At 42.8% G+C, this 59647-nt stretch overlaps 2 protein-coding genes across 2 annotated transcripts; one reads left to right on the forward strand and one right to left on the reverse strand.

The window, feature by feature from the left end:
• The first annotated feature begins 2746 nt into the window (after positions 1–2746).
• On the forward strand, positions 2747–11866 carry TMEM243 (transmembrane protein 243). The gene is made up of 4 exons (XM_032687916.1): positions 2747–2857; positions 9269–9319; positions 10201–10305; positions 11360–11866. The coding sequence occupies exons 1-4, from the start codon at positions 2780–2782 to the stop codon at positions 11480–11482; spliced, it is 357 nt and encodes a 118-aa protein (XP_032543807.1). The 5' UTR covers positions 2747–2779; the 3' UTR covers positions 11483–11866.
• Position 11867: 1 nt separating this feature from the next.
• On the reverse strand, positions 11868–41150 carry DMTF1 (cyclin D binding myb like transcription factor 1). The gene is made up of 17 exons (XM_032687915.1): positions 41012–41150; positions 34602–34718; positions 33952–34071; positions 32894–32988; positions 32051–32165; positions 29392–29468; positions 27832–27989; positions 26995–27027; positions 25752–25861; positions 24919–25147; positions 23167–23318; positions 21512–21727; positions 19231–19316; positions 18440–18598; positions 17347–17733; positions 14072–14219; positions 11868–13209 (listed from the first exon to the last, which is right to left on the reverse strand). Exons 2-17 carry the CDS (start codon positions 34708–34710, stop codon positions 13100–13102), a joined length of 2304 nt encoding a protein of 767 aa, XP_032543806.1. The 5' UTR covers positions 34711–34718; positions 41012–41150; the 3' UTR covers positions 11868–13099.
• Positions 41151–59647: the final 18497 nt, after the last annotated feature.

The following is a 59647-nucleotide window of genomic DNA, read 5'->3' on the forward strand; positions in this document are numbered from 1 at the left end:
TAAAGCTCAGCACATATATCTTGGAACTGCTCTAACAGAAGCAGCCAGCTGCAATAAATGTAAAACACACCAAGCAGGAACAAGGGAAGAAAGATTGTGTCCAACCTGAGCAGAACAAACCTTTGTAATTTTAAACTACCCAAGATTTCCTTTTATATTTTTTCCTCTACTAAAAAGCGGGTTGTTTTTTATTTCAGACCTGAGAAGTGTACGTGCTTTTCACTGAGGATTGATACACTTACTTTATGTTGTAGAAAGAAGTGAATCTGATGGGTCTGTTATGTTAGTGGCTCAATCAGACTCCTGTGCTTCCCAGGCCCCAGTTAGACTCCACAAACCCCTCGGTATTTAATCTGGGCACAGCCAGATCTGCTTGGGAATATGAATATACAAGTGCTGAAAAACGAGTGTAAACCCAACCGTTCTGTAGGTCAAGAGCACTTGTGTATCAGGAAGCCACATCCTTCACCCACCATGGGATTTTTTTTTCCAAGTGGCTCAAGATGACATGAAGAGCCTCTCCACCGAGTCCTGGAGATCCTGAGACCTTCTTCACCCAACTGTGAGTGTGGGAACGGCTGCTGGAGGGTTACAGGAGGCCTTTGTGAGTTCCCACCCAGTCCTTCAGCTCAGGACGTAGTTGAGCTCATCGAAACCTTGATAATTTTCCTGCCTTACTTGAGTTTAGTGCTTCCTGTCTTTGGCGCTGCGGTGCTTTGGTCTTTGAGCTGTTCCGCTCAGGAGGCGGAGAGGGGCCCTTAGTACACAGCATGGCCCGAGGTCAAGCGGCCCTGGCAGCACTTTTCACCTAAAACGGCCCAAATGTTTCGCAAGAGAAGCGACTGCTTTCACTGCCCTCTTGCTCAAGAGCAGGGGAGCTCCCACGAGCCGTGACCAGTGGCCTACAGGGAGATCTTGGATGGCTGGAGATGGCAGGAACTGGACCCACCAAGGGAACAACTGCACTGACAATTCATATTTGTGGCTACTTTTCTTCTTCCTGGTCTTTTCCCCTACGGATCTGGCCTCTAAAATTTTTTATGCAACAAGAGGATATGCCCATGTTATTTCTGCTGAATTCTACTGGTGTTTAGCAGAATTTGACTTTCAAGGCAAGAAGCCCCCTGGAATTCCTGGAGAGGTGTGCGGCAGGGAGTATGGTGTATGGTTAGGGGAAAACCACAGAGTTTGTTTGAACAAAAAACATTAAAATGTCCTGGGAGCCATGACATTTAATGCATCTTAATTGCTTTATTTTCATCCTAAAATGCACTTGGAGAAACGCTGAGGCCATGATGGTCTGGGGGATATTTTGTGAGAGCAGCTAATGTAGTTAAAAAAATTAGTTAAAAATAAATGAAAAATAAATCAATAAACCCCAAATTAAATAAAAAACTAAAATAAATAAATATGAAAGGACATCAAATTTAAAAATAAAAACCAGTAAAATAAAAAAGGAAAACAAATAAAAATTAAAATTAAACTAAAAAAAAAAATTAATGCTCCCAGGCTTTTTCACATGCAAACCCATCTTCAGCTCTGCAGTGACAGTATCAAGCTTTATCCTAAGCAGCAGCAGCAGCACATGGGATTTCACTTGGTGACTCCAAGGAAAAACTGGCTAATGAATGTGTAGAGCAAAATCCCAGCCTCAGGAATAATCCCTCCCTTTTGTCTAGTTTAGGTGGATAACACATGTAGGTGATCAGGAAGAGCACATGTAAGTTCATTTTTGAGCTCTGTCAGCATCAGATGTTTAAAAATAAAATAAATAAAGAAAGAAAGAAAGAAATACACTCCATCTGCAATAAAATAAAGTAAAATAGAATAAAGTAAAAAAATAAAATTAAATATAAAATAAGAAAAATAAAATACAATAAAATAAGATTAGGTTAAATATCAGGAAAAGGTTTTTCACACAGAGGATGGCTGAGCACTGGAACAGGCTCCCCAGGAAAGTGGTCACAGCACCAAGCCTGACAGAGTTCAAGAAGTGGTTGGACAACACTCACAGGCACATGGTGTGACTCTTGGGGTGTCCTGTGCACAGCCAGAAATTGGACTTGATGATCCTAATGGGTCCCTGTCCAATACAGAATATTGTATGATTCTATGATGGCAAAATATAATAAAGGAAAATAAAATAAAGTAAAAAAAAAACCTAAGAAAAATAAAATAAACAAAATAAAACAAAAATAAAATGAAATAAAATTTAAAAATGAAATAAAATTAAAATGAAATTAAATAAAACAAAATAAAATGAAATGAAATAAAATCAAAATGAAATTAAATTAAACCGAATGAAATAAAATTAATTGAAATGAAATGAAATGAAATGAAATGAAATAGAATGAAATGAAATGAAATGAAATGAAATAAAGCTCAGTTCTCCAGGGCACCATATCATGACCAACGAGATTTGCTCAAATACCGCAACTCTGTCGAACCACAAACGGACACAGCCCGCAGCAGAGCGCTGACCCCGCCCCCTCCGCATCCGCGGAGTTCCCGCGGAGCCGGGGCTCCTTCCCCAACTCCCTCCATCCCCAGTTCCCTCCCCCCCCCCCTCCAATCCCGGGTCCCTCCCGCGGGGGCGTGTCCGTGGGATGGGCGTGTCCCCGTCCGGGCGCGCGCGGGGCGCGGAGCGGGCGCGGAGGGGCCGCGGGGTGGGGGCGGGAGGAGGAGGAGGAGGAGGAGGAGGAGGAGGAGGAGGAAGGCGCGGGATGAGCGGGACGAGCGCGCGCCCCCCCGCGGCCGCCGGCGCTGCGCCCCCCGCGCCATGGAGGGATTCCCCGCCCGCGGGTACGGCACCGGCGGCGCCGACCACCGCCCGCTCTTCGGGGAGACCTCGGCCAGGGTAAGGCACAGCGCTCACAGCCCCGGCGGGGACGCGCCGCCACCGCCTCCTCTCCCCTCCCCTTCGCGGAACAAACCGCAGCGAGGAAAACGCAGCGGAAAGTCCCGTAGTGTGTCCGCCACCCCCCCCACCCGGTGTAAATGCCCCCCCGGTAATGAGGAACCTCCTCCCTGACAGCGGCAGCCCCCTCCTCTCGCACCCCGCCGGGGTTCCCGGAGAACCGCAGCCGGCCCGAGTGAGGAACCTGCCGAAATCCTGCAAACAAATTAAAAAACACCCCTGTAAAATAACAAATTTGGTCTTCCCCCCCCCCAAACCACCATCGAAGATCAGAAAGCTGCACCCCGATGGGAAAATGTAAAAGGAGCACCCCCTAAATTCCAAAAGAAGGAAATGCTGCAAATTGGCAGAATTATAATAATAGTAAAAAAACCCATCCTGAAACATGGGTTGGTAAAAAAACCAAAACAACCCCCTTCTGATCAGTGCCCCGAACCAAAAATAATCCATCAAAACCAGCCTAGACAAACAGCCCTCAAATTCAAAAAAAACCCAAACCACATCCCCAGAACTATTTCCAATCCCCCCTCCAGTAAGACCCCTTCCCCATATAAAAAACTCCCAAAACAACCGTCTCCCCCCAAAACAATAAACTTTCAAATAAGCCCCCCCAAACCAACATCCCCCCAACTTCCTGGGGAATTGAGGCTAGAGGTGCAGAGAGTCCCAGGGTCGGGGGGACCCCTGGAGCGGGGCTGGGAAGGGGTGTGGGTGCAGACAGGGGGTCACGCAGCCGCTGCGTCCCATCCGAGTGCAAATGTCCCTGCAGCCCCCCAAGCCTTTAGGGCTTTAGGGCTGAAGCACCCCGGGCTGCCTCTCGCCCGATTTTGGGGGTCTTTGCTGGGGATGGGGCTGGGGGGCCGCGTTTGGTGCCCTCGCGGTAATTTATTTTTCTCCCGGGATGGAGGAGACTGCGGTGTCTCTCCTTGGCGGTGTCTGACGTGTGGCAGCACCGACTCTTCAGGTGTCAATCCCCCGTAAGCCGCTCGGCCGGGCGGCTCTCGGCGCTGCTGCGGGTCGGTGCTGTGTGGGGGCCTGCGCTGGGGAGGGGGCTCCTCAGGCACTGCCTGGCATCGGGATCCCTCGGGAATCATGATACTTGGTGGTGTGCACCTGTGTCCAGTGGGGTGACATGGGTTTGTGACTTAGGGTTTGTTCCCTGTAAGGAGAGGTTACCCAGCAACCTGTGTGTGTGTGTGTGTGTGTGTGTGTGTGTGTTTGGGGGGCTCAGGCTGAAACTGTGCAGGGTTATTGACAACTGTATCAAACGCATCATTCCCCCACCCCCTTCCTACCTAAGTACTTGAAACTGCTGCTAAAATGATAATGTTTAATGCAAATATAAATAAAGTGATACGAGCCAAATTTTCAGATGAAAATAGGTTGATGTGGGATAAGAGGACAGGCAGGACCCCGAGAAGATGAAGTGAGGGGGACAGGTTGTCCCCAGCAGTGGATTCCAGCCCTGAATGGGGAGTGCTGGAGGTTAAGAGTACCTCTGTTGGAGCAGTGCCCTGTACTGGGGACCTGTTGGCTCTCCTTGGTCTGGGATTTTGAGAAGCTTCCAGGGATGGGCACTTCTGGGGATGGGGATGTGCCATCGGAGCAGGCAATCCCCAAACATTTGAGCCCAGGTCACGCCTTAAGTCCCTGATCCCTGTCTTTCTCCAACTGTGCCTCTGCTTTGCAAAGGAGAGCAGTAAATAATAAATATGGGATGCTAATTCCAGTTCCTGTGCTCAAATGGGGATCCCATATCCTACACATCACCCCCGGCCCATCTCCTGTGGCTGTTTTTGGACCCTGTTGTGTGGGCCCAGCAGCAACCAATGGTCTCTTGCTGCTGAGCCCGTGTCCAACAGACAAGGGATCACTGTGCTGGCCTGGGTTGTTTCCTCCGTGATTCACTGGGGTTGCTTAGAGACAGACGCTCGTGAGGTCCGGAGCTGGAAACGTTCCGCGTCAGAAATGGAAAAGCTAAACTTTGCCTTAGAATGGGAGCAGGTCTGCTGGGAGAAGTGCGTCTGCCCGTGCCCCAGCTCTGCTTTTGGGTCTCTGCAAGCGATGGCTGTCCTGGCGAAGTGGGACCCTCTGCTGGGGCTGGGCATGAGGCCACAGGGAGAGGCAGGGCAGTGCTTGTACCCCAGGAAGCCCTGCACCCCAAATTAAGGGTCTTGCACCCTTGCCAGCAGTTGGAAATGGATGTAGAGATGGACATGCCCTCTTCTTGCCTTCTTACACTTTCCTGGTCTCCAAGCTAGTGACTTTGAGGCTAAAGCCACCCTGTGGGGATGGGAGAGTTTGGCTGCAGCACCAGCCTCCTTCCCCTGTCCAGCTGCTCCTGCCAAGCTCGCTCTCTCATGCTGACTGCTGAGAGGAGTCTGGGGGCCAGATGGTCCCAGAGAAGTTGCTGGTGGGAAGAGGGAATGTTATGGATTCAGCTGTGGTCACCAGGGATGCAGCACTGGCAGTGAGTGGGTATGAGATGACACAAAGCAAAGGCACAGCAGTGCAGTGGCAAAGAGGAGACTGAGTGTCACAGGTGCAGGACTTCTTGGGAAAGAAGTTGAAAGTTGGGTTCCTCCATGACAGAAGCATTTAAATGTAAGTGCAAAAGGGTTAACTGCTGTGGGTTGAAAGCAAAAAGCATTTTAGAAGCTGAGCAGCCCAAAATGGGAATGGGGAGCCTTCGAGGACACACCAGCATGTCCCCATGTCTTGCAGGGGGTGGGTTGGCCAGTGTGGCTCTAGGCACAGCTCTTCTGTATTCAGCCTGTATTGCCTGCGATGCCGTGAGGTTTGGGCTGGCACTAGGTTCAGGGATCCCCTATGGCTGCAACAGGCTGTGATAGCTGCTGACCATCTGGACTTGCTGATGTAAGACATAAAAATGGCCTTTCCATCATTCCTGCAGAGATGGTGCCAGGTATCCACCCTCTGGGGGACCAGCGTGTTCCCCTGTCCTGGCCAAGCCTCTGCCAGGATCCCCATGGGCTCAGCTCACAAGCTGCTATCTTGCAAAGTGCTGAGCTGGAACAGGGCAAAGAGCAAAGCTGTTGCTCTGTCAAAGCCCGTGCAGCAGGTGCAGTGGTGAGGCTACACCCTCGGTCCTGCCTCGGTTTCCCTGTTGCTCCAAGTAACATTTACTCAGATCCCAAAGGATCCTGGATTGTGCCCTCCTGCTTTGCAAGGACTTGACACTTCCCGACCTTGTCTCCCTTTCCCAGAGGCAGGTAGAGGGACACCTCTGCACTGCAGCAGCTCCTTGGGACAAGCCTGGTGCCTCCAGCACCTGCAACACCCTCCACAGAGTAGGAGGAAAGGGCATCAACCCTCCCATTTCAAAATGCAGCTTGTGCAACACTGAAACATGGAATTCATCTCCTGTCTGGCCAACAGCTTACTATGGCTGTTGAATGGGAACCCCCCTTGATGCACTGCTGGGGTGTAGCAGAAGTTGGTGCCCATGTGCAGGGTGACCTCCAGCAGTTGTTTTGCTGTGCATGCTGCATTTTTTTTTTGTCTTTTTGCTCTAGCAGCTATTGTAATTCATGGTGATGCTGGAGAAAAATCCTCCCTGAATCAGCTGTGCTGGTTGTGAGAGCTGGCTGTGCCAGCTGGGTGACATGGCATGTAGGAGACATGGCTCGTCACAGCCCGTTTCTGCGTGCCCAGGATCCATGAGTGTCTGCCTGGGCTGGGCTGTGCACTCGGACGTGGTGTGGAGGTGAAAGGCTCCGTCATCCCCAATCCCTTTAGCCGTCTTGGCCTCTGCTTGAGTATTTTTAACCTTTTTGCTGTGCTAAGCTGCCTGGGGCTGAAGTGTCAGCAGGCCCTGGGGAACGCAGCCTCTCACTGCTTTGCCAAGCCCAGGATTTCAGGATCAGTGTCTCTAATCCCTGGATCCTGAAATACCTTCTTCTGCCGGCAGCGCATTTGGAAAATTTGAGTGACCGCGGGTTTAAGCACCGGGAAGGGGATGCCCTGACCCACAGGGACCAGATGCCACGTGGCAAAGCTGCTCCACTGCTGGCATCTGCACCTGATTCAGCTGTTGCTGGGATATCCATCCCTCAACAGTGTCAGAGGAGAGGTCCCTCTACTGGGGGATGCTCTTCCCCACACTCCATGAAACAGAGGGAAATGCTCTGTGGTCACTGCCAAGTATGACCCCCTTGTTTTCTCCCGTCAGACCAGTCTCAGTCCTGGCAAAATGGGTGAATTCTCGCCATCTTAAAATTGTCCCTCCAAGTCCATAGTTGATTAGGAGAAAAATAGTCATGGCTGAGTTTCTGGATGGTGTATTAACCGTGTGTCCATCCCTCTGAGCCTCTCTGTGGAGAGCTGGCTGTGACTGCGCTCACTGGGTGAGCTCTGCAGGATGGTGACCCACTGCTGCTCTGCAGCTGGCTCCTTGGCCTCGTCTCCCTTCTCTGCTGTTGGAAACCCATCTCGTCATGGCACAACAAATCCAGCTGCTCACCTCTTGCCACCCTGAATGGAGAAGCTGAGGCTGCACACAAACTCTGATCCCCCTCCATAAAATCGCCTTGGTGGCTCAGCTGGGTCTGCAGGGCAAGGGCAGAGCAAAAACACTGTCTTCTCCTGGTATCAGAGTGGCTTCTGGGGGTAAGGACCCTTCCATGTACCATCTAAATTAAAGTTAGCTTTAATGAATTTATTTTAGCTTAGGTGAAAGAGTCCAGCTCAGCTGTCATGATTTGCTTTCATGGAGCATTTTGTGCTTGCATTTCGTGCTGTTGCTTCTGTTATTTGCCTGGAGTTATTTCTCTTTTTCGGGGTCACTGGTGGGTACCTCGTAGATGGCTCCCAGAGGCTGCTGTTGTATTGATGATCCCGTCTGTGGAAGCGCTGTTGAGAAAGGGTTTGTGCCTGGCTGGCAGGAGATGTTGGTGACAATTTCCTATTCACCTCCCTTCCTATGGAGGTGCCCCCACGGGAGACTAATGGAAGAGGTTTCAAAGAGTCTACTTGCTGTGGCCCTTTCTCTTGGGGGCTGAACACAACCAGGGCACAGCATCCCCCTGTGTCTGAACCACCTGAGCCTGAGCTCCACAAAGTCTTAGGTGAGGGCTGGTGGTCTCCCACCAGAGCATGATTTGCTCTCTGCCTCCTACTCTTTGTTCTACTTTTCTCCTCATGCCCTGCTGCTGCCAGTGTTACTTCTTCATGATCTGGGGCTTTTCCCTCTCCAAATCCAAATTCTAGGAGGGAAGAAGGGTGCAACACCAAGTGGAGGGAAACCCATGTTGCCCTGCTTGCTGGCTGGGATGTCTTGGGCAAGATGCTTTCACTGCTCGAACTCTTTTCTCACTTTCCTTTCACCATACCTATTCAATGACTCTCAGTGTAATTAACTGAAGTTTGGGGAGCTTTCTCTCTGCACATCTTTACTGCTGTAGCTGTTCTAGCCTTTGATTTGGGGAGTCAGCCATCTGGGGTGTTAGAGATGATTGTGTGCAACCCAGTCCACGTGTGGCAATAGATATTTATACTCAGAGCAGCACCATGAAGATAGGGAGGAGACAGGTGTCCCAGCAGGGATGGCAATGTTCTCCCTTTTCCTTCAAGTTGTTTTTTCACTCCAGTAAGTGCATCAGTATGGGGTCCTGCCCTGGATGCTCATGCAGCCCAGTGTCACAGCTAGTCCCTGCCCTGATGCCATTGGGGTGGGACTGTGATGATGACACCTCTTCCTAGGTGCAAAAAGGTTGTGTCTTCCCAGCCAATTGTTTTATCCTGATGAGATGCTGCAGAAAGAAATGTGTGTGGGGGGTATCTGTCCATCCAAGCAGAGCCACTGTGCAGTGTGCTCAGGTCTGCTGGTGTTAGGGTGGAATGTTTGGGGTGCAGGTAACACTTCACCCCCTTGCCAGCAGCCCACAAATTCCCACCTAAGACATTATCGAGCTATTAATTCTCAGGCAGTGAGGCTAAACCAAGCTTTTTCTGACACCCTCCATCTGTGCACTCCCACTTTGAAAAAAAACCCCTTTAAAATGATTTGCACAACTGTAATAGATTTGGACATAGCGAGGAAACCATTTGCAAACAAGCCAACCTGCTGCACAAGGCCTTGGCCAGTACAACCTCCTTGGGGTCCGTGGAACTGGAGGGCAGGAAACTTTCCTGTGTGGCAGACAGAGCTGACCGGGGAGCCTCAGTGTTGTGCTGGGGATAACATGGGTAACATGGGTCCTGGGTGATGCTCTCAGTGTTGTTGGTTAATGGCATGTTTCAGGTGGTTTGTTTTTTTTTCCGGTCGTGGTGTTTTGTTGTTTTTTTTTTGGCAAGGGATACGTGCATGTAACTGTCTTCTCTTTTCTTCAGGACAGAATCATCAATCTAGTTGTTGGTGGCTTAACAACCTTGCTGCTTGTAGTAAGTATCCCACATCCCACCCCATCTTGAGTGCCTTCCTTAGGTGACAAGGGACCAGAGTTCCTCCCCAAAACAGGTGGTGAAACTTCCCATGACTGAACAGGCTGTAATCGGGGCCCAGGTAGTCACTTTGGGACACACCTGTCTTTTGAAGCTCTTTGACAACAGGAGAATACCTTTCTTCGGGCCATCTTCAGGCCAGAGTTTGCATTTTTATGAGTTGGCTGTGCAATAAAAAGTTCTTTGGTAAATTGTCCATCCTGGCTGAACACGAGGCTGGGTGAGACAACAAAGTGCTTATGTCCCAGGAGAGCATGTTTGCTTCTCTCTATTTCCTTCTATTTATAACTTCCCTTTAATTATGGCTTATATGACTCTGTCCAGAGTTTGCCCCTTTGTCTTGGACTATGCTTTCCCCAAGCTTTACAGACAAACCCAGCGCCATTGTGATTGGAGAACATCAGTTCTGTGGTCCCTGGTGGGCGGCAGCATCATTTGAGCTGAGGTGCAGAGAGGCCACAGGGACAGCCAAGGTGCCAGCTGGGGCAATGCTTGGCTGAAGGAATGCTCCTACATGGGCAGTGTGTACCCCTGTGCCTGCTGGCTTTATGGGTACTTGGAGGATGGCAACAAGCCTGAGTAACAAAGTTTTCATCAATGTTTTCTACCCGTCTCAGTGTGCAGTTGTACCAAACAGATTCTCCTCCAGAATTTTGCATTTCCCTCCAGCTCCTCACGGGGTGGGAGTTAAAGAGGAGGGAGGGGTGTGCAGGGGGGGATGTGAGCATTGTGGTGCCCCAGCTGTCAAAGTGAGCCTCTTCTCATCACAGCTCCGAGAGCAGGCGAGAGCAAACTCTTCATCTTTGTTTTCCTCCCCACAGGTCACTCTAATCAGTGCTTTTGTCTTCCCGCAACTACCTCCAAAACCCGTGAATGTATTTTTTGCTTTCTGCATCTCCTTGTGTTGCATTTCTGCTGGCATTCTTGTAAGTACCGCCACATTTGCCGTGCAAGCTTTTGAGTCTACAGTTCTGAATAAAACAGTCTTTATGTGGTGCTGCCTTCTTTTTTACGTTCTCCTAGAAAAGCTTTCCTGCCTCCGTAAGACAAGCTGACAATGAGAGTGGCAACCAGTTTCATTATTTACTGCAGTGCAAGTGTGTGAACTGAGCCAACTCCTGCAGCCCAGCTGTGGTGCAAGACTTGTCACCTCTGTGACTGTGCCACTTGTAGCCAGTGGAGATAGAGTAGGAAACCAGGGAGCAGAGCAGTGAGATGAGAATGCAGAGATGGACTGTGCTGCAGAACTCGCTTGAAATGGTGGGGCCAGCCAGGCACTTGCAGAAGTCAGTGACCTTTCAGGCACAGGGGTTACAGGGGCAGGAAGCTACAGCAAGTAGCAGATGTTTCTCTACTCAACAGCTGCAGAATTCCAAGAGAGTTGGTCCCAAGCATTGGCAAAGGGACCTGGCAGGTCAGGGTTCATAGAATCACAAAATGGTTTGGGTTGGAAGGGACCTTCAAACACCATCTAGTCCAGCCCCCCTTCCATAGGCAGGGACATTCGTAGCTCCTCCTTTCTGCCATAGCATTTTATATTTGGGGCATTCTCCTTCCTCCAGCTGTGACCTGGAGCGGTCTGGCCCTGAGCCCCAATGCTGGGTGAGCTGGGAAGTTGCTCTGCAGTGCCTGGTCAGTCCCAGTTTCTGATTCTACAGCTGGTAGCCACAACTCTGCCCAGAACAGACTGTGTTAGTGCAAACCTGATATTTGTCCTCATCAACCAGGGTGTGGCCAGCTTTATTTTTTTTTACAACATCCCTGGCTAACACCCCCCCCCCCTTCAACAAAGCTGACCAGACAACCCATGTCTTCATAACTAGTTTCACAGACAAACACACGCTCATTCTCTCTAGCCAGAAGAAGCTGGGTTGTTTTACAGGAAAAAACAGATCTACAAGTTGCCAGTTCAGTTACCATGGAAAGTGTCCGCAGAAGTACCTGGCTTTTTAAAGTAATACAAACTCTTTTCTCTTCTAGATCTACTGGTATCGACAAGGAGACCTGGAACCTAAATTTAGAAATCTAATTTACTATATATTGTTTTCTATTGTCATGTTATGTATATGTGCCAACCTGTACTTCCATGAAGTGGATAAATGATGGACATTGGGAAAACCCAGCAATGATGCTACTGTGTCAGAATGTTTTCAGCTCAGCTCTCAGCCCTACTTGAGACATTTATGTGTGAACAAGCAGCCTGAGAGGAACAAAGTGGGTTGTGCAAGGATAAATCAGTACATGATTTTCATGTAAATGTATATGTAATGTCCCTCTTGTTAGGGAAAATTATTGCCATAAGACGTGACATTCCGCTTTTTTTTGAAGAGCTACTGTTGCGCTTAATGAACATTCCAGTTGTACTGATGTTTCAGAATGGCACAAGCTTTTTCATTTTGGAAAAAAAATGCACTTTTTTATTACTGTACAAATAAACTGCAGCATTGAAAGGATCTGTGGCAGTATAAATAAATGGCATCTTACAGTCAAGTAAGACAAATACTCTTTATTTTGCTGAAACTGAATATACAATTATTTCTGTTCCCTAGGCAACCATTTAAAACTACAACTTATTTTCACATTAACAAAACCACAGACTGAAAAAGACCAACTCTTGATTATGAAGAGCTAATTACAGAAATAAATAAAATAATTTATACAAAGAGTCTTTAATTTCTATAGCTTTTTCTCTTGATTCCTAGCTAACAGGCTGCTGCTCAGCCTAGTGTCTGTTTCAAACCCTTGGATGTAGGAATTAATTGCCCTCCTTTGCCTCGGGGCCCTATGTCCAAACTCTCACAAGAGCTATACCTCCAAGACTGCCACCTCCACATCATTCCCTGTCTACTAACTTGCTGCAGAAATCACCTCTGGAGAGGTGGCTGGTAGTGTCAGGTAAACAGCGAGAGAGACAAATGTTCCAACCTACTTACAACAATCTCAAAGAAGTTACAAGCTTGTGGGGGTCCCAGTAGCTTCCCTTTCTCATAGCCCTTCCCTTTTTATTCAGCTTGCTGTAGCAATGAGAGAAAAGAAAAAAAAGACTTTCCACAACTGATCTTTCCGAGCTCTGTCCGTTGCCAGCAACAGACTCCTCAGGAACAAGCAGACCAGGCAAGTCCCATAAGCTTCTGTGTTTTCCTCCTATGCCACAGACATACTAATGAGTCAGATGAGATGGGAATACACACCATTTCTTCATGATGCTGCCCATGCTCCCCGAAGTCTTTGATGGAACTCATTCCTTCCTGAAATGTAACAGTAACTCCATGTATTACAAGAGTCAGTAAGTGCAGAAATCCTCACCCATTCTTCATGAAACCTGTGCAAACTAATTCTTGCTGTGGCACTAAGAGGCTACAGTCCACAATTCTTGACTTCTGTGCAGTTTTCCAGATGTGCAGTTCAGCACACCAGTAGCAAGTCAGATCAGAACTGTCTGGATGGGTCCTGGCAGTGAGCACTGCAACAGAGGCTCCTCAGAACACTGAACACCCTGGCTGAGATGTGGCACCTCAGGCCTCGGCTGGCTGCTCAGTCACCCTTCACAGATGAGGTAAAACAGCCTGAGCAGAGAAAGTGCACCATAGTCATTTCAAACTGGAAGTTTCTGTTTAAAGAGACAGACTGTGACTGCTTTCTTTGGAGATGTGGCACAGAGTTGTAACTAATTTCACAATGCAAACGTGGTCGATAGAAAATGGACACGGTTACTGCTTCTCAGTGACAGCTCACTAAATCCTCAACATCCTTTGAGTCTTCTGAGTCAGGACTGCCCAGTGATGAGCCAATAATGTGTGACCCATCTCCATGATGCTGTAGGATAGGATCTGTCAAGAGACAAAGTACATTAGAACTACTAATACTGTGCCATTATAACAAGATATAAAATACACACTTAAGAGGCAGGAAACACAGTCTGGAATTTTAACCAATTTTAAGCAATATTGCTCAAACTAGGCAGTTTGCAATTTCTAGTTTCACAGAATCACAGAATGACTGGGACTGGAAGGGACCTCTGGAGATCATCTAGTACAACTCTTTGCTGAAGTTGGTTGAGCTGGAGCACGTTTCCCAGGATCACATCCAGGTGGGTTTTGAGAAGGTAAGCGATGACTAATATGGATGCAACCAGCACGACTCACTTTTAGATTCATGAGGTATTACACTATCAGGCCTAGTGCTGACCCTGCAAGGAGATCTGTCCTCTGGAAGGCAGTACTTGTTACATGCTGCAGTGTGAGAATAAATCTGTGCTGCTTCCAAGTCTGAGATGACTCTTGGCATTGGGAAGTGTGGCACAATCTAGCATGTCCTTCCAGGTGAGTGCTGTGCCAACACACAAACAGCTCAGCCCCTCACGATGAGAGGCATCAAGTGCATTGCTGATGCCTCTGGTCTTCTCTCAAAAAAGACAAACAAATTTCGTTCCAGCACCAGGCGTGAAGAAATGCACACTACAGAAAGAGTTACCTTCCTATGTGTACCAGTTCAAGGCTCAAGGGTGATGGGAACAGCTCAGCAAGCAATGAAGCACCTGCTGTTTTAATGCTTTTCCCACAAGGTCACATGGGACCAACTCACCTTAAAAGTTCATGGCAATGACATGGAAAATTATTTAAGAGAAAGCAAGTGTTGTCTGCAGAGACTCAGAAGTGCTATATACTGCTTTAATGACAGGGACTGTCATACCTGTCAGAGTTGTCAGGGGCAAGACTGATTCACTATCAATATCATCCGCTGCCTGGATAAAACCATGGGAAGAAGGAACAATCAGCACAGTCTCATCGTCTATTGTAGGCTGATCAACTTGTTCTTCTATTGTTGGGGAACCCAGATCCTGCACAACACAGAAGAACAGGACATGAGAGTGTGCTCCTGGTACCATAAACAAAAACCTGCTGTGCTCAGCCATACCCTATAGTAAGCAATAAATTCTGGATGAATTTTATCTCATTAAATTGAAATGTCAGCATCTGAGATAAGTTTACTTCAGCATTTACAGGTGTGTTTCATCTTAGTGCAGGCACCCAAAAACAAGATGAGAAGAATTCTACCCTGTGAGCAATATAAAGGCAGAGGGAAAGGGAAGGAGAGACTGCAAGGTGGTGATAAAATGTTCTCTTTCAAGTCATAAATTTTTTCTGTGAAGAGGAATAATTAAGCTTTCCCACTACTTGCTGCCTAGATGTTCTGAGAGGCTGAAGCATTACCTTTACAGTACTTACCTGCTCCACAAACACAACAGCTTTACCTGAACTTAATACTTAATCTCACAATTTCTGTTGTCGAGTTTTAACTGACACTGAAAAGAGCTCAGAAGACCCACTACTTGCTGTGCCTTGCTTGCCACTTGCTTACTGTAGCTTGGCTCTAAACTTGTTTTCCTGAACCTTTTGATACCAAAAATTCATAACGCACTGACTCCTTCCAGGCACAAGTTGTCAATATCCTCCCTCTCTTCCAGTCCTGTCCTAACTGCTCCTGCTGCCTCTTCCCTGGCTCCTGCAGTACTCGAATGGCACTAACAGCTCTGGCTTACTCAGTGTCACAGCACACTCCAGATGCCTGGTTCTGCAAACACAGTGAAAAGACATCCCAGACAGTTCTTCCAGAATCAGCAGAGACATTTGGATTCCAGCTTTGGCGTGTAACGTGTGTACGGTTTGTTCAAGCTTTACAAATCCCTGGTGTGGAATGCTGGCAAATGTTTCTGGCAGAATGGAAGGTATCTGGATTTATTACTGTTTTCAGAGGGAGAAGGAATTGTTTAGGAGAGGCTACAGCCCTCTATGTCTAAGAAAACCCTGATGTTCCTCCACCTTGTTTTTTTAGGAAAACTTGTTTCCCTATGTAATTCCACAATATTTTTGCAAAGGCAACTGCCTGAAAACCCCTTCCCTGGTACTGCTGAAGAGGAGCTGCCTACCTGTGCAGCAGCTTAGTGAGCTGGACTAGGTCCAAACATGTACCCATTCACACAAGGCACCGTGTGCCTGAGCTGCAAGGGCAGCTTTCTGCAGAGTGCACAGCTCAACCTGCACACAAGCAGCACTGTGTTGAAAGGCTTGAAACTGGGAAGAGGAGGCGTGAAAAACTGAAGAAGCCATTGTGGCAAATGGGCACCTTTCCCAGCCAGAAATAATAAAACCCTGCAGCATGACTGCCTGCTTCCCACTACCCACCCACAGTGACAATACAACACTGGCAAGTGCATAAAAATAACACTGACTTGAAGAGAGCAAAATTTAGGCATGTTTTTCTAGAGTAACTTTTCACTCAGAATCACTCACAGACAGTTCACTATTTCCTAGAATTTAAATACACACATCAAACTTGAATCTGACTAGAAGTGTAAGGCAAATTAGAATTACAAACTCAGTTTGTAATTCTGTATAGAAAAAAAGTTTAATTTTATATCCCGCTAGCCATAAGCATTTTCTACAAAGTTTAATTAGGAACTAGGTTTATATCAAAAATTTATTAATTCTACCTCAAAAAGCTAAAATTTTAAACTGAAAGTAGAAAGCTGATAGTCTGCCTCAACTGTTGAAAATCTAATCACAACTATGTCAAACATGAGAGGAAAGAAGAAAATGGCAAAATAAACCCCAGCTTTGGATTTATTCAGGATTCAAACACTTCTGTAGTAGCAGACTTGAGACATACAAAGATCTTCCCCTTTGTAAGAGCACAATGGATATGCAGTGTCTATTATAAACTTTGGCAAAGACAAAGCTAAAGCATATCAATGATGGAAAGCAGAGTTACAGCTATTGTAGAGCACAGTGTTTTAGAGAACATGATGGGGTATTTCACTCTAACTTATCTCTTCCCACATTCTAACCTAATCAAGCTTGTAAGGAAAGAAGTATTTTTTATCCACTAAAGAGTGTTATCTTCTTTTTAGCACCTCTAATTTCTGTGACTTAGTCATTTTCATAGTTTCAGCAAGAGAAAGATGGCGGCATTTAGTATAAACAATCCAAATACCTGTAATCATTTGGATAAACTCACTTCTGCATCTCAGGTGTTGGAGTGGAATAAATCTGAGGCCAGAGAGAGAAGTAGCTTAAATGCTTCAAATTCCAATTTAACAGATACTTAACTGGAGAAGCATGTTTAACAGAAGTCCTCAAAAACGGAAATGGTGGTACACCTTGAAATATGTTATTAGATTCATGAAGCAAAAACTAAATACTCTACCTCACCTTCTTTGCTCAGCCGTGCACCTACCTGTGACACAGGCATGTTGGATAATTAACAGCCTAGTTTAAAGCAACAGCATCAAACATTGGTTACATGAAGGCAACTGTTTGGTGCCACTAATATTCCAGCTTTCCACTGTCACCATGCAAACATAGCCTGAGTAGTGAAGCAACTCCACAGCTAGTGAGATGTTCAATGCTCCAGATAAAACAAAATAGAAGCCTCAGTACTGAATTAAAAGCTGACACTTTCACACCCATAACACATTAATGAAGCTCAAGGATAGTGGATCTGAACAAATACTTGTAGAACTGCAATACAGAATTATAGAATGGTTTGTGTTGGAAAAGACTTTAAAGACCACCAAGTTCCAACCCCCTACAATTGGCAGGGACACATTCCACTAGACCAGGTTGCTCAGAGCCCCATCCAACCTAGTGTTGGAACACTTTGAGGGATGGGGCAGCCCAGTTTCTCTGGGCAACCTGTTCCAGTGCCACATCACAGCAAAAAACTTCCTCCTAATACCTCATCTAAACCTACTGTTTTCAGTTTGAAGCCACTCCTCCTTGTCCTGTCACTACATGCTCTTGTAAGTAGTCTCTCTCCATCTTTCTTGTAGGCTCCCTTGAAGTACTAATATACATGAAATTACTGACATATTTCATACAAATAGCTTAACATAAAGGTCAAAGATGTAATTAAATCGTTTTCCACGCAGAAATGGGGAAAACATCAAGTATCGTGCACTCCCTTACCTCAGTAACATAAGTGCTGGGTAAATCAGAGTGAGAATCCTCATCCTGTTTCAGGCTGGCATCTGCAATCTCCTCCTCAGTTCTTACCATAACTCCATCCATCAGTTCACTACTGTTCCTGCTGCTGAATTTGGAAGCATCATCTTCATTGTAGGCCGACTGCTCTTCATCACTCAGCTTGGACTGATGGATATCGTCTGGGAAAGTATTTGTTTCTAGGGTGTCGGGAGGATCAGTCAGGTCAGCTGACTGAATGTCTGAGTCAACAGTCAGTTCTGTCTGGGTGACAGAGGAGGGGATGTCTTCGGCAGCAACGGTGCGGATTATGACACTTGGCGTGTGGCACTGCACTGTGACGTTGTCACTTGTGTTTAACAAATGCTCTGGCTGTGAGCAGCATTTGCAAAAAGAGACAAACAAAACCCCAAAAAACATCAGACACTCTCCTGTAACTACCTTCAAATCTTTCAGCAAATACAAGGAAAAATATTCAAATTGCTAAGTGTAATTTAGAGTTTTATATATACAGTATGTCAGCCCAGATCATCTGTTGACCTTTCCTGGTCCTCTATGATGACTTTATAGACTGAATTTGGTGTCACCTGTTCTCTAAGTCACAAATAAAGCAAATACATAATATGAAAGAGACAACCATTCAGGTGAGGACAGCTGTAGATTCAAAAGGTCAGAGGTTTTTTCCCCCAAATTTTGTATCACTTTTGTGATTTAATCTCCAGTTTGTTTCCCCTTCCCTCCCTCTAATAAAAAGCAATATTTGTCACTACTATACAACTTTTTTGAACAATTATCTCTTTGTGAGAGTAAATGAAAACATCAAGAAACCATCGGATTTGGTTTTGCTGGGGACCAAGCCACTGTATGGAGACATCCTGTTCAGCCACAGCAGAATGAAGCTGCAACTTCCAAGTTGCTATTTAAAAACAATACAAAAATCCCAAATTCTCAGTCTTCAAGATTTTAAGCAAAGTGACACTGTTATGACCTAAGAACTGCTTTGCAAATTTACCATGCATTATAAGTGCTCCCCTCCCCCAGAGCCCAAACTCCAGTGTTCACTGCTCAGAGCACGCACCGATAAGGCGTGGACTATGATCTGCTCCGGGGAGGCCGGAGCGGCCGCGGCCGTCAGGGTCATGGTGGGACTGGTTGTCAACGTTAAAGGAAGGCCTTGGCTTGAGCTTGTCTGCAGTAAGTAGGTTCCTGGTGTTCCAGTCGGCTGGAGATGGAAAGACTACAAAGACAACACAAGTTTAATGCCCAAACTTGCTGCCCAGGCCAAAGTGGGAGCAAGCTGATTCACATGAACCAGCCTAAATGCAACTCCCTGGAAAACAAACCCACAAATCCAATCCAATCCCTTCTGCACTAACTGCTGTACTGCACTCAAGAAGCAGAACCTCTATCTATAGCCTTCGGCTACCAAGACAAGTATTAAGGGCGAGAGCAGGTCTGTATTATGCTGTACAACAGCAAGTAAGAAGGGAACAAATTCAACTTACTTTTACACTGAGATGAAAGAGAAACTGTGCTATAAACTACAGGACAATGGAAATGAGACAATCTTTACTTGCTGAGAGCCTTCTCTGGCTCCTTTATGTCAGACTACAACAATGAGAAAAAAACCAAGCACAAAGGGAAACTTCATAGCACTAAGGCATTAAGACAGATTTAAAGCATTTAACTGTAATTCACAGTTTTCTCCAAGGCCCTAATGGATTACACTTTCAGAAAAAAGTTTCAGAGCTCTTAACTCCCTTTTTCCACTTGAAAACTTTTGTTATTGAAACGCACAGTTCTGTAGTCTGAGTAGCTGGGCTTAAAAGAAAAAAACATAGTAACAAACACCAGTTCTCTGTTACTTACTGGAAGAATCTCAAAGGTCTGTAGTGTTCCACTGTTTAGTGTTATTGTCTCAGAGTCAACAGTAGCAGCAGGGGAATCAGCTGAGGCTGCAAAAGGAAATAAAAAAAAAGAAAAAGAAAGTATGTAAACCAGAATGTTCAGTCCTGCAGAGAGCATAACATACTATAATTACTACATGGCAGGGTACTGTTAATTCCACTAAGAGAAAAAAAGAAAACTGGCCACAATCCTAATGACAAGGTTCTCTAATTGGTACACAAGACACAATACTATTTAAGGAGAGCATTCTACAACCCAAAAGAGCAAAAGAAAGTAAGTAAGGGTTTAGTGCACAGAGATAAAAGCAGACAAAGTTTCTGACGTGATCTAATTACTTTTTGTAATCAGATTTGTAAGAGGTTCTAACGTAACGATACCCTTTGGTGTAATGATACCCTTTGGATCATGTATTGCTTGTTTTAAACTGGTGTCAGGTTTAATATTGTTGTGTTTCCAACAGACCTCTTTTTTTTTTTTGGTATTTTTAATCTCTTCTGCCCTCCACAGTGTGTCTACCACTGATGAAACATCAGATGCTTCCCAAGGTATTTGCCTATCCTGTGTGTTGTGATGGCAGTGAATAAAAGCTGTAAATATTTTGTGTAATTATTTATGAAATTATCTCCAAGTTCCAGGAAGTTGAAGGCAAATTAATACTTTGCCTGGGATTATCCAGTAACTTCCTAAATATCAAAAGGGGAAAAGACCTACAAGATTACAACAGTGATCCAAGCACTGGAAACTTTGCCATCTCAGACTCTCTGGCTGCAAATTAGAGTAATTTTGATCTCTTAAGATAAAAGCTCCAGTTTTGAAGCTTTTATTGTTACAGTGTCATGTTCAAGGTTTCCTGCTGCGGGTTTCCTGCTACCCAGTAGCAGAGCTTCAGTCACCCAGCCAGCTGTGTCCATAAAACCTGCAGCAATTGCCCCTTTGAAACCTTGAGCCTTCTATCAAATGCAGCTGAAAGTGGCCAATAGGTTCAGCTCTCATGAGATATGGAAAGATACAATACAAAATTCACCTTGATTACACAACCCAAAATTCTTCAGAAAAGCAGACTAAAATGGGGAAAAAGGCTTGTTAGGCAGACAGGGACAAGTGAAGTCACAAAATAACTGTTCCGGGATTCAATTCAAAAAGGACTAAAGGTTACAGAACAGCAGCCCATCTTGCCTGCTCATCAAAACCCAGTAGCTTTGACCAAGCTTTGTTCCAAGTCTGAGACCACTGACGTATTATGACAGATACAAAGTTCTTGGCTGGGTGTTGCATGTCATTCTAATTAAAAAAAAAAATCCCACACATCGGATGAAGATAGCACTTGATAAGTAGATAAAGATAGGCTAACCTAATGAAATTATAAACAGAAAATTGTTTACCAAATGCCTACTTAGTCATAGTCTGATCAACTAATTTGTTAATCAGCAAGACCAAAGCACTAAATTTTCCTAATAAAATTCACAAACATGAATGGTGCAAAATAGTATATGGTGGAGACCACAGTCTGCATATGGGGTGACTGGAGTTAATGAAATCAGTTAAAAAATCAAGCAATAAAAACTATAATCAAAGTAGACTTGGTACTAAAAGTTTGATAATGAGCAAAGTTCATCCTTAAGAGAAGCACCAGCTTAAGAAAAAAAATATAGTGGTTAGAGCAGAACATTGGCTGAATGTCAGGGTGACTTGGCAGCTAACACTTTACAGAGTGTTTGTGCCTAGAAATAACTGCATAATAAAGAGCAGGACTAGAAAAAACATTATACACCTTCTCTTCAGTGTCATTCATCAGAACTGAGGGATAGCAGCATATATAATTTACAAAAGGAGTCCTTGTACATGATATTCATTGTTCTGCACAAGAGCCATCAAAGAAACTTAAGGAATAAACATAAGTACTTCATCTTCATTAAGAGGCTTGTGTACTGAAGGCTTTTCAAAGAACAGGCTATGTGGCAAACTCCTGTGTGCACACACACAGACAGACACCTACAACACCTATGTCTAGGCACCTCAACTGTAGCTTCTTGGAATTACTATCACAGCAATATCTACGTTTGCCTAACAAAGCTAGAAACAGGTAAATGGAACCCAGAAATGCTTCACCTGAAGTTATGACAAGACCAAAGCAGAATTACTACAATTCTTTAAGACCTGCCCACGCTTCCTTCAGCATCTAAACGTAAGAAAGCTTCAGGTTTTGTTAGAGGACAGCGGGTTGTTCGTTCCAGGTACTTACAGACATGGGTAATCTGGACTGGAATCTGCAAAGCTGCCATGGGGCTTGGGGCACTGCCCGTGTTCTCCTCCAAGCGAGCCACGCGAATCTGCACGTGCTGAACCCCCGAGCCAGAGTTAGTGTTTGGTAATCCACTTCCAGATTTGTTCTCTGAGAGCTGGTGCCCTGGATTGTTTTTTTGGTTCTCGTGGAGTTGTTTAAGACCCTTTATCAGCACTGAGAGAAAAAATACTCATGCTAAAGCATGTTGAAGAAGCACACCTGAAATGCCGCATGTGAGATTTACCCAAGATGAAAAAATACCACCAAAATCCTTCTGAATTGGGAACTTAAACAATTTGTAGACATATAAAAACTAGAAATTTAGCACACACATAAACCACATGTATAGTCAGCTACTGCAGTGACCTTGTCATAGAACCTAGGCATTTTAGAATGCTTGGTGGGGGGGAAGCAAAGCTTATAAAATTTTGCAACTCTCTAAAAACATGTACAAGTGCAAACTACAACCAAATACCAGTATCACTAGTTGTGTAATGTTGCTTCCAGAAATAAACGATCCAATCTTACAAAACACAAAAGGGGATTTGTTCAAGAGCTTGACAGAAGTGCCACTGGAAATAGGGAGCAAGAGGGAATTAATCTCACAGTGACTATATTACAATTCTTCACCTGTGCATGAAGAGGCCCACTGCTCCAGGGAGGGAGCAGCTGACATAACAGCAGGTTACAAAACCTGAGGCCTCAGCTTTTCTAGCACTCAGTATAGCAAACTGCTTAAACATCTCCCACTTTTGGTATCAAGCCGTTTTATCAGGGGAAAGAGAGAGGAGCCTGTTGATTCAGTGATGCACTTACATTATGAATTATTTGATGCAACAACTGCCTATTAATGTGTGGTAAGCAGAACAGTGCTCCCCTCCCAACTGCAGCCTCCAGGCATGACTAATATAGAACCACACTGACAACCACAGAAGTGTCCATTAAATTACACCTTTCATTAATTAGGCCATGACTAATCTCTCTGTTTTTTTTTCCTCTCCCCAAGTCAGAGAAAAGAAGGACTGAAGGTCACAGAGACTGAAATATCCTCTGGCTCAGACACTAGTTTCTCTAACCAAGAATGAGAAAATGCTATGAGATGTATTTGGGGAGCTTTATACTCCTGATTTCTCCCCTCCTCCTCATTGCAGATAGTAGATCCACCTTCTGTCTACAGCTCAGGCTCAGCACCTGACACAGATTACATTTTAACATGGTAAAGGTAACACATCTAACCTGAGGCCACAGTCAGGCTGCAGATACATATCCTCTTCCACCTGAAGAGGTCACTGCCCTCCATACCAAAGATCAGCATCATCTGAGATCTGCCAGCTGAGCTGCTTATACACATGCTCTCACTTTAGCCAAAGCGAGGGGAGATGGTAAAATCTGTTTAGTTGTATACATCAGCTCGGCTTGTTTCGACTGAAACACTTAAGGATTGCTTGTAGGAGCAATTCAGCCAGCAGATCCAAGGGGGTCAGTAACTTCCAGCAAAGGAGCAATGGGCTCTTTGGCCAGCAATGCTGTAAGCAGACAACAAAATGCAGCCTTATTCCTTTGACATTTGTGAAAGGAGCTCTCAGAGGAGAAGAGTGCAAGTAGTACATTACCAGGGAACGAAACGTCTTTGTGGTTTGCAATCTGCCTTTTAATGGTCCACCATTTACTCCGAAGCCACTGTGGTGAGCGGACACTACTCCATCCTTCAGCAAGTAAATCCCAATTGATGTCATTTTCATCGGAAACTTCAAGTTCCGCTATCCTGGCAGGATACAGAAAACATTTACCTGTTAGGAGTTGCCCTCCAGACCAGCAGAGGTGTTGCACATCTCCGGCCGTATCACACGTAACAGCGCAGAATGACATGCTAGTGATCAGCCCACCAGAGCTCATGAATTGACACAGGCTTCCAAGGCTCCACGCTGCCAGAGGTCAAGCAGAATCATAAACCACAGAAGATGGACTTGACCTGTTAGATGATCCAGCCCATCTCCTTGCCATGCAGGATTATTCTCCTTATTTGCTTATATATTAGGACTTAGATCAGATTATCATGAAGCATTCCAAGTGGTGGTACTTGCATCTTTTCTTTTCGAAAAAAACATTCCCCAAACACATCAACAAGGCAGGAAATACTTCCTGAGATTCACTCTGAACTTCCACTTAATTAATTTCATGTTATTTACTTCTGTTTTCTCCTAAATAACAACCATTCATCCTTAACACAGATTTTTGCCTTCTCTCAGATGCTTCTTAGCCAAAGTAGATGAAGTTAACTACAGCATTAAACAGTTCCTCATAAATCAATCCCATCAAGCTCTCCAGGTAAGGGACAGTCTTCTCTACCAGAATCTGTTTGAATACAAGAAATATTTCTGAATTGCCTCCAGCTCATCTGTACGTGGAGCATATGAAAGAGGTGAACAGTGAGAGGGGGAAATATTTTTGTGGAAGTTAAGAAAAGTTCTCTTCACAAATGAAGCAATAGCACTGGACACTCTTGGCTAGCTAAAGAAAAAAAAAGTAAAATGGAAAAAACTACCAGAACCAACCCTGCAGGATGAGTGAAGGATATCTGGACAGAACAAAACAGAAATATTAAGATTTATAACTAGCACATTCTGAAATGTGGAATCAGGGTCCTCATTTTGAGTTCATGTCAAACAGCTTCAGTAAATTAGTGAATATTGCTTTGTAAGTAATCCTTAGATTCCCTGGATGTCTTGGCTTTTTATTCCCACCCACCCATAAATATCCACTGGCTAAAAAGCCTGAGTTAAAGGCATTCAAAATGGGAGGAGGACTGGAGAGAGCGAAAGATTTCCAAAGTCACTACCAGGTTGCCAGTTCAAATGTAGTCAGAGATGCTGACATCCAATCAATGTTTGGTGGCCTACATGAAATTAATTTGCAGTCTCAGTTTAGCTCTTTGTAGACAAGACGTCCACATCACAGAAACCACCACCACACTTGACCCTTGTTGGTCATCTCAGCAGAGAGGCCAAGGACTGAACGGGCAGGGAGACTGAGCTACCCTCCAGTTAAGGGTTAAAGCGCATCGGTGGGGCCACGTGTGGGAAGCTTGCATGGTTGCTGCCTGTGCTGTACCTTTTCTGTGGAATAAAGAAGACTTCAGTCTCCAGGGTTTTCAATCTGACACCTTTCACGAACACTAACATTCACTAAAAAAACAAAAAACAAAAAGTATGTTCAATAATAAATCTCTAGGAACTGTAAACACAGCAGTGATTTTTGGAGGGTTCTAGAGTTTTCAGTGTCTAAGAAACCAGCAAAATGGACCCCAATGGAATCCTGCCAGCAACAAGTATTACATGCCTTTAAGAGTAACCAAAATAACAAACCTCATGATCAGATTTATTTCATCTTCCTTGGTCCACTCAGTGCCCCCACTTTGTTTCCAGTTGAGATAGTTGAGCCATTTAGAGCGGCACTGCTTCTCGGAGCGCGTCCCGACCCGCTCTGCCACAGCAGCCCAGGATACACCTTGTGTGACAATGTCACCTGGCTCTGTGCTCGTCAGCTCATGCACTACTTCTGCCAGCCTTTTTTCTTCTTTCTCTGTCCACTTTCCTGAAAGAGAGAAAAGCCCTCCAACTTAACTAACAGCCGATATTCTGTTCTGATCTGCAACACACCAACAGACATTTATCTTATGTGCCTTATTCCAGATGCAACTATTGACTTGTGAAGAAAATCTAACTGTTCTTAACTACTAACAATTTACATTGTTTCCATTCTTGATTAACAAATGCACAATTTCATTGTTCTGCTGCCAAATTTCTTTCTTTTCCTCTTCCAGATTAATAAATTTTCCTGCCATTTGAATATATACATTACAAAATAAAAAATACTTTACTTCTGAAGTGCACCTGTCTCTTAACTGACACAGTGTATGTTTATAAACATTAAACACAAGGGGAGGCTTTTTAATCCACCTCAATAAAATATGCTCCAGTGGAACATATAATGGATAACGGATTGCAAACGTAAACTGAGTATTCTGATTCTTAAGAAGTGAAACTGGAGAAACTTACACCATGTACATTCTAATTTGACCCCAGATTTCACACAGTGAGTTCCTCAGTTCAGAGTTACACCCCTCTGAAAACAGCGATGACAAAGGTGACAGAATTTTAACCAGAACATCCATTTCTGACACCAGCATTTACCTCACCTGTGTTGCAGGTATCTTTCATCAATCTGCAACGATCTTTCACAGAGGAAGCACTTCTCCCCAGGGCAGCTCCTATTGTGGCCCAATCGTTCCCGTGCTTTACTCTCAGCCTAAAGAGAAACATGCTCATTAGCACTATATCCAGTTAGATTACCAAAATATCAAATCCTCTCTACTAAAAACAGGGTGAATGTGCAGTTCACAGGCTTAAAGACACTTTGATACATCACTATTTTCCTTCATCACTGCTATTTTTTCTGTGTGTTTCTAGAAGCCTTTTGGGCCAGCTAAACCACAGGATACTCCTTTATTAAATGCTTAAAGCACCTAACTGTCTTGCAGGAACATTGTGAGGCTTAATGACTGTTAAACAGAATATGAAGGTTTAGATAAACAGCCAACTTCCATTCTATACAAGCTCCTCAAAGATTTTCAGGTGGTATAGAGAGTACTTGAGAAATCGAAATAATGCCTGATGAAAACCCAGGCATCCTACAATTTAAATGAAGAAAAACACTGCATATCATGTTCATAATTTTAACAATTATTTTCCTCCCTCACATGACAGTAGGTTGCTTAAAATGTTGAGCCCTGACTAGTCCTGACACATCTGGAACCACAGGCACCTTAGGAACAACACGAACCAGCTAAATTGATCTCAACATATCCATCAGTGCAATGAAATGAACTCCCTTCCCTCCTTCAGTCTAACAGTTTCTTTAAATTGCTCAACCCTGGAAATCTGCAGGAGGGGACAAAGTCTGCAGCCCCATCTCCTTAATCAATCAGGTTTATGTTCAAAATGAGACTCTCTGAGCTGTAGTGATAATTTATGTAATTCTGTAATACTTCATAGGGGAGGTCCTATTTTTGACCTGCCACTTTCTTTAGAAATAACCTTTGCTCAGATTTCCTAAAGAAATGGAATTTCTGCTTCTCACAAACATAACCACAAATATCGACTGTTTTGTAAAAATCTGAAACATTCCTAATTACAACAGAAGCTTTGCTTTATACTTTGTTGCATATTGTTGTCCTGAACACACATTAGAAAAAATTTCTAAAAAAAATCCAAATACAGTTTCATTTCTCTTCAGATAATGACCACTATTTTTGGAGTGGAGCAGTTGGAGCAGTCAAATTTACTTGTAACTTTTCAGTGATTTCATATAAGGAAACCTGTAAAAACTGCTCAAGCTACTAAATATAAAGAGGGAAGAGTGACCTTGTTCATAAGACTTACTCTTTAAGCTTTTCAATTTCCTCAGGAGTATACCTAGGCAACAGGTAAATAAAAATACATTATTTTAAACAGAAAGCATACAGCATAAACACTATTATTTTACTAACCACACAGTACACAGTCAGTTACAGGAGATTAAGGAATTTCAGCTGTAAGAAGCAATCTCACTGAATGCTTTGAAAGAACGTGAGGAACAAATGCCATTTTCCACATCAGTGCATTTCTAACGTTATCTGGTCTAAAACTCCTCTCATTTGTCAGGAAAATTCCTCGTTCTTGGTCATCTTACTAAGAACAGAATTAAAATTTTGCATATTAGTCTCTCAAATAAACAACTTCCTTCCTGTCCCAATTCACAATCACCATAAAGCTGACTTTGCATCAAAAAAAAGAAAAAAAATTAAATCAGCACTGAAAAGGTATTTTTAATTTTCAGCTACCTTCAAAAACTAAAATCCAACATCCTTTCTGGATGGCACCAGACCACTGTTTTACAGAAGGGCACAGAGTGGAGATCAATTACCTCTAGGTCAAAGCTCTAGGAAAAAGTTACATCTCAGCAGACCCATGCTTGTGTCCAAGTCTTCTAATCACATCAGAATCTGCTATGAACCTTCGTTTTGGGTGGTTTTTTTGTTCATCTGTTTTTTTTAAAGTTGTGAATAGCATCAATTTAACGCAACTATTGTCAAGGTTGTTTTACTGGGATTCAGCAGAGGTGACATGATTAGGAAGATCTGTTTGGCTACAACTTCTGCCTCAGACAGAACATGTCAAACATAAATACACGACCCTACTCATACCAATAAAACCATGCAGCATTAGAGGTTTTCATACTTTCCAACATGGTTTCTGTCATCATACATGCGAAGAACTCTTCTATAGACAGCAAAGAGAGGCCGATTCAGACCCCAAGCTATTGTCCTGTAGAAATCTTTTCTTTCATCTTTTGACATTTCAAATATAATTTCAGTGGCATCTTTTATTCCACGGGCCTAGAATGAAGCATTTAAAAAAAAAACAACAAAAAGAACAAAAACAAACCACAAACAAAACACCTTAGATAAAAGTCTCCTGGAAATCAAGAAGCAGAACACTTAAGAACTGAAGCCATTATGAAACTTTCTGTGTATTACAAATACTACAGTTCAAAAGTAAAACTGAGTATTTATGGATTAGCTCCCTCAAATACAAAACCTTGATCACTAGGGTTTGTTGTTTTGGGTTTTTTTATACTGGAGTCCAGGTAGACACAGAAACTCTAACTTCCATCCACATTTAAGAAAAAAATCTGTATAATGCATATTTTAAGATAAAAAAATTGGACCATCAAAGAGAACATCATGGAAAACATACTGTGCTGGAATTAGCCTGGGGTCATACAAGAGAAGGTTGTCAAACAGTGTTATATCAATTTATTACATAATTTTAGATATTATTTCTCTGAAAGCAATTTCTTTCAGTTAAACTACTCTTCTTGTTTTGATGGAAACAAAACATTGGAATGAAGTATGAAAGGAAAGCTTTAGTTTAACTATAACTTCTTAGCTTAACTTCAGCTTAAACTAAAAATCACTATATTTAAACTATTCAAAGTAGTACAATAAAGCAGGTAAGTGGGAAAAGACTGAATCACAATTCATCAGTAACTTAGAAAAGTTATTTAGCTAGCTTCAAAAAGCTTCACTAGGTTTAAATGATTTTGTGGCAGAAATTCTAATATATGTGTGGGCAGACACACTTTCTACAACAAATGCTGTGGGATGAACACTAAATTCAGGGCTTTTTTTTGAAACCACAAGTGAAGGATGGTGGAAACTGTAATATCCAGGCTATGTATTCTCAGTTGTAAGGGCTCAGCTCAAATATCCTCAGCTGCAAGCCTACCACAAATATTACTTATGGGTAATTATCACCATCAGTGTGTTAACTGCAAGCCAATTTACACTGAACTCTGACACCAACACATTAAGAGGAAGAAAGCAGACACAGCCATCCTGTTAGTGTAGTAAACAAACAGGCATATGGCATCAAGGAAGTCTGAAAGTTGTATTCCATGCTCTGTAAGGAAAATTATCTTTACTGCTAGTGCAATTTTTTTACCTCCATCTTCACCAAAGGTTTCATGAATAACCAATGTATATTTAGAGACATTTAGGCATGTAAAATGTCACATCAGGATGCTCAAAATGGGCAATGTTCAGTATAAAAATTAAAAGCAGACTTAAATCCTGTGTATGGATATAATTTTCTTATGTATTTCAAATGGGTAATGACCATTTCTACAGTGAATCAGTCAGAATCACTTATGAACACTCTGGGAAGTACTAAAGAACGCTGCCTTCTAGCAGAACTGCATCACCACACCAAGGAGCAGGTAAGATACTCTAAACATACCTTTAAATAACGCTCAATGTTACTCATCAAAATGTCAATTTCTTCCTTTGACCACATCCCTTGCTTCCACTTATGGCCTGAAAATAGAAATGGCAAAGTAATGACTGAAGTGAAAGCCAGGAAAACAGCAAGAACAGAAGTAGCTGACACACGACCCTCACACTGCAATTAAAAAAGAAAAGATTAATTTTAGCTACTAAAAAGCTAACCAGAATTTTAAACAGATGTTATTTCATAACTGACAGCAACCATCAACTAATGTTTAAATAATGTGAGTCAGACCCCTCTTCAAAAACATCCATATTTTAAAAACAGAGCATAAATTCCTCTATGTGCTGTCAAGTCACATTTTCAGAGTTTCTCTTCAGCCGCAACTAGAAAATTTGTCTTTAAACTGACAGCTGAAGTTTCCATGCTCTCAAAATGATTCCAGAAGCTAGAACTTAAAATGTGACTCATAATATTACTTGAGGAACTGGCAACTATATAGGCTTCTCTTATATGCCTCAACACTCCCCAACATGTGAGTAGTGCCACCTACTGTGAATGCTTTTCATAGAGGTAAATCACAGAATAGAATGCTCTGCTTAGTCTATTTTGACAAGCTGGTCCCCATTTCTCTCCTTTTTTTTTTCACTGAGAATAATGCTCAGGGGACACAATCAAGATAAAAACTTGTGGTGAGAGTTTTATTTCCCTGAATAAAAGTGGTAAACAAATAGAAACAAACACAATGTTCCTCTCTGTCTAAGCCCTTAGTAACTACAATGTCAGCTGAGCTTTAAAGGCAAATCCAACCAACTTTATTGAGAGAGAAAATTTCAAACCTTACGTCTATCAATAAAACATTCCTACTCTAAAATACATAGATTATCCTTTTCCCCCTTATGGTCATACCATACTTTTAATTCAGGTTACGCTGGTGTGACCCAGTTTACATACTGGTGTGTGCTGGCTACCTGCCCACCTCTGCTCAGAAAAATCAGGGTACTTCCTTCTCAGCCTGCTAATTACCAGAGCTGGGAGGCAGAACACACCAAAGAGAGTGTTTACTCAAATCCAATTATAATGAAAAGTACAGGCATTATTACCAATTCCATTGGAACTGGTGAGAGAGAACTCTTTCTGTGTGCCCGGTGGCTTCAATCTCTTCTTCCAAAACTACAGAGACAGGACAATAATCTATTACTGTCGCTGTGGTTCATATCTCTACCCAAGCCTCTGACTTGATTTAATGGGACATGGCTACTCTTTATACAGAATAACCTTTAATACCCAACTACTTTAGGAAAGGATATATATTTTGCACTTCACTTGTTTGCATATTCAGTGTCATCATTACCATAACCTGCCCACAGGTCTGGAAATAAAGCATTATCAGGTGGAGACTGCTATAAAATTATGAGCTTGGGCAACACATGCCAAACTCTGAGCTACTGAAAAAGAAGGCACGTACTGGCATTCCTCCAGGGCTGATCTCTGTGATCACAGAGATCACAAGAAAGGTTCCAGTAGAACTGATTCTCAAATATTTTTCCTGGCATATTTTACTAGAAATGACTTCCTCAAATTATTAATCTCTTAATTGGAATCTCAGTGCCCTCATTTGCAACTGTAAATGCCCCTTGTTATCACTACGATATATAGTCAGTTGATATGTCTGGGAGACAGCTAAAAATGCAGTAGGTTTCTGAATACACTGAATAGCTTTGAAGCCCTTTAAATCTAATGAATTAGAAGGACAGAGAAAATGGGAAGAAATTACTTGTTGTCTGTTAGAAGCAACTGTTGGTGCACACATGGGATCAGCAAGTGGTCACTGACAGAGCTGCTCAGCTCCCTTTCTTTGAATTTTTCATATCCAGCACTCAGGCCATATTTTCACTGACTCAGCAGTACACTCAGCTTACTGGACTAAAACTCACTGGGTAAGAGATCATTTGCTTCTGTGAGACAAAAGCATCACATTTTTTCTAAAGGTTTCTGACAAAAAAGGGAATTGCTTTGAACTGACTGAAAACCCCCCTATTTTTCCTCTAGAAATAGGAAAAGTCAGAGCTAGAAAAACAGTAGAGAGACTAAGGAAACTAGAGAGACTTCATTGGACTCTAAGTTGTTTCTCCAGGTTCAGAAAGGCACTTGCCCTGGGGGAGAAAGAAAAAATACAAGCTCTCAAGTTCAGCAACTACTACATGATTGCACAGCTTCATTCTGAAAGGGAGGAATGCCAATGGGGTGGAAGTTTTAGGAGTAGCAGCAATTATTTCAGCAGATCCTGGTCTGCATGAGCTGTCTTCTTCTGAAGCACCTTCATTCCCAAAACTGTTTAGTATGAATCATGGTAGCCAGACTAAGAAACCCTGCCTGGAGGAAGATGCACCAACCTGAGGACAGATTGTGTTTTTTCCTGGTGTACTCCTCTCTGCTGCAGCTTCCCATCTCCTGACCAAGGAAACACAACTGTCTGCCCCATCTGGGCCAACACATACTACCTACAGCCCTTCTCTACCACAGCACTGCAGTCACTGTCACCACTGCAGGCACAGCCCATTTCCAAAAAGCCAGACTGGAGATTACTTTATGCAACGTGCAAAATATTCCGAGACATTTGGAATAGTTTAGCTTTTCACAGTATGGGAGAGCATTTGATATCTCCTACCTTTATTGGTTAGAGAATCCTTATCCTCTTTGGTTGTGAACCAGGCTTGACTAACAGCTGACACTTCTTCATTGCCCATTGGGGAGATTTCATCCAGCTGTTCATTCTGAAGAATCTTAAAAAGACCAATATGAAATTACCCAGTAAAGATCTTCAATTCTTTATCACCTTGCAATTAACATGGAGGCATAACTTGAAGGAAAATGGAATCAGCACACCAAGTCACCTTGCTGACTGTTCAGAAGTGCCCCTTTTTAAATATGGCATTGAAAGTACATGCACCTTTCTTGGAACACCTGAGTAAGATTCAGCATCTTAATATATAGATGTTCTGAGAACTAATTAAGTAACATTCTTCTTCCTGTTTCATGTCCAGTAAATAAGAAGAGTCTCACTGGCTTTGGTGGAGAAAGGACTATGTCCAGCACCTCCAATCTAGAACTCTGAAACACGGTACACCCACAATGAGAACTGCATGTAATTGTTAGACAAAGCCTATTTGGGCCTGTTATAAAGCTTAACTTATAATCAACAAATGACAGAAATAACAGATAAACTTGTCTTCTATGCAGATCACCACAGAGCAAGTGATTACCAGTGGAAGGGTACCTCTATTACTGTTTGCTGTGTTGCTCTTTGGGCAGTAAGTTACACTACAAGAAACCTCTCTCATACATGAAACAGAACACCATTTTATAAACAAGATCCATCCTTAAATACACTAAGTTTGTATTAAAATAGTCTTGTTAATTTAATAAGTCTTTCTAGTATTTGTTTATCTTTTCATTTCGATTTAAATAAAAACATGTATCAAAGAGGTAAAATTTCAAAGTTTTACTGTACCTGAATCTGGGTAACAGTTCCTTCATTAATCTCATCTTCAGCTACCTCAGTGGTAGCAGTCATGGTCACCTCAAAGCTCTGATCATTTTCTGAAACTTCAGAATGGGTAAGTTAGTTGCACACTTTACTCTGGAAACATCTTTTATGCATGGTATCAGTTTTACAAATTGCTACCTTTGAACTGAAAATTTTGAAAAAACCTTATTCGGTATTTATTTGTTGACGGAGTAAAATCATTAAAATTATTATCAACTGCTCCTCTTCATAAAATTTAAATATGGGTTTTGAAACCTTCAGTTTTACGTTTGACTACAACTAAGACCTAATGTGAAACATATAAACAAAAGGTGTCTGATATGATGCAAACATTTGGAACTGTGTTAGTACTTCCTTTCCAGCCCTACCTCTGGTATTTTCCAATTACTAAAGGATAAAATTCAAATATTTTGCCCGGATGCTTTTTTCCCAGTTCTCCTTCAACTTCAACATGATAATGCCTTTACTTCTAAGGAATTTCTACTAAGTTCCACCAAATAAACAGCCACTCAAGGTATTGCAAATTAGTATTTTAACTAGATCTGGTTTTGCCTTCCTTTGGGAGATTAAGTTCACCTATCTAATATTCAATCAACTTCCTTAAGATTAATTCAGTATTCACCCTACCTTTTTAACAACAGTCTCTACCTTAAAAGGACCATACACCTCAATATTACATAACACTGAAATGCTAACAATACAGTTTGATCATTAGAAAAGTTAATCTCTCTTTGCAGAAGGAGAGCATCTAATTTGCTGTTCATTCACTTATCCTTCAATTTATTCAATGCACCTGTGCCTGCAGGTCTCTGTCTGTAAGGCAATTCTATTTTGCCAGTACTGTACAGATACCAAACACTGCAAAACCATCCAAGGGTATGAGAGATAAAGATACACCCAAGTGTATTAATAAAATTTGAAAAGAAAAAGCCCCCACAAAATATTCTAATATGATTCAAAGAGTCCACTTTTAACCTTTACCAAGAGATATCTTTGCTACAAGAGTACACAAAAGAACTTACTTGGAACTGCAACAACAGAAATGCACGGAGTGGAATCATCAAGGCTTTGATCATCCTCTGATAAGCAAAGCCTTTTGTGTGGAGGTTCAGTGCTGTCTTCAGAGTCTACTTCATCAGCTTCTAACAACAAAAACATACGCAGGTTACTTCCTGTTAACTAAGCGGAGCTCTGGACAGAGTTGTAACAAAGTGGGCCAAAATAAAAAGTAGAAACAAATGTGACAGGGTGGTTCAGAGCTTTATTGCTACCCAGGAACTTGGTCTAAGTTACAGGCAACGACACTTCACATGCTTTCCTCAACACACATTTTCTGTGAGATTTTCTTCGTAAATTCTATCCACAGTTTGTCACACTAAAATCAGTCCCTTACTACACAAATTTGGGTACATGCTTGGTTCTAAGGATGTGTTTCCACTGAAATAAATCAGAGCAGCTATATCCCTGTTGGGTACCTATAGACAATGTTGGGATTTAGACCTAATTCCACACTTTATCCTTCTTTAAACCGAAACAGAACAAACTGTAGCATCATAAGCATCAGTTGTAGCATAGTAACCCCAGTAGCTGGTAGAATCTGGGGGCAGGGAAGTATGATGGTCAGATCAATGAAAAAAAGAATTAAAAAATACTATGCAATACAATTCTATACCATTTTGAGGGCAATGAAGTATAAGGTTCCCTTCAGTGTCCTGAGTCAAAGTCACAGAGTTCACGGTTTCTACTGTCACTGTGTCAGACTCTTCTTCAACTGTGCTCATACTCAAACCTGAAAGAGCAACACACAGATTACTTTTCTGCAGTTGAATTCTGCTTGGACCATAACTCTGCTTCCTGTATCCCAAAAAACCAGCATAAACTTTCACAGTCTGCTCCTTCACATGAGAAATCCACAACTGAAGATATTCACCTACCTTTACTTTCCTGCATACTTATATATTGCACAGGGTAACATCAGACAGCTTTAAAGTTACTTTTCCAGTTAAAAATAGCACCTAAACTCCCCATTCAGAAGCATTTGCAATTTACTAATAATTTGGGGGTTGTTCTTTTTTTTTTTTTAAACACAAACCTAAGCTATTACTTTTTCAGTATTTCTAAATTCTTCAGATCTGATGCTTTTCGTCTAATATTTGTTTTACTGTTCATTTCATAATTCTACTAATATAATTCTACTAAAGCTAGTCAGGACTGACAAATATTTTTCTAGTGTAATCAGGGCAATATGAAGTGCTTCTGATAATCTCATTTCCACGATAAAACTACAATAAAGAAACCCAAAGCTTGTAAGAAATTCTATGTAAATTATCGCCATGACTAATTTTGAAATAAAACGGAGCAAAACACCACAACAAAAGTTCTAACCCCCCAAATACAAAGAAATGTAACTAAGTTTCTGCTGCAGAAGCTAAATGAAATCACGTCTAAAATATCCAGAAGCTTTGCAATGATTTAATCCATTTAAAGCACCTGGGTTTGGTGACTTTGGCAGAGATTTGCGAAAAGAAAATATTATTTCTCCTTTAAGTGTTCAGCCCTTTTTATGTGTTTAGACATAGGCAAAAAGTACTTGTAACTTCTATTTTGAAGCCAAAATATTGTTATCAGCAATTCTACTTACATTGTTAAAAAATCATTGACCACAGTGTTAAAAAAAGAAATCACAATTACATTACAAAGTTTCCATGTACCAAGCAGGGATACTCATCTACCCATACATAAGTGGAATTTACAACATGGATTTCAAATCCCCCCTATATTGTTAATAACACTGCTTCAGTGGGAAATGATTTAATTTTGGAGAAGTGTCTTCCTATAAGGATAAAACTACTGCCAGTCCTTCAATAAAATTACTTATCACCCCTTGAGCTTGTTGAAGATTTGGCAGATCTTTAAGCACATGTAGTAGATCATTCCCCAAATGAAGTGGTATTACCCCTCTGACCATGTCAAAAATTTCAGATACACTGCCATTTTGTATCAGAGGGTTCTCAAATTTACTTTCACATCTACCATCAGCAACAGCTCCTTGCCACGTGCAAGTGTAGGAGGGAAAAACTTCCTTGGGATTCATCTCCTCCTGAGTTTTACAGCCTCTGCTCTATCCTTTACTAGAAGCTGCTGTTTGCTGCATGGCTTTAGGAACCCGATGAGGTATCCTTAACTCTAAAACATGAAGAAAGACATCCAAAGCATTACAGCTAAATTAGCAGACTGTAACTTTATCAAATTAGTTTTGAGTTACTCATTCTGCCTTTGGGGAGTAAAGAAATTGGGCCAAAACATACAGATTCCCTTTTTCATGTTCATATACACTTTCTGAATAACTTTCACTACATGGACTGCTGTAATAAAAATTCCCAAAGTTAAGAGAAATGTCATGCAGAATTCTTCTTTAGTTTTTTGTGAACTGGTAGTGATAACATGCTGAAAGCCCCTATTTTTCTTCTCACTGTTCTAAAGGCTTGAAAGACATGTGATTTCTTTTTACAAAACACATCACAACAATCATGTACTTCAACTAAAGCTCTTCTAAAAGCAGTGGAAACTATAGCACTAGTCACAAGAGTAGATACAGCAGACTATTCCTTTTTTATTGAAAGACTGAACACAGAGACAGCAAAGCTGCCTCATTCTTTCAGCAGTTACTCAGGACTTGCTGAAAATCAATTAGTATGTTTACAGGATTTGGCTCCCAAATCACAAGCACGGGACAGTCAGGGCTGTCCCTTTGCATTCCCTGCCTTGCTGGTTTGCCATGTTAGGAGAGAACAACGACACAGCATAAAAGAGGTCCATCCAGAGATCCAAACGTGGCATTTCCAGAGGTGGGAAGGAAGATACACCACGATCAGTAGCTGCCACCCTGGCACTTCCATACAGAGCTGTAACGGAATAAACAGCCAAAGCTGAGGCAGCAAATCCAACAGCAACACCGGCTCCTCGGATCAAGCTGTCAGCTCGAGCTCCCAGGTATTGCAGAGCACCAAACACTGGGCACTACACATTGTTCAAGGAACTGGGACTTCCCAAGAAACAATTTCTCAATATAATTCCTGGACTGAGCAGGGTTTTGTAACCTTTTGCCAATGTCCCAAGAATGGTTTATCCCAACAGTAAGTTGAAAAGAAACTATGAAAACAGGCTCTCCAGGAAAAAAATAATAATGTTCTGTGTAAGATACTTGAGGTTTAGCATATTCAGAGTTTTCTGAGTAAAGGCAATAACCATAACCAAGCCCTGATAAAACCTCAGGAAGAGTCAAATCCTTGAGTTGACAGGAAAAATTCCCATCAACTTCAATGGATAAGGCCTTGGACCACAACTGAAAAGTGAATGGAAAGAGCATCAGCAGTTAAGTCAAAGTCAAGTGCATATTTTGGACATTATTTTTTATTCATTAGACTACACAAATACAAGAAAACTGAAGGAAGAAAACAACCAAACAAACTTGTTCCTTAAAGACACATCAAACCCCAGGACAGGGGTGTCAATCCGTGAGTACATGAATCAGTGACCAAATCCAGGAATAACTGTGGTGGTTCTTCTGACTGAACAGGAAGCAATCTCCAGACCACAGAAAAACCACTGGTTTACACTTCAACGATTAAGTGTACCACAGTTGCTGAACACACATCAAATATGACACACAATGGGACCACCTGGAGTTTATGATGAGCTCCGTGGCCAAAGCCCAGTGCTGCTGCTGGAGCCAATGCTCTTAAGGCTTCTTAATTAGTGAGAATTATGACCTAGGTAGTCTCATCACCTCAAAAATACCACCTTCTTTTCATAAGTTCACTAAATGTGCTTTTGAAAATGCACTACTTTCTATTTTAAACAAAAAGCTTACTCAAATATTTAATTTTTAATGAACAACCCCAGGCTTTGCTCTAATCCTTGATTCAGACACACTCTCTACAGAGATGCCAATCTATCACTAATATTTTATGTTCTGAAGGAGGGTTTGCTTTTGGGGAAGGGAACACTGTTGGATACATCTACACCAATACTGTGGATGGCATAATCTTAGATTTCTAAGAAAGCACCTTAGAAATTCGTGTAAATTCAGTAAGCATTTTTTTGCCTTGTTGGATTTATGTATTTACCAAACCCAACATTTTCAGAGCTGCATTACAATTTCAAACAGGTTTCAACATGCGACCCAAGAGAAGGGAAAATACTTTGCCTACAGGAACCATTTAATACAAAATTCCAATATAAGTTTTCCACTAAAGCCACATAATAGAGCAGTTTTGATTTATTTGGGAAGCCTGCAGCACATTTAGGCAGGAAAAAAAACCCACACAAAGCTGATTTTATACCAAACTACAAAAAAAAAAAAAAAAGTGAATATTTCAATCCAAAAATTCTTGTAATTCTAAATCAGGCAGATGGGCTCAATTATTCTGTGGGCTGTAAAAATTAAGCACTTCTAAAAAATAGTATTTTTACCCTTTAAGACAGAATTCTGTCATTGCCCCTAGTTATTAACTGAATGTTAAGTATAGTCTTCAGTGGACTGTTGTAAATCTTTTAAAATTTCTATATGAAATTGCTTTAAGGGCTGTGCTCTATGCACTGAGCAATAAGTATATTCATTAAGTCCTGTAAAAAGCAAAAACTGAAGATTACTAAGGGAGGCTTCTAGCTACTGTGGCATTTAACTGGAACAATCACATGGAATGCACTGGGATTTCAAGGCATTTGTTCAAGAATAACACACAGAAACAAAGTAATTACGGGACCTTGTATTTTAGGAGGCCTGAATTTTAAGTGTATTCCATACCAAGTCAATACTTCCAATAAGTCATCAGGAGTTTTTACTTTTCAACTAGTGCCAGTTCTCTTATGCTGTTATTCAACAGCAAAAAAACCCTCCTTTTTGTCACCCCAAATAGGTTCTACTCTAATTTAAAATTCCACCATGCAGAAGTTACCTCTAACAGCTGCAAATATGGATATGAGAAGGAACCAAACCGGACAGACACCAATCACAAGGACCCAAGGGCCTGAGTTTGAGGAATTCAAAGATTTATTAATCTGTATCAGCATGAGGTTACAGTCCTTTAGGAACAGTTACATTTGACTCATCAGTGGTATTTAGAGAAGTGGGCCATCACAGAGATGGAATATATGGGAGACACAATGGGACAAAGTGTTCTCATTTGCATTGATCCAAATCTGGCAGAACTCCCATCACTTCTGGCCTATCCATTGATATTTTCATAAAAAGCACCGAGCATGCTTTAAATGTCACACAAGGGAAAAAACCAAACCAAAACAAAATAAAAGCTATGTCCCAGCTCTTTAAAAAGGAAAAAACAAAATCACCAAAACCAGAGAGTTAGAAGTTTTTCTTTTTTGGGAATAGAAAATGGCTCTCGGGGACAAGGTTATGACTGTGGTTAAAAGATCTTGATGAGTATGGTATGTTCTAAAATTACTTTTCTTTCATGTAAACCCAGTTTCACCCAAAGCATTACAGTAGCTTCTTCACCTTAATAAACAATGGGCAGAAGTTTAGCATACAAGAAAAATATGAACAGTTATTATCCTAACTGTAAGACCGATAAGCAAAGAGACTTCTCTCTTGCTTTCTCCGGGTAGATGAGCACAGAATTAATGCTCACAAATAAGGAATTATTAGAACATGTAAAACTCAGTACAGAGGTCTTTGTCTCTTACATATCTACTTTATATAATTTTGAGTGGTTAAGACAAAAATCAGTATTTTAAGGCATTCTACTTAAGGAGTTTTAGTTGATGGCAAATGTTTTCCGTAAGTCATAAACCATCATCACGTTGTGGATTATTATAACCACGTGTAATGATGGAAATGAGAATCTGAATGAGATGTGTCCACCTCACTGCAAAAACCACATCTCCTGGTTTTGCGAAGGAATTTTAACTATGCTGTCAAGAGGCCAAGTTACATCTGTGGCCAGAGCAGCGCTGGCAAACAAAAAGCATTTTCTAGATTACTTCAACTAACAATGGCCAGGTGGGGCCGAACAATGGTAACTCTTTGTGAATGAGCACACACAAACACTATCTCTCAGCTAAAGAAGTAGCTGGTTACAAGTGCAATACGCTTAATCGTGCTCAAGGGCACAACCAAGAACACAGAGACCTCAAAAAGTGAAAAAAAAAAAAAAAGAAGAAAAGAAGGCTTTTCCGACCGGAATACTTTATTCTGGCAAAACAGAGAGGGTAACTCTAGTGCAGAAAAATCCTGGTACCGCTCTAAGATGAAACCTCTGATCTTGGAAGACTGGCACATTTCAGACACCACTTATAAATAAAACCCCCAAGCAACCACAAATCTCGGCATAAAAAAAAACCCAAACAAAAAAAACCCCAGAGATTATGAAACAAAACAGAAAAAAGCCACAAGCTCAAAATACCCCAAGCGAGAGAAAAATGGGAGATTCAAACGTGATCGTGCAGGTGGCCTCTTATTACAAGACATCCAGCTGCGGGAGGGGGAGAGAGTTTAAAACAAAAATAACAACCATAAAAATATTAATTAAAATCTAATAAATATAATAAACGCGCTGGCCGCCCTGCCCTCCCAAGGGAGCCCAGGTTTGGTGATTTCCAGGGTCCGTCCATCCCCTTCCCAATTTCCTCCTGCGCAGCGCTCCCGACGCCCGGGCAGCACCCCGGGAAGGCGGGGAGCCGCGGCCCAGGGCTGGCCCAGTGCTCTCCCAGGGGAGAAGCCGGCGGGAGGCAGCGGCCCGGCTCCGGCACTGCCCCCGGGGCGGCGGCTCCGGGCCCGCCTCAGCGCCCGCCTCAGCCCCGCGGCCGCAGCACCGCCATTTGGCCCCGGGGCCGCCGCCATTTTCCCGTGTCCCCGGCGGGCGGCGGCGCGAGGTGACCCCGCCGCGGGCCCTGCTGCCCGCCCAGCCCGGCCCGGCCTTGCCCGCCCGCCAGCCCGGTCGCAGCGCGGCGAACCGCGGGGCCGCACCCGGCCGCTCCCTCCCCGCCCCGTCCCCGCCGCACTCCGCCGCCGCCCGCAGCTCCCGGCCCTGCGATCCCGCCGGGCCCCTGCGCACTTACTTCCTGTTTTGGGTCCGGGCACTTGAGAAACCAGGATGGAGACTCCCAAGTACCAGGATGGAGGCGCCGGGCGGGCGGCGGGCGGCGAGCGGGGGAGGCGGAGGCGGTGGCGGCGGGGCGAGGCGCGGCGAGCCCGCCGGAAGGGCCCGCGCCCGCCCGCCCGGCGCTTCCGCCCGCCCGCCCGGCGCCACAAAGCGCACGGAGCACGGCCCCGAGCGCCGGCGGCGCCACAAAGCGCACGGAGCTGCTGCGGAGCCGCCTCGCTGAGGGGCCTCCTGGGACAGACACCCCTTACAACACGCACACGTCCTTCTTCAGAGTATCGTTTAAGCTCTGAAAATACCGAGTTCAAGCTCTGGCCGAGCACCACCGTGGCTCTAAGTCCCGTGCCCAATCTTTCATTAAACACCTCCAGGGACGATGTCTCCACCACCTCCCTGTTGTGATGCCTGATCAATGGATCACTCTTCATTTCCCTCGTACCCAACGACCTCGCAAAAAAACAAGGCTTATAATCAAAAATGAGCCATAAAGCCGAGAATAAACAAGTATGTTTGCGGTGCTCCCTGCCCCGTGTGCTGGGTGCCTGCAGGTGCCACAATCCTTGGCAAAATAGAGTCCACCCGCTGAGCCCCCTCACAGACAAACAGGGTAGATAAGGGCAAGAGGGCACCTGGCATCCCCTGCCCACAAGTTTTTGCCTAAAATCGTTGTAGCACTTCTACCGCTTCTTTTTGGCCACTTCCCGCCAGCTACATCCTCCTCAAACCTTGAGAGCTTTGAAACGTGCCCTTGTCCCCTGAGAACAGCTTTTTCTGCAAACCTTCCTCACAGGCTGTTGGAAGCCTGACACACTGGGAAAGGTCAACAGAATCTGTTTGCCAGGCAGAATTCAATTGCCTAAACATCTGGTACCTTTTAACGCCTTAAACCCCTAAAAGCCTCAAAGATGCCTGCAGAGAACTGGGCAGCATGACCAGTGAGTCCTGTGTGCTTCTGAGGCAGCAGTTGGAGGGAGACAAGGCAGGACCAATGCCCCATCTAGTCTAGGACATCTCAGATGGGGTTAGATGACCATGATTAGGAAACTGCATCTTGCCCATAAGGTTTCAGGTCCCTCTGGTTGCCCTGAGTATGCTACAGTGGCAAACAGGGTCCTTCCAGCATGGCTCTGTGTTTCTATGGAAGGGGGTGAAGCAGAAAAGGAACCAGGGGTGTTGTTTGACAGCTGGCTGAATATGAGTCAGCAGTGTGCCCAGGTGGCCAAGAAGGCCAGTGACATCCTGGCTTGTGTCAGGAATAGGGTGGCCAGCAGGACCAGGGCAGTGACTGTGCCCCTCTACTTGGCACTGCTGTGGCCACACCTTGAATCCTGGGTTCAGTTTTGGACCCCTAACTACAAGAAAGACATTGAGGGGCTGAAGTGTGTCCAGAGAAGGGCAATGGAGCTGGTGAAGGGGATGGAACACAAGTCTGATGAGGAGCAGCTGCAAGAGGTGTTTATGTCCAGGGTAAACTCACTGTGGATATTTATCCTGAAGAAAAGGAGGCTCAGGGTGACCTTGTCACTCTCTACAACTCCCTGAAAGGAGGTTGTAGCCATGTAGGGGTCGATTTCTTCTCCCTGGTATCAAGTGTTAGGATAAGAGGAAACAGCCTCAAGTTGTGCCAGGGCAGGTATAAATTGGATATTAGGAAACATTTCTTCACTGAAAGGGTGGTGGTGGTGGTCAAGCATTGGAACAGGCTGCCCGGGGAAGTAGTGGAATCACCATCCTTGGAAGTGTTCAAAATGCATGTAGATCTGGCACTTAGGGACATGGTTTAGTGGTGGACTTGCCAATGCTGGGTTAATACTTGGACTCGATGATCTTAGAGGTCCCTTCCAGCCTTAATGATTACAAAGCTCAGTTTTGCTGTCTCTTACTCTACATTAAACAGTCATGAAGAAAAGGTGAGGATTTGCACCTGTGAAACAAAGGCTTGTAGATGGGACTTAGATTGTCTTGGGAAGGCAGGGCAGCTTAGGGAGGAGACACTGCACATAAAACTATGGTGGTGAAAGAAAAGAGATAAAATGTGCAGCTGGGACAAGAAGGTAGCTGGGATAAGGAGCTGAAAGCAAGACTTATAGCATCTGTTTTGTTCAATGCACACTTAAATTAGCTGTGGTCTCTGTATACTTGGTATTTCTGTACATCAAACCTCAGGAATCTCAAGTTTTTTTATTTACTTGATATGAAGTTCAAGGTAGATGTAAATAAAATGATAACTGGAGTTCTCTGGTCTTTCAGGAGCAGGATGAAATCTCACTCTGTAACACTTGTTTTGTAGAGCAAATGAGGTTAATGCATCCTGAGTTGTCTCATGTTAATGGAACAATTACATGCACCTATACCTATTTAAGTTGATGAAAGACTCAAACACAGAGTTTGCTATGGACCTAACAATCTCTTTTCTTAAATTAAGTTAGCTTTTTATCAACTCATACTGAGTTTTATTCCAGAGGCCTCATGTTCCTGGTAGCCACCAGATGTCCCTACTGCCACATGCTCCAGACCCACCAGTTGCACCCCAGAGATGGAACATCTCTCCCTCTGGTACCATGGAGTTAAAGCCCAATTAGCATTGCTTTGTGGGTACGGTGCACTCACTTCTCATCAGGCATTTGGGGAGAAGTGAGACTGCTTGGTAAGATGAAGAAGTGAGAAAGAGGATCAACATGCTGGTGACTCACTGTAAATCCTGAAGCCAAAGTGTGAACTTTATAATCCAAAATCTGATTAGGGGGGTGGTGACAGAAATCTTGGTACAGAGCCTTTTTTGTAATAGAAGAAATAAAGTTCTATTCTACAAAATTCAAGAGAAGAAATGCAAAAAGTAGAAATTAGAAAAAATTATGTGTACTAAATACTGAGAGCTGTTCAGGGTGGATGATGTACAAGATGACATGAAGTGTGTCTGGCCTTAGCAGACTGCTTTTGAACTGACCCATGAAAGTGTGTATGGTGTAAATATGAAGTAGGTGACCAAGAGGAGTTGTAGTGATCAATATAGGAGGCCCTGGAGCAGACTTTGTTGTAGCTGGAAGAGGAAGCAATAACTCTTGATTATATTACCTAACCCATGGGCTGGTGTATGAACATTTCCCTTACTGCCTTCTGTCTCCAGTTTGGGGGGACTGACATCCCAGATGATGTGCAGCTGAGGGCCTGAGGGCAGGAAGGACTGATGAGGCAATTGCAGGGATGAACTGATACAGGGATCTTCTCAGCTCCTCTTGATATCATGATGTCAGTGCTGCACCCCTTTGGCCTGGAGAATCTCCTTCCAAAAAAACAACTGCAGCCACATGTCCTCAGCTGTCTCTCTCTTTTAGCCTCTTTACCTGTATCTCCTACTTTTGCAACTGCCTCACTTTTTTAAATCTTCCTGAGCAGGTGCTCCACATGCTGCCCTGACCAGCTGCTTTTTAGGCACATAGCAGCATTTACAGCAGTTTCAGAACTGGCCAGAGCAGATACAAGTGGCCTATAATGCAGGAAGGATGGGGGTCTTCAGAATTTTGGCTTCTGTAAGTTCATGAAATAATTAAATGAAAAAGAAAGTACTAATTTCAGTGGACTGGATCTCAATAAGGATGTCTCTGCACTGACATTAGAAGGATCTTTGGTGCTCACAGGGGAATGGTCCTTCTCCTCTGCCTTAATACGTACGATGTGCCTTGCTTAATGCAGCCTGATGTACTGGTCCCAGTTCAGAGCCTGGACTGGTTTACTATTCTTGACTGTGGTTTCGTGGAAAGATGCTGCCACAAATGGTGCCTTTTTCCTTAGGTCATTGCAATCCAGAGCTCCAAAACTTCTCCTCATTTGGCTCCATGTATTTATCTGTTGTGCCCACTTAGCACGACATGTTCCCTCTGCCCCTTTGGGCTGGTGGAGCTGAACCACTGATTTGACCCACCAAATGTCCACTGCTGTAACCCCATCCATTCCCAGCCTCATTGCCAGATATTTGGGTGCTTAGCGTCAGTTCAGGATTCACATTTCAAAATGCATCTTAAATGTCAGTCATAAAAATTTTGCTCCAAGCGAAAATCAAGTCCACAGAGAAGAGCGGGACTATCTCTTGTGGATTATCAGCTGACTAAGCCTTTGTACATGTTTTTTTCCATCCTTTCCCAAGAAACTATATCTTTCTGTTGCAGACATGGAGATGCTACTCTCTAGGAGAGGATATTTCTAAGTGGAAGCAGTAGTTGGCACAATTTGGAGGAAACAAACCTGGAGGGAAAGACACCTCCTTTCCTCACTGCATGGTCCTATAGACAGGCTGATTCCTGTTTGTTTATGGGATTTTTCCTATTTACATAGATTTCTATCTGTATAGAAATCTGTATTTCTATCTGTGTATCTAATTACATATGGGTGTAGCAAATTACTCATTGACAGAAAAAAACCCATTTCTATATGTAAACAATCTAGTATTTATATAACACTTGCTCATTTATGTGCTCACATAAGTGGGTAGGGGCTGGCTATGGAGGATTGCTCAGGCTCTGAAGTGCTGCCATGAAAGAGATGCCAGAGAAGGAGTAACAGAGCGTCGGTGGGAGCTTGTGTGGATTCTTCACTGCAGAATGAATCTCCTCTGAGAAGAATTATTACCTTGTGGCCTGGGCTAAGAATAATCCTATAGAGAGCAGTGACTCATTTTGGGACCTTGTCTGTGGTGACAATCTCATAGTTTCTTCACTTGCACCTGTGTGAGTCTTTAATGGACTGACCCACCTTGAAAGTCTCTATTGATATATTTTGAGTGCCTGCTGTGTCACTTACCCTCTGCCAGAGTCCTGAAAAATATTAGGGAGTGTCATTGTATTCAGGAGCCTCAACACACAGTTTGTGGAGCTGGGAATGAGGGCATTTTCCTGTCTTTTTTTCCTGAAACATCTGCTGAGACACCTAAATTCCAATTGCAGTCAGCCTGGGCTGCATGACAAGCACACCTACCACCTGGGTTACCATCTAGAGGAGCCTGGCTTTCCCCACAATCTGGGCCCATGACAGTAGCCATCCCACTGAACCCAACCCAAGACTAGGAATGGTTGTGCTGATATGGCTCAACATGAAGAAGAAAAAGGACCAGAGTCCCAGAGACAGTGAGCAGAGGACAAGTTGCCATCAAGGTCTACATGAGTCTGAGCTGTCAGTGACACTGGGATGAGGCATTCTTCCTGCTATTGAGTTTAGCAGGAAGGCAGTTGTCCAATTCACAGTATCCATAAAGAATTTGGTGGCTGGAGGGGGCATCCAGGAAAACAGGAAGGAGGAACTGGTTTCTGTAAGATGGTGTATGGATAGCAGAAGAGGAAAAGGAACAAGGCTTCACAGGATCACTGGCAGAAGAGAAGGGAGAGAAATGGACAGAGCAGATGGGAGGAGCAGATGGATCCCAGCTGGGAAGTGATTTACTGTATGCTACTGAAATCAGAGGTGCTGATGGAAGGGGGTCATGGGCAGAGTGGGAGCTTCAGACAAAGTTTATTAGAGAAGCCCTCTTCTTGAGTCACAAGGTGCAGAAAGGACACCCTTGCTTTCTAAATTCCTTCCCAGAAAGGAGCCTAGGTATGTTTGGATCCAATCTTAGGCTGTCAACAGTGAATGTGTAAAGGATTATATGGGTGGAATTGAACCTTTATACAACTTTGTCCTGCAGGATTCAGGATGGCAAACCAGATATGTTTATATATGTGATTTATTATGATAATGATTAGACACAAAGATCTTAATCAGAATTATTTACTACACATTATAGGAGCTGTAACAACTATTATAATATAGTGCACTATGAAGCAATATTGAAGCAATTACATTGAAGCAATTGTATTAAAGCAATTGTATTCAGGCTAGCCAACTCAATTATTAGTAGAGATTGATGTTACTCACCCATACCAATGACCATGGGCAAATCTCTTTCGCTCAACCTCAAGGAATCACCTCGAAGGGCATCTCCACTTGAGGGAGGACTCCCAGACACGTACATCCCAAGAAGGGGTGTGTTAGAATTTGGGACTGGGCTTTTATAGTATAAAGTATTTTACCAGGTCTACCATATCTTTATCTCACTATCAGGATGTTTAACTTTGAGATTGATAAGTCAGACTGGTTTCAGCACTGTTTGACACCAAAAGCTGCTTGATGCCCCCTTCTTCATTTACCACCGGTAGCTTTGCAAAGAGGTCATCGTTCGAGTTGTTTTCCCCATTCCAGGCAGAGCATCCTGCTACACAGAGGGAGGCATGGGGAGAGGGTAGCAAAATTTAGTTCTTTCTGCAGAAGGGACGGGCAAAAGTGGACAGGTGCTTTCTGCATCGCATCATGGACCGGTTGTGTGCAGGGACCATGGGTGGGCAGGAGGAGGGAGGGACAGCATGAGGGCCAAGAGCTGCTTCCTTGGCCTATGTCATCCATAAAATCCCAGTAATTGCAGCTGTATGATCATAGTCTTGAACTCTGTGAGGAGGTTTGGGAGAACAGTGATATATTTCACGGTGAAAAAATGTGTCCTGTTTTGGAGCTGCATGTTGATTCAGCTTTTATGTAGGTTCAGCTTTTTGGCAGTGTTTGCCAAATGCTGGCTACCATGAAAGCAATGACAGACCTCCTGTGCATTTAAAAGCGACAAAATGTTTCTTCAGGCAAAATGTACCATTTATCATGTAATTCTACTCTCTGCTGGCAGATGGTGCTGTGATATATCCAGGAGCTGTGAATCGGCTTTTTCAACTCCGAGAGGATGTGAGCAAGCAGCATCTACTTTATATTTTCATTCTGGTTTGTTCCTAAATTTATTTTACTAGGACATGAAATTCTTCTCCTCTTTGTTGTTCTGCTTCCAACTTCGACTGTCTAAGCAGGTCGTCCAGTTTTATTTTTGTCTTTGGATTATCACAGAGCTGGCAGGCAGAATGCAACTCTAAACTCAGATCTTTCCATCGAAAGAAAAGCTGTTTGTGGCATTATTCCCCACAGTGTAAAGTTTTCTTATGTTTACAAAACGTGCCTTTTGGGCCCATGCTTGTCTTGCAGTCTCCCTTTCACAGCAGCATGAAGCTTCTGTCAATACATACACCAGAGACACAACCTAAACAACCTCCGATGGTCACTTCTGCTCCAGTTTTAAATATTTCTTTTTATCTCTCATGTTTGATAATGTGATCCATTGTTGATTGTTTTTCTTGCAATATACAGTGTGACTAAAGGTTTCTCTCAGTGGTTTCTTTCTGTGAAACAAAAAGCCCAACAACCAACTCAAACCCTTTTATATGGAAAAAAAAAGAATATTTGGGGGAATTAATGAAGCCTATTTAATCTCTAAATGTAAAGGTCTAAAAAGCTGTTGAAAAGTCAGTGATAGATCTCATCTGCTTTCTAGAATTGCTGTCCAAGAGGTGCTTAAACTCCTCTTGCTTTGCTTGAGAGTTCCCTGGAGCCCTCCACCCACATTCTTGGAGAGTGGCTGAAAGTGCTGGAGCCGAAGACCAGAAGCACCAAGAAAAAGACCTTATTCCTGCAGCCAGCATACTTAGAGCCAGACAAGAATTTCTGTCACTACCATCAGATTTCTTCTGTGAGGGTGCAATGTAAAAGTCCTTCATGCTCCAGGGAGCTGGATATGAGACCCCTGTTTTGTCCTGCCCAGCTGAGCATCAGGCCTCCTACCCTGGGTTTGTGTCAGGTTCAGTGTAAGAGGAGAGGGAGCAGATCCCCCTGCCTTTACCATCCTGCCAGAATGCTACGTGACTGAAGTGATCTGGGTTAAGAAAAATAGGTAATTTTTGCTGGTTTTCTGCTTCGTCCTGGATCTTTTTGGTGACCCAGTTTCCAGCACAAACCCCTAAAGCTGTTACAAAGCCAGAAAAGAGAACTGCAGAATGTGAGCAGAAGTGTTTGCAGGGAGACTACCTTAGATATCTCTTTACGTGGCTTCACCCCTGAGGAGAATATACCCATGGACTCATGCTCCACACTGAGGAGGAGCCTGGACAGAGGCCTGCCAAATCCCAGGGAAGGGACTGTGCCAGAAGCTATCATGCAAAAAAAAAGTGAACACTGGTTCTTCCTGTTTAATAAGGAAACAGTCCATCAGGGATCTATTCTGAGGTGATGTCCAGACAGATGGATCCTAACATGTAGGTGCCTAACATTTTCTGTGGATACCTCACACTCAGGAAGAAGCAGAGGCCAACTTAAAGAGACAAGGTTATCCTCCAAAATCTTGAGAAATGTTTACATTTTCCTCAGAAGGACCAGGGGGATCCATCTGATACTTAAGCATATCTGGAATTCAGATAGTAGGTTACAAACTCAACACTTCATAAATAACATCAATAACGCCAGTCCAGTCCTGCACGGCCGAGTTCTTCAGAAACATTTATCTTGCTGATTGCAATTCCACCTGAAGTCACAGAGAATCGATGGGTCTTGGTGCAAGATTATACCCAGTGCTGGGACACAGTTTTAGTGGCAATTTAAAGTGCCCATGTCCCTTGTCTTGAGCTCTCTCATCTGTTCAGAGCAAGGCTCAGACATGCCAGGTGCTCTGTGGAGGGGAATTCTGTGCCCACATGCCAATGCACTGATGTGGGGAGGTCGAGTATGAGCGGGAGAAGTTGGTTTCTTGGAAAATCTATTGCAGGGTAGGACTTGAAACCCAAGCCACAACTCATTTGTTTTTTCCTATTACAGATGTGCAAAATCCGGTGAGAAAAATCTCCAGAAGCAATTAAAGCACGAAATTTGGCGATTTACAGGGCAGTGGCCAGGATAACACTGTCCATTTCTAAAAGTGATAGTGATATATTTCTGTACCTCAAACAGGGTTGTATTTCCATGTGATTTAGCAGAAATATGTTTCATGTTCTAATCTGATTTCCTAGGCTAGAGAAAGTGTCTAAATGAGCTGATAATACCTGGCAGCTGTCAAATGACTTTTTGCCATCTAGAGAGAAATGGAAGGATATATGTTCTGATCTCCTGCTACTTAAGTTAGAGGATGAAAGAAATGGAAGGGGTTTAAGTTGGAAATGAGATCATGCATTATGCCCCTCGGACACCATGTAATCTGGCTAATGGCATCATGGAGTTATTTAAATAACTTCATTAAAATGAACTTGTTTTAAATGAGCTAAATAAATCAGACTCATTTGTCAAAGACCCAGGATGAAATAATCAGGTTAATTTAAAGCTGCTCACTGGGGGGATGATTCCTGAATTTGTTCCACCAGTGAAACCACCTTCGGTAGCTTTAGTCACCAGTGGGAGCCCTGATCCCAACAAGAAAATGAATACTGGGCTTCCATATCTGCCTTTTCAGGAGCCCCTCTCTCGTGCTTGTAGCACAGTCTCCAGAATCCCAGGCCCAAAGGTGTGTGTTCCAGGGCATCTAAAGGATTGTTCAAGACCCACCAGATCTTAACCCTTTGCTGGTGGCTATGAGCTGTTCAGCCCCTTAGTCTGCACTCTGCTGTTTGTTCTCTGCCTCAGAATGAATTGTGAAATGAATGTTAACTAATTGCTTTTGGTACCTATCCCTGTCTTGATGCTGCAGGTCTTTTCCACACACTTAATTCAATGCTTTGCCCCTAAATTTTCCCTTTCTTCATTAAGCCCATTGCTTTAGCAATTTCTGCAGAGGTCAGAAGGATAAATCCAGTTCTTCAGGCTACAGATGAACTTGCTCCTCCGTGGTAGGGATGAATAATTACCTGCTACACTGCAAGAGTCAATTGGGCTGTGCAGATTTAGACCAACTAAAGATGTGGTTTTGTAGGGAGTGAATGAGTAGGAAGACTGTCCCATCCAGATGCAGCCTGTCTGTCTGTCTGTCCTTTCTGGTTTACTAAAAACTTCAGATTTTAGGTTGTACTCCAATGTAAGAATAACTGCCCATGTGCCATCACCATGCATTGTACATCCCACCTTTACTATATGACCAGTTTTCTCTTTGCTGCATTTTGGATACTTTTCTTTTACATAGTAGAGGGAAAGGATGAGAATATGGATCTCATGGAAAATGAGTTTACAATCAGCATTTGCAGGCAGCCACATTTCAAACAAAGGAATGAGAAATCGATTCTTTGTGTTTATATCTTCCAAGATCAGAGTTGTGAGTATAGCAAATTGTGCTCTTGCACAACAAATCTGCCCTGAAGTGCCTGTAGCTGACAGCTATAGATTTATCAAATGAGAAATTGGACTGTGAATTCAGCTTTCATCAATAAAAAGACTTTCAGCTCTTTAATACATCTCGGTCCTGCCCTTTGGTTGTGTTCCAGCACAGGTAAAGGGACATATGAATGACTTCAGGCTGCAAGAGAAATTCTTTGTTCCCAGAGCACTGATTTATCCATCTTAGTTGCTGATGGCAACCTCTGGGCTACTCTAGCCCTGTGAGGTGGAAGCAACTTTGGTATCTGTTCACCAAAGACCAGTCTCATCCCCTCCTTCTGTCTCAATCAGCTGTTTGACATCCTGCCCGAGGACTGTCCTAATCCTAGTGACAGGACGTGAGGGAATGGCCTGAAGCTGTGTCGGGGGGGTTTAGGTTGGATATTAGAAAAAGGTTCTTCACCCAGAAGGTGGTTGGGCACTGGAACAGGGTACCCAGGGCAGTGGTCACAACACCAAGGCTGACAGAGCTCAAGAAGCATTTGGATGATCCTCTCAGGCACATGGTGTGACTCTTGGGGATGGTCCTGTGCAGGGCTAAGAGTTGGTTTCGATGATCCTTGTGTGTCCCTTCCAACTCAGCATATTCTGTGATTCTGTGATTCTAATCACAGATTATCTTCCAATTCCCAGCCTGGTCTGTACCTGCAGACAGATACATGGCTATGCTTCCCTGTGGACCTATAGAGTTTAAGTTGTTGTTTTTAGCAATTTGGGAACTTGTGGTTACAGTGAAAACCATGCAGTCACCACTCACCTCTCAGTGGGGTCAGCTCAGGAGCAAGTTCTGGGCAGAAGCTAAAATGCCTGTCCAGTGTCTTGGATACAGGAGAGTATGAGAAAGAGAGCCCCAGCTATGAGCTGCTGGATTCAGTTCACAACCAGCTCAAAAAGGGACTGAACTAAGAAATTCTAGACTTATTATCAGGGTTGTAGCATGTGCTGAGATTCCCTCTCCCCTCATGTCCGAGTTACAGAGTAGCTTTCTCCTCTGACAGCCATTAACAAAGGTGTCAGCTCACCAAGGGCCAGCACAGCTGCAGAGTTTGTGCAGGTCAGATCCATATCAAATAACAGCTGTGTGTGGGGGGCCAGAGAGTGTGCTGCTGCAGTGTATGGGATGTGATGCTGAAGGATGTGCTGATCCCTTAGTAAATGTCAGTGTGCTGCCTGCAGTGGGGATCAGATCACGTCCAAGCCGAAAACTTTGCTTCAAGCTTGAGAACGGTTTGTGTTGCTATGAATTTCCATTATGATAATTTTGATAGTGCAGGTTTCTCTGTATGGGACTGAAACATGTTATTTTCTCATTTTTATGAGAGGAAAGGAGTCATCCTCCTAGGGATTTGAAAGCATATGGTAGATATTGTGGTTTTATGCTTTTTTTTTATTCATACCATGTGGGTCATATCCTCCTGATTTATACTGCTGTAAATCTGAATTTATCCCACCTGGCTGACTCTTACTAGAATCTGTTCAATATTCTCCAACAGATTTTCAGTCTAAACTGATGGAGTTAACCAGTAGGATCACTCTTAATAGTGAAGTGAGCAGGATTTACGTTCCTAGTATCAGACTCGTTCTTTCAAGTCATTTGTAAAAGGTTTCTAACCATTTTGAGCTAATCAGAATTAAAATAAAGGACAAAATATTACACTCATGAACATATGGCCACTTTCCTGCATTGTAGCAGTTGAGTGCTATACTGCAAACTGCATCCTGCTTCCTCGTAAAATTTATTTTTTCATCTGATCAATCTTTTTTAAAATGAATTTGTTCTGAAATTAAATCAGCACAGATCTGTAGCTACAGTATGTGGTTGCTGGCAGGGCAACTTTCAGTGCAGCTTAGTATCTAGAAGGAGCAGGAGGCAGGAGAAGAAGATGCTGCTGATGACAGAGGTCACTGGGTGACAAAAAGGATTTTGGAAGGGACATTTCAGCTGAAGAATCTGTATTTACATCTCCTTCTCTCACTGAAGTCGAACACAACTTTTTCAAACATTGATAACAAGGCAAAGCAAATGCAAAGCATTGATAACAGGCAGCAAATGAGGCTTTGTATCCTAAAAACCCCCAGCTTTAGCCATCACTGTAAAGAACAGTGAAAGGATACCTGGCCTGACTCTAACAGGTGATTCTGAATTGTCTGTGTAGGAAATTCTTTTTCATCTCTGCAGCTGATGAGGCATGTCATTGGCGATCAGAAAATTCTGTGTTCAGGGGGAAAAAATAATCTCTCTGAACAGGACTGACAAGAAGAACAAGAAATTACAAAACCCCTTTGTTTTCCCCTTCAAATGAAAAATATGCCAATTAAAATACTCTGTCATCAATCTACTTTGGAAAGAAAATCTAAAATCATCAACGTTAAGATCATAGTCTTGAGATCTGCTTCTTACATGTTCTTCCCTTTAAGACAATGTGAACATCCATATGAGCAGGAGGAATTAAAATTGTCAGCCCTCAGGATTCCCAGTGTGTAAATACATAAGTATGTTCTTAATTTCAATCATGAATGTTTCTGTGAATTTAGATCAGGAACATATATGCTGGTATCCCAAGCTATAGAATTTTTTAATCAGTATTTGGGTATTTAGGGCCTTTTTCAGACTGACTGAAATCCAGAGAGTCATAGAAGTTCAAGAGCCTGAATTTGAGGTCCTTGTACAGGTGTTGCAAATCCCTTTTAGCCTTTTTGCAAACTCCTTGCTGAGAAATATTGTCAGCAATGGCAAATAGAAATATTTTACATATATAATATCAGAAATATTGCCAGCTATGGCAAACAGCCACATGGTTAGAAAGCCTATCAATTGCTAATTATTTTGGGAAAAAATTAGTTCTGATTACATATATGAAAAAATCTTGATAAATATTCAAACTGAATGCATGGTTGAAACAATGTCAGTTGTAACATCAACCCTTTCGGGTATTTTACAGCACCTCAGTCTTCTTGAAAAGACAGCTTTTAATAATTCACATATCCCTGTAGTGTGTATTAGTCACCATAGACAGTTGTGAGGAGTAAATAGAAAAAAAAAATAGAAAAACGCCCAAGTACACTGCCATTGGCAGTGAATATTGAAGTTATAAATTCAAGAAAACAACAAATAAATACAGTTGATATATATGCAGTGCTGAACTCAAGGATTTAAAGTATTGAATGGGTTTTGGTTTTGGGGGTTTTGTGTGGGGGGGTTTTTTGTTTGTTTTGTTTTCTGGGTTTTTTTGGGTCGCTCTTTCTTTTCCCTCCCCCCTTTTTTTTTTTTTTTTTTTTTTTTTGCTTTTCAGTACTGTGCCTTTAATCTTAGAGCTGTTTGCTGCCTGCAGCAGCTGAGAGTCAGGCCAGTCCATCTCTCAGGTCTGATGCAGGATGCTGCAGACTGAGTCCTGGCTTTTTCCTCTGTCTTTCCCTTTTTAATGGTGGTCTGACCACAGAAGCTCTTCTAATTGACCATAGAGAGGCTCTAGCCTTTTATACCTTGCTCTTTCAGGCTGGTGGAATTGCCTTCAATCTGTTCCTTGGTAGCAGCAAGTCAGACTCCAGCATTAAAAAGTAAGTTTCAGGTGCAGATTTCCAATGTGCTCCGAACTCATCTCTGCATATTTTCTAAATGTGGAGCTGTTAATGTCTGAAGCCAAGGCAGGGAGGCAGAAAAGGTCACTTGTAGAGATTGTATCTACATCCAGCCTTCTCCCAGTTTTCCTAGGATTCAGAAGAAGGGATCTGGATGTGGACCCTGTCAAAATTCAGTAGGATAAGATATTTTCCCTGAGTGCCGCATGAAATTGTGTGAAGTCACTCTCGCTCTGTGACCTTCATAGAATCTGCCAGTCAAGTTCATTTCTTCTGTGCAGCTATTTTTTAACCTCTCAGCGTGTAATAGCACCATTATGTGCATGAAGAGCTGAGGGAGAGGTGAATATCGCAATGGAGAAGTGATAAAAACGTGATGTATTTTCCCAGAAATTATTTCTAGGCAACTTCATTACATTGGTTAGTCACAAAAAATTGCAAAGAGAACTAAATTCTCAGCAAATTAGCAAAAATTACCTCTTTTGTGCTCTGCCAATAAGAAAAAGATGAGTCAAATTTATCAGAAAGAAAAAAAAAACTAAAAAGACCCATTTCACCAACAGCCCAGCAGCAGAGAGAGACAGACAGATCTCCTTAGAAATGTCTCTTTTTTCTATTTGCTCATTGCAGGTAATCATTATCTTTTGATTTGAACAGCTCTGTGCAAATTTGTTTCGTTCTGCTTCTGTAAATAGGAAATGGAAAGAACTGTGATATTGTGGTGGGGCTGCACACAGAGCAGGCAGACAGGAGTTCTGTCTCCTCACTTTGCCTCTGTGTTGCTGCTTAACCTTGCATGAAATATTTGTGCCTTGTCCTGGTCGAAAATTTAAACTACTCAATGTTCAATTCACCCCTTTTCCAAAACTGAGGCTTTTCTCTAAAAAAAGTTATCGATTAAACCAATATTGGTAACAACATTTGGATTTGATCACCAAAAAAAAAAGATTTTAAGATCTATTTTCAACAAGAAAAAACCATAACCAAAAATTTTTTTTAAAATATATATTTTTGTTCTCCTTACTCTAGAGAGGAAAAGTCTGAGCTGTCCTTTTAAAATACATAAACCTCTGAAGCAGCAACTGTACACCACTGTTCTCATGGTGTGACATATCCCAGTTTGGGCTCCTATCCAGGTTTTCACGGTTTCATACCATGGTTTATAACATAGTTTAGTTCCACTCAAACATACAACACCAGTTTAAATGACAGTCCAAGCACTGTCATATTCTAGCATGTTTTAGCACCTCTTTCCTTCTCTCTCATCATTGTGAGCCTGGCAGGTTTTCAATTTTTGAGATAAACAGAACATTATTTACAGTCTCAAAATACAATGAAGTTTGATTAATATTGATGCAATATCGGGAAACTATGTAATTAGTACATTTGTATTAATTTATTTTTTGAATTTGAAATTGCCTCTTCAATTTTGCCTTTTAACTTGGTCACTCAGTACCATTGCCAGTTTCAGATAATTTTCAGTGCTGAATGGTTACTGTGCAGATGTTGTGTGACTATTCCACCATTTCCCCATCACAATTTGGGAACCACAATACTTGTTAGAGTGTGGGGAGCTGAAGAAGAGCTTTTTTACCTCCATCTGTCTTTGTCTCTGAGTTTCAATTGTCTCTGCCATTGTGTAGCAGAGACAGGACAAAAATGGTAGATAGAGGATTCAGGCTTGGATCCTAACCCAGACCTCAGCCTACTTCCTGCATACCCCAGGCACTGCAGCTCCATGGCATGATTCTTAGTTTCTCCTATGAGTTCTTTTACACTTTCTTTAGTCAGCTAAATAATCTTTAGGTCAGCCAGAGATTTCTCTGCCGTGGAAATAGCCAGTTTCAAGATGGTTTGGACTCAGAGGTGCATTTCCCTAGCTCAAGTAAACATATTTAATACCAATTTCTTGGCTATTCTAATTTTTTTTTCCCTCTACCTTTTTACAAATGAACTTGCTCCATGTGCAGAAAGCAAGAGGACAATAGACTCCAAAGGTCACGTGATGGAGAAAATATTTCCTGGCCATCTGTGTTCAGATTATTGCACTGACAAACAAAGAAATAAATAATAGGATAAATTGTTTATAGATCTATTAGGACAATTATGGGATTTTTCTTGTGATAAGCATGAAATCTGATTATTACTTACAGATATGTGAGGGCTAATGCTTCTCATAGGAGCTGAGAGTCTGGATCAGTATCCACATCCATGTGGCTCAGCATCATGCCCCCGGTGTGTCTGTACAGCTGCATCTGAAATCTCACACAAGCAGATGGGAAAGAAACCAGCGCCAGCAATGACCTCACCAAGAGCAACCTTCTCTGGGTTTTGACCTGCTATGAATTAATATCCTTAATATCTGTGTAAATGCTGAATCTCTTCCCTAAACATCAGCGCTTGGATACCAGTGTGAGTTCTGTTTATTTCCAGGGGCTCTGCACTCAATTGTGATTAAGGATGAATTATTGTCTATTACTGCTGCAACTGCTTCTGTAGATTCAAAGTGGCAAAGCCAAGACCAGAAACCCTTCACGTGACCCACCACCCAAAAAAAAAAGGAATAGAAAGATGGTTTTGCTTTAAGCACTTTACGATGTGTTTCTCGGAGAAGAGATGGCAGGTGGGTGCAAATCAACAGACTGAGGAATACCGTGAAACAGGGAGTTTGATCAGCAGGACCAGCAGCAACTCCAGTCTCCCAGGTGCCTTTTCATTGTCCATTTGTTTGGAGGCATCGCTCCTGTACTTGCTGGGAACAGAAGGACTGCTGGGGTGGGGAGCAGTTGTCTGCATTACTCATAGAATAAAATGTTTGGGGTTTTTTTTGTGACCCATGCTTTCATTTTATTTGTTGTTTTGAACTAAACCACGTTGTTAAAAAGCAAGATTTGATCTTTGATCTCACCTTATTAGCATCCACAGTTGAAGCCTGTTGTTTATGACCATTACCTGAAATTTGTATGTGTTGAGCCAGCTGCTGTTTGCTTTGGCTCTTGTTCGTTCTTTTTCTGTTCTGGCTTCAGTGGAGGTTTTATCGACTTCCCCTTTCCACAATGCTCAGGGAGAGGATCAGAGAGAAAGAATTTCTTGATTTTTCAAGTGGACATAGGCAGTCACCTCTACCTAACTCAGCTTTTGTATAGCACAGACCTCCAAATTCCATATAGTAATTTCTTCATGGAGTGGGAAATTCTGTTACAGCTGTAGCAGTCCTTTCAGAATATCTGGCCAGGATTTAAAGATCTGTGGTAATATACAACCCACACAACCCTACACATGTTTTTCCATGACTCACCTTTCCTGTCACCATTCTATGCCTTATCTTATTTTTAATGTGAAATTATTTAGCATCAGCTTCCAGCTGGATCTGATTCTCATTATGTCTTTTTGTGGGGGAAGGAACCACCTAGAATCCAAAATACCTTTCTTGTACGGGCTGTGAACAAGGTACCTGTGAACAAAGCATCTTTTAACTTTGAATAAATTGAGGAGAAGGGGTATCTTTTCCCTCTTGCTGCAAGAGGTGCTTTCCAGACTTATTTAGGTTAATTATGTGTCTAATTTTTTTCAATTGCAAGTTGGATTGGGAGGCTTAGGTGCCTGCTTTTTGGTTCGACCATTTCATAGCCTCAGAAAATATCTGTCTATGGCTGAGCTGACAGTCTCACTCTATAAATATTCTGTGAAAAGGTACAAACCATTACACATACATATTTTATAGCCATGAAAAATCGGGGACACTCAGCACTACAGCTCCCATGCACTGAATGAAATGGTGATCATCTTGATTAAGGAAAGAATCTTCCTGCTGAATCAGAATTAACTTGAAGAGCTGTGATTTATGGAGCTGCAGAAAGCCACTCCTTTTTATTATAATTCTGTTAATTGTACATGGCAAAATGAACCTCATCAGGAATATCCTTGCTGGAATGTAGTTACACGTTTCCATTTTCTTCAATAGATCTAAAGAGATCTGCAGGATCTTTTTTTCCTCCGAGCAGCCCATGTTTTGACTTGGGACATGTTAAGTCAATACATTTGTCCAGTAAACAAATAGTTAAGAGCGGAATAGTTCGATGCGCTGTCAGTGTAGGATTTCAGAAAAGTATTAAGTAGTCAAGAAAAAAGAAATGGGAGATAATGAGTTGCAAAGCCTCTTTTTAGTACTTTGTCTGTACCCTGCTAATTTCTGCCCTGAAAATCTTTCATGCACAGCTGCCTCTGTTTACTTTACCAGTCACAGGCAATCCTGACCTAACCCAGTCCTACCTGCTCGCTGAAGGACACTAATTTGATTTCCATTTCCAGGGCACATCCAGGAATTTCTCTTGAAAATACTAAGTCTTTTCATGTTAATCTGGAGCACAGATGGTCATGGGCTCCTGAAAGCTGCCTTTGTGGTGGCATGTTGTCTTTCTTCAGCTTTCTAACTTCCCAGGCCAACAGTACCTATCCATGTTGCTGGAAGTTAATTACATGATTCCCTCTTTCCCCTCCCTTCCCTCTCCCTCTCCCTCTCCCTCGCCCTTTCCCTTTCCCTTTCCCTCTCCTCTGGCTGTTGTCTGGACAGGCTGTGAGAGCAGCAGAGCTGGTTCAAAGGGACAGAGTCAGTCCACAGCAGTGGAACAAATTTTTGTAAAAATTGGCTGGATTGTCACTCTATTGCCAGGAGACAAAATAGCTTAATTCCCTGGCAAACCCTGAAGTGAACCCACACTTATAGTCCTGGAGTTTATATCCTATTTAGAGTATTAGTGATTTGGAAGGAAATAGAGGGAGAAAGGAGGAGGAGGGAAAGAAAGGGAAAGAAAACAGCAGG

This window comes from Chiroxiphia lanceolata, chromosome 5, assembly GCF_009829145.1.
Source record: "Chiroxiphia lanceolata isolate bChiLan1 chromosome 5, bChiLan1.pri, whole genome shotgun sequence".
Taxonomy (NCBI): Eukaryota; Metazoa; Chordata; class Aves; order Passeriformes; family Pipridae; genus Chiroxiphia; species Chiroxiphia lanceolata.

Bases quoted from the DNA above. Each gene is read 5' to 3' on its own strand.
- TMEM243 (XM_032687916.1), top strand. From the start codon at position 2,780: ATGGAGGGATTCCCCGCCCGCGGGTACGGCACCGGCGGCGCCGACCAC. The intron at 2,858-9,268 runs GTAAGGCACAGC...TCTTTTCTTCAG, and splicing joins TCGGGGAGACCTCGGCCAGG to GACAGAATCATCAATCTAGT. The intron at 10,306-11,359 runs GTAAGTACCGCC...TTTCTCTTCTAG, and splicing joins GCATTTCTGCTGGCATTCTT to ATCTACTGGTATCGACAAGG.
- DMTF1 (XM_032687915.1), bottom strand. From the start codon at position 34,710: ATGAGCACAGTTGAAGAAGAGTCTGACACAGTGACAGTAGAAACCGTG. The intron at 23,319-24,918 runs GTTTGTTATTTT...GTATCCTGCCAG, and splicing joins GAAATAAATCTGATCATGAG to GATAGCGGAACTTGAAGTTT. The intron at 19,317-21,511 runs GTAAGTACCTGG...TTCCTTTTGCAG, and splicing joins AGTCCAGATTACCCATGTCT to CCTCAGCTGATTCCCCTGCT.